Below are 53,699 nucleotides of genomic sequence, written 5' to 3' on the forward strand. Positions count from 1 at the left end.
TTGCCCGTGCGTTCCCTCGTTTGTCCGCGTTTTTTTTCGCGTTTGTTCTCGCGTTTGTTCGTTTGTTCGTTTGTTCTTGCGTTGAATCGCTTGCCCGCGTTTTTTTTCTCGCGTTCGTTCGTTTGTCCTTGCGTTCACTCGTTTTTCCGCGTTTTTTTTCCGCGTTTGCCCGTGCATTCCCTCGTTTGTCCGTTTGTTCTTGCGCTGACTCGTTGGTCCGCGTTTTTTCGCGTTCATCCTCGCGTTCGTTCGTTTGTCCTTGCGTTCCCTCGTTTGTCCGCATTTTTTTTCGCGTTTATCTTCGCGTTTACTCAGTTGTCCGCGCGTTCCCTCATTTGTCCCCGCGTTCGCTCGTTTGTCCTCGCGTTCGTCCGTTTGTTCTTGCGTTGACTCGTTTGTCTCGCGTTTATCCTCGCGCTCGTTCGTCCTTGCGTTCCCTCCTTTGTCCGCGTTTTTTTCGCGTTTGTTCTCGCGTTTGTTCGTTTGTTCTTGCGTTGAATCGCTTGCCCGCGTTTTTTTCTCGCGTTCGTTCGTTTGTCCTTGCGTTCACCCGTTTGTCCGCGTTTTTTTTTTTTCGCGATTGCCCGTTCGTTCCCTCGTTTGTTCTTGCGCTGACTCGTTTGTCCGCGTTTCTTTCGCGTTTATCCTCGCGTTCGTTCGTTTGTCCTTGCGTTCCCTCGTTTGTCCGCATTTTTTTTCGCGTTTATCATCGCGTTTACTCAGTTGTCCGCGCGTTCCCTCATTTGTTCTCGCGTTCCCTCGTTTGTCCACATTTTTTTCGCGTTTATCCTCGCGTTTACTCAGTTGTCCCCGCGTTCCCTCGTTTGTCCGTATTTTCTTTTCACGTTCCTTCGTGTGTTCTTGCGTTCCTTCGTTTGTCCGCATTTTTTTCGCGTTTACTCATTTGCCTTGCGTTCACTCGGTTGTCCGTGTTTTTTGTCGCGTTTGGCTATAACACACTATGTTGCTAACGTCCTCCCAGTTATTTTGTTCGCGTTTGTCCTCGCGTTCGTTCGTTCGTCCCCACATTCACTCGTTTGCCCTTGCGTTCGTTCGTCTGTCTTCGCGCTCAACAATCCAAGCGTGCCAGAACTTTTGATAGCATTGATGAGGTCGTTGTTGACCGGTCGCGACACCGTGATAGGAAGTCTGGCAATGGCAATGGTAAGGCGCGTCAGGAGGATAGCGACGACGAAGACGACGACGAAGATTTAACCCAGGAGGAGCACACCGAGGAAGAGGAACAACGCTTCGAGGAACTCAATGGCGAGGCCATTCGCCAGCGCCTCGAGCAGAAGCGCAATACCTTTGGTGTTAGTAGGATTTCGGCTACCTCTGCCTATGGCTCAAGTGCCGTAGGGTGTCGCAGAGCATGGAATAATTGAGTCCATTGAGATGCACCATTTCATGTGCCACAAACGACTTACTTTCACGTTTGGACCTCAGATTAATTTCATTATCGGTGAGTGTCACTTCGAGTGTTTTAAGCAGATGCTGAAACAGCTCTATAGGTCACAATGGAAGTGAGTACTATATCTGCAATAGCTGACAACTCTTGTGTTTCGTTTCATTGACTTGACATGTCAGATGGAAAGAGCGCCGTCCTGTCTGCGATCACCATTGCACTTGGAGGAAAAGCAAACTCGACAGGACGCGGCAGCGGCCTGAAATCTTTCATTCGTGAAGGCCAACAGTAAGATTGACACACTCACTGAGGTTTGTGTTACTGACCTTGAGATATCACACAAGGATTTCAGAAATCACCATTTCGCTCAAGAACCAGGGCGAAGAAGCATATAAACCCAAAGAATATGGAAAGAGCATTGTCATCACGCGTAGAACGGATGTCACGAACGCCGATCAAGCGCACAAGGACTTCCTTGAAGCCAAGCGTCAATAATTGGCTGATCAGGACAGCATCAAGCGTTTGTTCGTTTGTTTTTGCGTTGAATCGCTTGCCCGCGATTTTTTCTCGCGTTTGTTCGTTTGTCCTTGCGTTCACTCGTTTGTCCGCGTTTTTGTTTCGCGTTTGCCCGTGCGTTCCCTCGTTTGTCCGTTTGTTCTTGCGCTGACTCGTTGGTCCGCGTTTTTTTCGCGTTTATCTTCGCGTTTACTCAGTTGTCCGCGCGTTCCCTCATTTGTCCCCGCGTTCGCTCGTTTGTCCTCGCGTTCGTCCGTTTGTTCTTGCGTTGACTCGTTTGTCTCGCGTTTATCCTCGCGCTCGTTCGTCCTTGCGTTCCCTCCTTTGTCCGCGTTTTTTTCGCGTTTGTTCTCGCGTTTGTTCGTTTGTTCTTGCGTTGAATCGCTTGCCCGCGTTTTTTTCTCGCGTTCGTTCGTTTGTCCTTGCGTTCACCCGTTTGTCCGCGTTTTTTTTTTCGCGATTGCCCGTTCGTTCCCTCGTTTGTCCTTGCGTTCCCTCGTTTATCCGTTTGTTCTTGCGCTGACTCGTTTGTCCGCGTTTTTTTCGCGTTTATCCTCGCGTTCGTCCGTTCGTCCTTGCGTTCCCTCGTTTGTCCGCATTTTTTTCGCGTTTATCCTCGCGTTTACTCAGTTGTCCCCGCGTTCCCTCATTTGTTCCCGCGTTCCCTCGTTTGTCCGCATTTTTTTTGCGTTTATCCTCGCGTTTACTCATTTGTCCCCGCGTTCCCTCTTTTGTTCCCGCGTTCCCTCGTTTGCCCTTGCGTTCCCTCGTTTGTCCGTGTTTTTTTTTCGCGTTCCTTCGTGTGTCCTTGCGTTCCTTCGTTTGTCCGCATTTTTCTCATTTGTCCCCGCGTTTACTCATTTGCCCTTGCGTTTACTCGTGTGTCCGTGTTTTTTTCGCGTTTGGCTATAACACACTATGTTGCTAACGTCCTCCCGGTTATTTTGTCCGCGTTTGTCCTCGCGTTCGTTCGTTCGTCCCCGTATTCACTCGTTTGCCCTTGCGTTCGTTCGTCTGTCCTCGCGTCGACTCGTTTGTCCCCTCGTTCCCTCGTTTGCCGGTGCGTTCACTCGTTTGTCCTTGCATTGACTCGTTTGAAAACCAGGGACCCTAGCTACCTCCCACCTCAAGAGGGTGCCTGGCCCTACTGCCCCAACTATTCCAATAATGTGGATCGTGATCAGCAGCCCGTTCGCTCGTTTGTCCGCGTGTTTTTTCGCGTTTGCCCGTGCGTTCACTCGTTTGTCCGCATTTTTTTGCGTTTGTCCGTTTGTCCTCGCGTTTGTCTTGTTTGTCCGCTTCTTTTCGTCGCGTTTGCCCTTGCGTTCCCTCGTCTGCCCTTGCGTTCACTCGTTTGTCCGCGTTTTTTTTTTCGCGTTTGTCCGTTTGTCCTCGCGTTTCGTTCTTTTTTTCCGCGTTCGTCCGTTGCCAGCAGTGCTGGGCTTGGCTCTGATCCCGACAGTGTTGATTCTGCCGATCGACCTGCATTCGGAAGATGGATACATCTCCAGTATAATGGTGCATGCACCTCCGCCCATCCAGTCATCAGGAAATTATTACTTAATTTGTCCTTAAACAGACTTATCTACACTTATTTACACTTAAGTGTCTTGGCGAAAGGTGGATCTACTTGTCCAACATTGCAAGAGAAAAAAATTGTTGATGTATATTAACATACATGTTTTATTATATTTCACACTAAAAAAATATGAAACATGCCAGGTGAATGATGCAAGAGAGAGCAAACAAGTTTTGGGACAAGTGAGATAAACTGATTAAGGAGATTAAGGAATGTGTGAATTTACTGATGCCATGGGTCTTGAATGAGTGGGAGACTCCATGTACCACATCAGGGGCTTGTCAAATGTGGACACAAAAGCTGAATTATGAACCGCTCTCTGCTTGTGGTGCCATACATTCAGGCTTTTCATGGCGACTTTCTTTAACAATTGAACAATGTACCACATAGTGATACAATACAAATGCCCGCTGTTTGTTGGATCTTGCATGTGTAAGGCTGGTTTTGGTTCGGCGGGGAAATGAGAACAAAATGGTGTGACAATATAGAAGGGTTTTTTGAGAAGATTTTTAGTAATGGTGAAGCAATGAGTATAGAGGCAAGGTTGAGAGTAGGGGTGCAAGTGTGAAGACGAAACATTTCGAGAGGCTAAGACTTTCTGTAGAGCAAAGTTTGCTTTGAGCAGGGAACCAACATATGATTCTGCTGTTGTTATGAGTGTACATGAGCAGTATAAATACATTTTCAAGTACTTTACTAGGCTGAAATAAGAATGGGGAGCATATGGCGAGGTGAAAATACTTTGGTGAAACAAGGGTATCGTGAAGTTTGAGCACAAGGTAAGATAACGGAAAAAGAGAGAATGGAGAAGTGAGAGAATGTATCCACATAACTCGGATGCAAAGTGTAGAGCTTTCTCGCATCCGTGAGTCACGTGGACTTTGTGAATGACAGTTCTCAGATTTCCTTTTTGAGGTGCGGGCCGTGTGTAGAGGATAGACAATCCTTACACATGTCATGGCCCATGGGACACAGAAAATTGATGAATCCTTTAAGTCAGCCTTTCTTATGCACAACCAGCTGCTTTTGCTCCTTGACATCACTTGGCATTAATTTGCATTTCTTTCTGCCTGTGAAACTGCAGTTGGTGTATTTAGTACATGACTGCCTCAGTGCTGCACCAAGCAGTCCAGTTGTTGGCTTGTGACATGGATGGTTCACATTTGAACCCCAAAAAAACCAAACATGACCACTCTGAACAGTTTGCAAAGGTTCAATCCAGGGTTTGTCGACTCTGGTAGAACTGGACCCAGGTTTGGCACTTGCGCCCCCACTCTCAACCTTGCCTCTATACTCATCGCTTCACCATTACTAAAAATCTTCTCAAAAAACCCTTCTATATTGTCACACCATTTTGTTCTCATTTCCCCGCCGAATGGTTCTTGGTTCTTAGCAGCACTACTTGGACCAGTGTACCTTCATTTTGTCTGTCAAAACATTGAAAAAATAATAATTTATGTTTCAATGATTTTCTGTGTGTGGGACATGATGCAAAAATTCATCATGTTCCTTCAAGGATAATGCTGTATTTTCCACCTATTGTGTGCAGAAAACAATGTATAATTTGTGCATGTTCTGAGGCAGAGTATCCTGCAATCATGTTTCATTTTTTTTCTCTGAACATAATAAATGTTTTTTAAGTGTTGTGCCGGAGGAATATACTGCAAACATTATGTATTTATTCTTACAAAACATGGGGCATGTTTCATAAATTTCCTCTGATCAAATATACAAATGAAAGTTTGAAAGTTTCTTTGCTTTTCCTTAACAAAACATTGTCAAAATATTTATTATTATTTGTTATATGATTTTTCAATGTTCTTGGATCAAACATATGGTGAACAGGATGAAGTAATTGAGATTTTTGATACACAGAACATTGGAAAAACAGAGGCCAAAAAATTGACATGATTGTAAATTGTTATTTGAGGAATGATGAATAAAAAATATAGACTGTTTCTTGAGGGAAAATGACTCATTTTTAGATTATGTCTTGCATACAGAAAATCTTCAATACATTCATTATTTTTTTTCAATGTTTTGATACACACAATAAAAAGAAATTTCTATCTTCTAATTCAATGTTTTTTGGATGTTTGGTGGAGGAAAATGAGAAAATGCCCGCAGTGATACAAGTTTCATGCAATGGGAGATTATGTGTATACCATCAAACTCTTTGGGACTACTGATTCTTTCACCACTCAGATTGTATGCATTGTCTGTCTCCTACTTTTCAAAGACACTTATGAAGTTTTGCCTAGGGAGAGCTGGCGCACAGAGCCTTAAAAGTGTTCTATCCGCTAACAAACAAACTCGACACTTCAGCACAGCTTGCAAAGCACGAATGCAGGCGCCATGTACTTCGGCGAGTCGAGGAGGCAGCAGGCATTTCCTCCTTGAGTAATGAGTCTCTGGCCGATTCCCCTGCTCCACTGTTATCCAACTTAAAAGACCATCATTATATTGCAGCCAGTCAGAACAATCCAGTCTCATTATTTGGATTTCTTCAGGAACACAACGGTGATCCGGCTATTAAGGTAAACTTTTATTGTACTCTTGGGCGCCAGTTTGTTTATACCGCTCTCAGAACTTCATTCCACGATTGAAAGATCACATTTTGTATAGGCTGAACAAGTTGGATATTGGCCATTGCGACCACACATTCACGGCTGAGGAACGCAACTCAGTTATCATTCCAAATAATGTGGTTTACTCAGCTCAGACTATGCAAATACACTATACGACGTACGACATGCGACGCGAATATGATACCATCAACACAAGGACACATGCAGATGTGATGGTGCTTTCAGGCGAAAGTACTTTGAGCCACCCATACTGGTACACTCATATACTGGGTATATATCACTTGGACACATGGCTCGAAGGGAGTGAGATCTCACAGCACCTCAAGGTGCTCTACGTCAGATGGCTCGCACCAATAAAATCACACCAGTCTGGCATGCAGCGCGCTCGCCTTCCCAAAGTGGCATTTGTGGAGGAGTCTGATTATGACACCTTTGGATTTCTTGATCCAGGTCAAGTGATCTGGGGAGCTCACTTGATCCCCGTGTTTGCTTCTGAGCGTGGCGTAGGCTCTCTCCGCCATGGAAAATCGTTAGCACGTCCCATTGGGGAACTAGATGACTGGGAAGAATACTATGTCAGAATGTGCGTCCAATGTTTTTTCTTCTTGTGGATGGATGACTCACATTAATCAACATTAGTTTTGTCGATCGCGATATGTTCCTGTGTTATACTGACCTGGGCGTAGGACACCCGATAACTTCGCGGAGCACTGTCAGAGATTGTTTTGGCTCTCGGTCAAGAGCGCCAGTGGAGGCAACAGATATCAATGAAAGCAGAAGTGATGATGAGGGCTGCGGAGATGATGATGAACAGCATATGCATGTCGACCTTCAAGACAATGAGGAGCCAGAGGATGAAGGCGATGACATGGAGAGTGAGGAAGATGCAGGAGAGTCTGACGATTGGGTCGATGACCTAGGAGAAGTAGATGAGGATGATAACCTTTCTTTTTGAGGTAGGTCCGAATTCAGTTATAATAAAAGCACTTGTTCATTTGCTGATCACTTGCCTCGGCATCGACTCGCAGGTTCACATGACCATGAAAAACATTATGTATAGTAGTACTAGGAGGTACTCGCAATTTTCATGTTCCCAAAATCGCTCTGCACGACGTTCCAGGTCAGCTGTGGGACAAGGCGGCCAACGACACATACATCGACTGCAGGACTTAGTATTTGTGAAAATCTAGCGACTTTGAGATGAATGCGACCGACTCTACCATACAAAATATGTTGTGCGACGACCAAATGATACACATCCTATTTAGTAACTTCATGAACCCCCTGTGTGCATTAAATTTTTCGTCCATCCATCCAAGTGCAAAAGCTTGCGAAGCAAATAGTGCTAGTGTGCTTGCAAATTCATCTTTCCTTGACTTATTTCCCATGGAATGATTCGCTGTGTATGGTATTCGCCCTCTGGAGAACTTCTTGCCACCGCCCCAAACAAGAATATTTAAATTTATAATTCAGGCACGAGGGAACACATCACAATCTTCAATGAGGCTCACACGTTCAACTTGTCACTTGCATGGACGCCCGATGGCACTCGCCTTCTTACAGGTGGCGGTGGTTCTGATCCCACCATACGCGAATGGGATACAACAACCTGGAAGCAGGTCGGCAATCCCTGGACCGGTCACACTGACTCTGTCAATGGCATTGCCATTCATCCTACTGGCAAACTTGTCACATCTGCATCTCGTGACAATCATGTCCGTCCCTGGTGGCTCTCAGACTGACGAACTGTTGCCACCTTCGAGCACTCACCTACGCCGTTCTGCATCACTTTCTCCGTGGACAGCAATTACATCCTCAGTGGAGGTAAAGATAAGGTGATCTCAGAGTGGGCAGTACTTCCGAGTCTGGGTATTCATCTGAAGGCATGTTTCCGTCCTTGACTCATATGCCACAATTCGAGCATGTTTTGTGCAGATCCTGGCCATCACGACAGCCCGCGTTGCATGCATCTGAGATGGGCACTTGTCTACCGCTGAAAAACTACTCATGCTAGATATCAACACTGATGCCAACAACCATACTTCCTATGCCCATCGGTCATTTGTGATGGCTCGATGACACAAATGGGACCATGCCCTCCAGGATGCAAGGGCAGCATTTGATGTTGCATCAATATACACTGGCCAAGATCCACCAATCCACCATTTCCTGCTCTTGATCAAAGTACGTTATATTTGCCTCGCATACTTTCTGCTTCATCGTATATTTTAGGCCATTGTCCTCTTTAATGCAGATCAACATGACAAGGCCATTCTGCTCCTCAAAGAACTCGCTGCTGGTTGTCTGAATAATGCCGATGCTCTCGCGTGTGATGTCGTGCAAGTAAGTAGCATCCGCACTTGGTCATTATCTTTGCAACTCGCACATCAGGCATATCTGCGCATTCAACTCAGAATCTGTTAATTGTAGACCCTCGAGTTGAGGTGCATTCGTTCCTTCCGCCTGCCATAGAGTGGCTTGCCTCCTCCAGATCAGCTTCCTCCGACGTGGGCAAGATTCTTGTTATCATAGCGCCTACATGAGAGCTTGTGCTTCAAATTGAGGAAGAGGCAATGTCCCTTCTTGCACACCACCCATACGGTGTGCAGTCTGTTATCAGAGGTGGGCAATCTTTCCCATTCTTTGCTGCATATCATGATATATATTAACACTTGCAGCATAAACACAGAGAAAACCCGTCTTAACTCTCCCACTGCTCGCACCGACATCCTAAATGCCACTCCCGGTCGGCTCCTCGACCATCTGACTTCGGGGCTAGCCCTCCGCCCAACTGTGCTCATTCTTGACGAGGCAGATAGGCTACTCAATCAAGGATTTTGCAAGGATCTAGAACACATTCTGGGATTCTTGCCTGATAGACGGGGAACAAGATGACAATCTATGCTATTTTCTGCAACTTTTGACAATGCAATCAAGAAGGTGGGTGGGTTTTTTGTGTAAGAATAACAGGCACTGATTGTTTTGGGGAGTAGATTGCAAGGATTTACCTAGATCCAAATTATAAATTCATATCTACGCTCCACGCGGACGAGATCAACACACACGAACATGGTGTGTGCATCTTTTCCATAATCTATCAATGAAATAACAAAGTGACACATATGTAACATAGTTCCCCAGAGTTACCTCATAACACCCCTCGAAGATATCCTTCCGACACTTGTTTCCCTCCTCAAGCAGGCAGGTCTGCAAGCAAAGCAATGTTGTTTTGTACAACGGCACATGGAATGGCCGTTGTCATGAGTGTCTTGCAACAAGTGTCTGCTGGGCCACAATCTATGCTTCCCCCAATCTACCAGATCCAAAGCCGTATGTCACAGGCTGCGCATACACACGCTGCACAGGAGTTCTGCGATGCCCCAGAGGGTGCGATTTTGGTGACCAGCGATGTGACTGCAAGAGGGATGGATTTTCTGAGGTGGGTCTCCTATCAAATCTCAAAGTATTCTCAGTCCCTTCGTTGGCCAAACAATCATGCTGTTGTCTGATCATTTTTCGTTGATCTGTTTTATTTCATATCTTGCCCTGCAGTCTACTTTCTCTTCCTTAGATGATGCACATTATGAAGAAGCTGCTCACCATTTTACTGCTGTTCTCAACTCGAGCGCTCTCTCATCGAACTCACCTATTCATTTTATGTATGAGGATTTGGTGGTGGTGTGTGAAAATACATCCGAAATCCTTTTCATAACCGAGTCCCTTGTCCAGCTCTTCAACTGGGATCTCAAATCATTGTGGGTTACTGCACACCAGAAACGTTGTCATACACTCCTTCGGGCAGGTAAACTTCAAGATGCCGCTAAATCATACCGATACATGATGGACAATATCGATGAAACAACGGGGGCGAGCTGCGTTGAATGGTCCAACGGTGAATGCACATCCCGATCATAATGACAATATTCACTTCTGCTTCTGTTACAAATATAATATTAACTGGTCATCTTGCAGTTATGTTGGTTGCTCGGTCTCTCGCATGTGAAGTGCACATAAGTCGTATTGACTTGATCCATTCGTTTCGAGATTTGCAGCCAGTCCATATATGATACGCAAGACGCTATGTTACGTACTGAAAAGCTTAGACGTGAATACCCAGAATATTCACTGATACGGTATACCATTTTCATGTCCATCTGGTGTTTTGTTTCCAAACTACAAGTTTCAGTGTCACGTACTATGCCTCATGGCACTGCAGTGTGTGACTTAATACCCGCATGACGTTTCCTCACGTGCTTTGTGTCACTCAAATTTATCAACGGTTAACAGTGTACATGTTGATTGATAGCAACATAACACTTAGTTGCTATTCCTTTGTTCAACAATGGCCGACTCTGCAGAGACATCTCCGAAAGTGATGCTCCAGTTTTACCACATGCTGTGCCCTTTCAAATCCATCTTCACATGACTCAAACAGGAACACCCACCAAAAGATTTGTTTACAAACCGCGAATTTGCATTTACTCTCCAGGGAGACATATATCTACGTTATAACTGCTTTTCGAATGCAGAAGAACTCAGAAAGCAAGCAGGTGTGCGAGATCCAATAATTCAAGCGCCCTGCCTCATGTACTAAATGAGGATTCCTGTCAGCAAAAGCCATGCATCGTTTCCAGTGAGCCTGCTGCTCTCTACCTTTTCAATTACAAGCCTCATTCGCGTATCATATATATTGTCACCTCACTGCTGCAGCTTCTTCACTTTACCTTTTATTGTTGATGTGCCTTAGCAAAAGGTCTGACCCTATTACCAGAAGTTCACCCTTTTGATGAAGACTGGTTCACACCAACATCTGAGCACAAGCAATTACTAGCACTCCCACCTGCTAGTGACTTTCGGACGTCACTCATATTGCCAGAGTGCGTTACAGACCTGTCTTGTCAACCTTACAACTCTCTCACAATACAGGTTCCCAGTCTTACTCGCCGTTTCACGCTTCTTCGCTCCTCCTCCGGTGATCCTCTTACACTTGACGATCTCAGGTTTAAGTTTGCGGAACAGAGAGCCCGTGGTGTGCCAAGCCAAATATCAGAGGAGGAAGAGGACATGATCCTTGAGACGCTGGGGCGGATGCGTACCAAAAATGCTGCGCCCAGTACCACTTCAAGCAGGAAACTTGAGGGCATTTCTGGTGCTAATGCGACTGACCTGGGAATGGAATCCGACTACACCCATGAGCGTACCTCTCATATATCCACCACGACCTCTTCAACCACATACCCAGCTTCATCTGTTACTTCATCGTCGTCACCGAGTTCGCGTTCAACAAAGAAGTACAGCAACAATCTTTTTGCATCTGGGCGCACTCAATCCGACGTGTTTTGAGATCGGGCCCATGTACTCATCTCGGGTGAGCTATCTTTCAATCTGCCTGGCACTTACGCTGACGACATGCCAACCAAGCGAGCGGAAATTGGCGCGGTCTGTAAAGTCTGGGAAGCTCTTCACCCCGTTAAAGCGCGAGCTGGTGTTCGATATCGATATGACTGATTATGACGGCGTGCGCACATGCTGCACATCAGCAGGAATATGTAAACGCTGCTGGGCATTCATCGCCAACAGCCGTGCGCGTCCTTGACTCAGCCTTGCGCACGCAATTTGGATATCATCATTTGTTATGGGTATACTCGGGCCGTCGCGGCATCTATTTGTGGGTCAGTGATGACTAGGCCATGGGGCTGACCGACGAACTATGTAGAGCTGTGGTTGGGGCGCTTACTGTGATAGAAGGAGGTAAGGAGATGGCGAAGAAGGTGAATGTAAGAGGCGTGGCACGAAGAGCCACCCTGGAGATTTGCCACCTCCTCTGTGACATGCACTGCGATGAAGGGAGTAGGATGTGGTATCAATTGTTGGATAATCAAGAATGCTTCCTATCCTGAGGACGGCTGGCGAACACTGCTTAAACTGGTTCCGGACAAGAAAATTGTCGAGACTCTCGAGGAGCGATGGGAGAAATAACCCGGTATCGAATCGTCGAAGAAATGGAACGAGCTGAAGGCAGGGTAATGTTGTATACACTTCACTTTTACTATCTATGCTATTACTGACAGCTTCATAGGCCTGAAATCTAGCCACTCTTGAGGACATCATTCTGCAATCCACGCCTAGATGCCGAAGTATCCAAGCACCGAAACCATCTTCTCAAAGTACCATTCTGTGTCTGCGTCCCCGTTGACCCGAACCGCGTGGAAAATTTCGACCCCAATGCAGTTCCCACAGTTATGCAGCTCCTTCAAGAGCTTGACAAGGCAGGCGAGGGTGCAAGTGAGTGCACCGCTTGTCACTGTGCCCGTTGTTTTCACTTACATTTTGATTCAGACTGGGAGCATACAAGTCTCAAGCCGTACGTCGACATGCTAGACAGACACGTTATGGGAATTCTGGATGATGTCCGAAGGAGAGAACGGGCAAAAGCTGTGCTTCAACACAGTGCGTGGATTTTGGTGTATATTAGGACCATTCAGATTTTTATCTCATTTTACAGCAATGTAAGTTGCAAACGATATCATTTACCCTGTTGTATTATTCTATTAATATACGCTGCCTGTCGTCTCAGTAATTCGATTTCGAGTCTTCCAGTCAGTTACGACACATCACGTCAGTCGATTACTCGTGAGACAAAAAAGTGAGGCACTGTCGTGCTCACGCTCGACACCGTAATGTGTTACATACTTATGCATCCTCCGTTTGCCTTGGAAATGCCCCCCATGTAAACTTTAGTGTAGATTTAATGAAAACTTTGAGATAATTAAATTGACTGAATTTCTACTTGAAATAATGCTACAGTATATATAATAAGGTACGCTAAATGTAAGTACCCGGACCGTGTATATGTGAAGTTCCTCGAAATAAAAATGGAGGGAGACTGTATGAGCTAGGCAGGCGCTAGCAAGTGCGAGAAGGTAACGCGCGCGAAGGCACGCATACGTGAGGTGAAGGTGCGCGAGATGCACAAGTGAGTGGGAGGTTCGAGAATGCGCGTGCGTGAAGCGAAGGCGCGCCTAGAACGTTAAGGGAAAGGCCCTATTTGAAGAGTGGATGCACAGATGGATGGTTGACAGGAGAATCAGATCAGATATCAAGTGAGGAGGTGATCTATACACTTTCCAGTACACAAAGATAAGGGGAAAGTAAGTACCAGAACCCCAAAGATTCCCTTCTCTATTTAAGAATGGAGATTACACTATGCGGCGCGCTTCCGAGCGCGCTCCCGAACCGAGTAACCATATCAACTCTAATTATAACTAAGTTTAAATAGACTTTCTATATGTAGCGCGGATTTCGGACCGAAGATTTGTTAGTTCAATGAAGGAGATAGGAATAACGCACCAGCAAATCCGGACTTGTCTATAGTCCGCGAGTCGATGACAAATAATGTCCGTCTCGGACATTACCGGTGATTAGTCATTCCCTACATTACTCATTATTCTACGTATTACTAAGCTTCTTCTGTTGTACTCGTACCTTCATCATCTATGGCTGTGTCCAACATCCCATGCTTAGGTGTCGTCGTTGAAGGAAACCATGACTGCGTCGTCAATGAGCCAATACTCCTCGTTACTTTCATCGACGTTATCATACGCTCCCAGCTCGACGACAAGCAAATGGACACTTGGAAGGCAGCCGGAACTCACGATCACGTGATGTACGGTTGCGCGGTTAAACGGTCCTGCTTCCTGCCGCACGCAGAAAGATCGACTTGGAAGGATTCAGTGATTAATTGCACGTGCCCACGTCGTGCCATGGGTCCAAGGTGAGTTTTCACTTGTTTTCTTCGCATCTATCAGCATGTTCACTGATGTCCAACCTTGGGACTCGACATTGGCCGCCTATCGCGACCAGGAAGCATCCCCAACCACTAACGACACTCTTGATTTTCATCGCGAGAACCTTGGTTTTCCATGGGCTGGCCAATTTCCCCCCAACCTCCCTGATCAGCACTATCAGGCCTCAGGTCAGGGCATACTATACTCTCCCATCCCATATCCCCCTCCTTACCTTCACGTTCATGAATCCAAGATCCCGCCTGCATTCGCTGAGGCATGGGAGTCTCATGAAGACGATCTTACTCCAGGAGCTTTCCTTGAGGCATGGCACCCCACATTCTCTGATCACCATGATCCCGTTGATTCCAGTCACGGATCGCCGAACTTGTCTCAACTTCCCGTGCCATCGTCCAGCGCCACCTTACTCAACCATCACTTACCCGCTAGAACTCCTGAGACAGCCAACGCGGACTCGGCCCAACCCCACGCACCGCTCGGTACCATCTACTTACCACCTCCATCGGATATCGTCGATGACGAAATACGTCAATCTCACGCTCCCCTCATGTCTGTTCGCCTCCGCAGGGCACGATCCAGCGGGACAACTCGCTCAAGGACCTCGCGTATGTCCAGACGGACAGGAATAGAAAGGGGAGAAGCCGCAAGGCAACTCAACACTCAGCTTCTCACAACGACGCCCGTGCAACCGACTCTTAGTGTAGTACCGTTCAACACCACGTCAGTCGCGTCGCAGGCGAAAGACACGATGAAATCACTACTCTTACGGTCGTCCTTGTTTCCCGCAAAAGATGACATCGCCGCCAAGGCGACGACTGCATGGACCACTACCGTCGAGAGCCAACCAGGTGAGTATCTTCTTGAACTGCCGCCGGACAGTCGTGCTCACAATGTTCCGTTCAAATCAGTTGAATTCCGGGATCTCGCAAGAAACGCTGCTGCTGCCGGAGAAAAGAAGCTCGTCAATTTAGTTGAAAGTATGCGTAACGATTTGAAAGAAGTAGGACGACATTTCGTATATTTCAAGTACGATTTGGGCGGCGCCGTTTTGGCGACGGAGATCCTCACGGCCGTTGAAGTCCGTGCGCATCAAACCATTGACCTCATCACCGATGAGAAGTTCCTCGACGTTACCGTTAACGTGAGTGATGTGTTTCCCGTCTGAAATCAAACTGACGCGCAGTGTCTTTAGATTAATGGGGACTTCGTCACCGTCCCATTCGGCAGCACCCCCGTTTTGCAGTTTATCATGTACATCACCTACGACAGCAAATTCGGGTACGATCGATACCTCGGGAAAGGCGTCCCCATGACCCGCGACAAGTTGCGACCGCTGTTCTTGATGACAGGCACTATATTCCGGTGGGCGCTGGGGGAGCGCTCCAGTGGCATCTTTACTGCCAGCGATTTTGTTGTGGATGACTGGCAGGCATATCACACAGGTTTGGAGAAGCGCTTCGACAATATGAGCCTGGCGCAGCAGGGAGCGCTTGACATATTAATTGCAAAGCACGTCGTCTGCCCGTACTAATCATCATGTAAGCATTTTTGTACCAGTAGTTCAACGAAACCAGCACATCTGGAGTAGCTTTCGTTCCCTTGAGTGATTGTGATATGTCGCAGTGTTGTGGAGAACTGGCATGCTTGCCAGATAGACGCCTAGTATGTCGTAGAATTTAACATCTGACGTATCGGTAGCCAAACGTTTACCATCACCATGACAGTCTCTCTTCAAGCTTCAAGTCATGCACGTGTTTTCGATCCTGTGTCTCTAATACTGAACCCCAGTGAAAGTCCGACATCATGGGCCATTTCCACGGAGGTCGACGGATTTGTAAGTTCCGGGTAGTCAGTAGAGTGTCTAGACTCATCGACGGAAATCTAAGTCAAACAATCTGATTTGCAATTGAGCAGCCTTACAGCGCATGCTCAATACTGCAAGAATCCAAGCTTGTGCAATTCAACTGTCAACATGTTCAATTGAAGGTCCGTGCGTAATATATATCTTATTGCTCAAGTATTTCGTACTTCGCCACACTCGAACCAACTTCAAAAGTCCACTTGCCTGCGACTCGGAGTTTTAATGAACTCTCCTCTCACCATCATCAGTGCATTATTACTATTGTCGACTGACTTACTCGTCGCCCGCCTACCTTGAATTCTCTCATACCTTTCTTCCTCGTCACGACGACTCAAATGATGTGAGTTTTTTTGCCTTGGTCGTGTCAATACTAGATGAAAACGTTCGAAACAGGGCGCATATAACCACTCCGAGTCATTCAACTCAATCTTCTAGTACCTGACATGTCTCGTGCCACACCAGTACATTCGTTTTCAGTACTGCTACTCTGATTCACTGATCTGTTATCAGCCTAGGTTTTGGATCAAGAGGACTTCTGCTCGTTATGGTTCGGGCACCAATAAATACCACGAATGCTGTCAAGCGGTATCATTTTCATTCATTTCATCGTGCTCTATTCTTATTGTTACAGAACTATGACATTGAAGCTTCGAATCTGGTAAGTACTCATCCTATTCCTATTAATGTATGCTCATTTGTGTATTCCATCTAGGTTACTGACCGCATGTCGTCCGCAAATACGGTCAAAGTCCCTGCAAAGTTCTCTAGCGGCACGTTTCATTAGCCGGGCACCGGGGTAGGACAATCCTAGAGGGAGGAGCTAGCGCGAATGAGCGCGGGTAGATTTTATTCCCATGTTTTGTATTGTATGTCATGTTGCAATGCATCGATTTCCGTATATTTGCGTCGAAGCCAGCAAAATATCAAAGGGATACACAGTTATATTCAAATCTACGGAATTCTATCCAGTAGTCAATGCATTGAAAAGCATACACCAGCGTTGATGCGCATCGTTTTCACAGCTACGGAAAGCGCAGATACCGACGCGTATCTACACAATAAGAAGTGTCACAGCCACAGTATATCTGCATTGCTGCGGGTGGAACGTCGACAAGTGAACTCGGAAGCATAAAGCCGTTGTCTTGCGAAAAGTCTTCAATAACATTATAATCGAGCCAATATTTGATGGGAACTGAGAACAATCAGTGACATCAATGCTAGTGAGCTTCCGTCCCTTACTCGTTACAAAGATAGTGTGTTACAATTTTGTTACTAAGCGTCAAGCCAATCTCTATTTGTTGTCGAGGGCTAAAGCCGTTGTCCTGCAGAAAGTCTTAGATAACATTAAAATCAAAGCAATATTTGATAGGAACTGAGAAAGATCAGTGACGTCAATGCTAGTGAGCTTCCGTCCCTTACTAGTTACGAAGATAGCGTGTTACAATTTTGTTACTAAGTGTCAAGCCAATCTCTATTTGTTGTTGAGGGCTAAAGCTGTTGTCCTGCAGAAAGTCTTAGATAACATTAAAATCAAAGCAATATTTGATAGGAACTGAGAAAGATCAGCGACGTCAACACTAGTGAGCTTCCGCCCATTGCTGGCTGCAAAGGCTGCTTGTTACGATTTTGTCATGGTCTCATCTAGCAAGTCTATGTTGGTGACCATCCATGGCTAAGTATGATCAAGGCAAATTTCTTGTGGTATACATAGTCATATTCGGTAGGAGCAGAATTACATCATCCTACAGCTGCGACGGGTACACTTTCAAGGACTCATACATTTGCTGATGATAGATGATCAATTGTGTTGGTCAGAGATGGTTGAACTTGACAAAGAATCAATGGACTGACTTGCTATCATCGGATCAGCGGGCAATGGCTTGATTCAGTGTGGCTCTTGCTCAAATGAGGATTGACAAACTCACTCTCTGCAAACAGTGAGCAACGACTTAGATCAGCATGGTTCTGGCTCAAACAACAATCGACACGCTCACCAACTGCAAACGGTGGGCATCGACTTGGATCAGCATGGTTCTGGTTCTAACAATGACAGACACACTCACAGACTGTGAAAGGTGGGCAACAACATAGATCAGCATGGATGTTGCTCGAATGAGGATCGGCACACTCACATCCTGCAAACGGTGGGCGACAACTTGGATCAGCATGGCTCTTGCTCATACGCATCAGGGAAACCCTCCCAGGCGAAAATTTTAATAAATTGATCTAAACGATGTTATTCTGATAATTCTATCTAATTTCAAGTATTAGGAATAAAACGGCTAAAAGACAATAATGTACAATGGAATTATCGAGACTTATTTGAAGATACAGAAAGTTTATCTATCTAGATACGAGTTCAACCAAAAAGTGTTATAGCCATCTAGAACTGTATCACTCGACCACTCTCGTGGGACGATGCCACTGAAATTCAGCAGAAGAGAGGCACTCCACACGATCTTTGACAAAGCTGCAGCTCGAGTAGATGGATAAATCTGAAGAGATTGGCGGAGGTGGAGGGAGATGCATGAGTAGTAAGGGAATGCTGGATCGAAGTGAGGGTTGCGGTGGTAAATTTTGACTCTAAAGAAGGAGCACTACTGTACTGAGTCAGACCCTTCAGTCACTTTGGACGTAGAAGTGGTGCCCCGGATGTGCCAAAAGGCTGTAGAATGTGTCCCAGCCAGTACTGGCCTGTCCAGGTAGATATGTGGCTGGCCGGTGTGTAGAGGTAGGCACAGCCAGTGTACCTTGAACCCGCAAGGTATGTAGCCTGTGTGACCACTCAGGCAGTGTGTAGAGCTAGGACTGGCCGATGTTTCCATATACAAGTGCTCGGCCAGCACTGCTCATACGACCACATATAAGGGTGCTGGCCAGCCATGTAGGGCAGGACACAGCCTCTGGCCAGCACTCTTATGGACAGTCGTATAGGATTCTCGGCCGAGCACATAGGGCAGGCACTGGCCAGCTTCACCAGGACCCAGCCTCTGGCCAGCCCTGCTCATACACCTATGTATAGGAGTACTGGCCAACTGTGGTAGGGCAGGGGCCAGCTCAGTGAGGACACATCCTCCGGCCAGCATGTCATATCCCGTATTCCGGACCTACATCCGATAATATTCCCACGCCTCATCCGGACCTTCGGATGTGCTATCCATGTCTCCAGTACCCATCCGGATCCCTGCACCTCTGCACATCCACATCCGCATGTCCACGTCCAGATCCCTTATCCTTCGCAGCTAGCCTGCATCATTCATCCTTGTCCCATCGCCCTAATGCCACATCCTATATATCCACGCATCTCATCCAGACCATATCCGATCCGGTCCGATCCGATGTATAGATCTGTTTCCTATCTGATATACGATAAGCTTCATAATTCATTTCCTGTGCATATAACGTTAACACAGCCTATCCGGTATTCCTTGTTACCAGTACCTCGGTTATATTTATTACCGGTATGCTTACTGATCTGTTAACCCATGTTCATTTCCGACTCGTGTTTGTCAACCTTTGCATATGCTTTGTACATAGCCTTGGACTCTGCTTATTGATCCTTCCATTATTTCTCTTAGTATATAAACTTGTGTATATGTCTTGTAGTACCTCAGTCTGAATATCATATTAGTCCTCGCACTAGTCTTCACTCTAAGTCCTCATATCAGTTCTAGTCTTCCAACTTAGTTGTTATCCATCTCAGGCCTAGGGAGTTTCTCCCTAGGCCGGAGCTCTGCTTATCCGATACTCCGCTCATCCGCTCATCCGATCCTCTGTAGTTTCCGGAAGTTCATCCGGATCTTTCCCGCGGTCCTCCGGACCTATTCTGCTTCGGACTTTGTCCTTGCAGCCTTTCCTCTGTTTACTTCTACTCAGGACAAGTCCCGAGTAGCCATTATACATATCCGTATCAGGACAAAACCTCATTGTAATTTCCGGAAGTTCCTCCGGAACTTTCCCGCACTCATCCGGAAGTTACTTGCACCCATCCGGAAAGTCCTTCCGAAGTTTCCCGCGCCTTCGGATGTCCTTTGGACGTCTTCGGACTTTCCTCGGACACCAATCTGAAATTAAGGGCACATACTCGGGTAAGGGGCGCAGCGCACAAGCTGAAGCCAAGCCCCTCAGAATCAGTCCTACCCTTTGTGCATGGTCTTAACACAGCACTTGTATACATGGACATATAAGAGCCTTGGCCGAGCACATAGAGCAGGTACTGGCCAGCACTTTTATACATGGTCGTATAGGAACCCCGGCCGAGCACACAGGGCAGGTACTGGCCAGCTCTAGTGATGTTCCGGCCTGGCTTGGCTCGAAAGCCGCAGCTTTGGCCCGGCTTCAGATGGCTTGGGCTTTCGAAAATTCCAGGCCAGGCCAAAGCCGCCAGTGATGGCTGGCTTTGGCTCGGCTTTGGCCTGAGCTGCAGCCCAAGTACTGAAAATGAAGAAACACGTTCAAAAGATAATTTACATCATGGAGTCAGCATCTGATTCTACAAAATCCTCGTCTCCCTGCAGAAGAGCATCCCAGCCCTCCTCATCCCCATCTTCGACATCACTCAGCTTCTCGTTAGCATCCATTTCAATATCAGAGTCCTTGAGAGCTTCCTCAGTTGATGATGAGGGTCCAGGCGCGCAGAAGAGTAGATGGTGGCAAAGGGCACATTTGACACACTGTAGGGCCTCAACAATGTCACCTTTGAGGCAGTTGCGGCACTTGCTAATGGTAATGCCACCCTGTGAGAACGCACACTCACTCGAAACTGACGATGCCATAATTGAGAGGTAGTCGCGAGCTAGCAAGGTCCATACTGGGCCATATCTGTGTCCATTAATCTACAACAAAGACTGGTCAGTATTGAGACAAGATAGACTTGGATGTGTACTTACACCCCACCATTGAATTATGCTCATTCCCGGCGGAGGTTTTGTCTCTACAGCATCAACATAGTTTTTAAAACTGGCATACCATGGTCTAGATGGATCTGTATGAGTGACAACAGTCTCGTCATTGTCATCTTCATCGGAGCTCTGCGCCTCGCGAATTAACTTCTTGAGTCTGCTAGCTTTGCCTTTCTTGACAAGTGAAGGTTGCGACATGGATGCTGCCTGGCCCAATTCAAGATAGCGAGCCTCAAACTACATGACTTGTAAGTGATTGTAAGCTGGTGAATAACTTTGTCCAATATACCACTCGTTCCGCGCAAGCAAGAACTTCGTCTTGCAAATCCTCGGGCCAGTTCTTCTTGAAGTACAACATTTTACCCATCGGATCAAGCACTGCATGGAACATGAGCATCATGGATACATGGTAAATGAAACAAGGAGAACATACACATAGTCAGGACATAGGCCGGGGAGTCAGTGGTCTTCTCGTAATACTCATCGAGCTTTTGTGCAGCGGCATGCAATGCTGGTGCAAAATGTAAATATTTGGACCGTTCTACACGCGAAGTCCAAGCTCGATGGAGAGTCTCGAGCGCAGGGATAGCAAGATGTAGTGTAGTAGTTGATTCTGACGAAAAGGCCTGCTGGGCAACGTCTGCATACTGAAATATTAAATCAGCGGCAGCACAATATCAAATGATGAAGGCAACATACCGATAATAGATCAGCAAATTTACCAACATGAGTCCATTCAGTTGATGCCAATGTAAGGAAATCAATCTTGGCCTGTTTGGTCAAGTCTCGCTCTTGTAGACCCATCTCGTACACAAATACATTGACATGCTGTTGTCAGAAATCAGACATTGCATTATTGGACACTGCAGGCTACACTCACCTCTTTATTGCTCTCCGCACGGTTGACCATCACATAGGTTGAGGACCAACGAACCTTCATATCCAGAAGGAGTTGTGTAGGGTGCGAGATGCCAGCCTTGACTTGCACTGTTTTGTAAAGTTCCTTATGTTTCGCAGATGATCGCTCCTTTGAACAATTCAGTAAAATGTAATGCGTGAAGAGACATCAATCACCTTTACGCATATCGAATGCATGAGTCCGATCTTGTCACGATTATGATGCTTGGTGGTATCCAGCTCATGAGCATGGGGGTTGTGAGGCTCGTAGTGCGGAGCTTTGCTGTATGTACTGATCAGTACTTGGGTGGCGAGATTAATCACATGAGCGAGACAGCTGAACACTACATGAGCACATATCAACTGTGAAACAAATGTCTTACTTGATCCTTCGTTTATAGCAAGGGAACTCCTTTTTGTGTCGCGCTTCATAGAGTCGAGCAAACTCCTCGAGCATTGTGCCATTGTTAGAGGCATTATCACAAGTGACATGGCCCAACTATATATCATAATTAGACTGAGTCAAGCAGAATGCAAAGATGACATGCCTTATGTGTGATACTGACACAATCTAAAACTTTGAACAGTGCACCACTGAGACGCTTCCCATTGTGTGCATTGTTGAGCTGGGTAAAGCCAAGAAGTGCACTTTCACACTCCCATTGCATCGTCGACTTCTCTTCGATCCAGTGGCCAGTGACAGCGAAATATCCATCAGTGTTGGTGGCTTGCCATGCATTGCAAGTGATATTGATTGCTCCGCTAACAGCAGTGCTCTGTGTTGGCAGATGAGATGTGGTAAAGCACACGCTGGATTGTGACATACATTTAACGTCGTCCGGAGTCTCATCAAATGATTCTTGAATATTCATATGATCTCGGCGCAGGTGGCTTTGCAACTGGGGATTTTGACACTATTTGTCGCCCGTGAAGCGACATAAATCATCTCCTGGAACTTTGGATGTTCAAGGGCTTGGATGGGCTAGATGAAGGCGCGTCAATGGTCATACTATTAGATCAAGCAAAGCATACATACTTGATCCGTTGCAACCAACCATTCAATTGAAGCTTGTTTGAATAACTTATCCGAGTACGGTATGACTCGTTCAGAGAGTTTGCATTCAGTCAGATGCGAGTTAATGGTCCGCTGCGCCTGCTCGGCCTTCTCCTTGTGGGCCTTGACATCACCCGGTAACATCGACTTGAAAGAGTGCTCCTTTGCCCATTGTCGATACTTTCCCTACAGTATAATCATATATATATGCACAATGAATATATGAAAGAAATGTACGCACCGCAAAATTAGCTTCGGCATGACGACGAAGTGTCGTAGATTCATTCACAAGTAAACACTGTTTCCTATAAATTTGGTGTGAGTGAGCAAGCGCAATCATGACCTTATAGACTTACAAGCATATCTTGCACTTTCGGTGCTTTTTGACCTTGCCATTGGTTCCCGTATGATCGAACATTGCACAAAAAATGCATCAAGATCAGCAGTCTTCCCTTCGCGTGTTGGAGCTGTGTCGGTGATAGGTTGGACATGAACATCAGTAGGAATGCCATCATCGTCAATCAAATCTACATTGATTGGCACTGATTTGCGCCACAATCTTTTGGCTACCAGGTATCAGTTTTAATATTTGCAGATGGAAAAAGAAACTTACGTCGTGGATTGGTGCGTGCATCTTCATATTCCTCTCCATCAGATTCATCAACAACTGCTTCAACATGCGCCCGTTTACCCATTTTGAGTGTTGCCGAGGTTGCCAGGGTTGAACCTGATGGTGCAGTGTCACCTGTTGAGCTGGGGGTGGTTTGATCCATGTTGGAAGTGTGTTGAATTTCAGGCAAACACCTCGTAGCCTCAGCTGCACGAAAGGCATTTATAGCCTTGGTTTGGGATGGGAGAGCTGCCTTCTCTGAATGTTGGAGAAGGGTGGCACTGGGCTTTGTTCGGCGGACTGGCCGTGCATGACATTTGTCGTCACTGTCTGTGTGGATGGTTCCAACCATTAGAGACAAGTAGTAGGAAACAGATATGAAAAAAATACCATCACAGATGCAGGCCTTTTGTCTGAAAACAAATGCGCTAGCTGCCAAGCTTGCAAGTCACAAGAGACTCGTAAAAGAGGGCAAATTACTGTAATTGATCTATCCACCAGCAACAAAGTGAGTTATGTCAAGCTTGGAAAGAACGAAGCTCTGCAACTCACTGTCATGAGCTCATACAACGGAAAGTGAAAGTCTATAATGAGATAGAAGTGGGGTTCTGGGGTTCTGGGGTTCTGGGGTCGTCAAGTGAGTGGTGTTTGCGACACTGCAGGCACAGTTCTGTGTGACATAAGCCGCGGCTTGAGCCGCCAGCTTTGGCTTTTCAAAATCTCAGGCCAGGCCAAAGCCGTCACCAAGCCATGACTTTGGCCTGGCTCGGCTTGGCCTATTCAGGCCCGGCTTGGCCTGAAGCCGGGCCGTGCACATCACTAGCCAGCTCAGCCATGACATAGCCCCTGGCCAGGACTGTTATACATCCCTGTATAAGAGTCCCGGCCAGGGGTATTTGGCAGGTACTGGCCAGCTTAGCCAGAACACAGCCTCCAGCCAGCACTCTTATATATGATCATATAAGATCCCTGGCCGAGCACACAGGGCAGGTACTGGGCAGCTCAGCCATGACACAGCCCCCAGCCGGGACTCTTATACTGTGCTGTATAAGAGCCCCGGCCGGGGGTATAGGCCATGTGCTCATTTTACAAGCAGGAGGCTGGCTGAACTGGCCAGTACTTGCTCTACATGACCGGCCAGCACCTTTATACATGCCAGAGCCCCTTCAGTAACATTTCCCGACTTAGTCAGACAGCCAAATGTTGAGAATTGACCCAGTGAGGCGGGCCATCCAATGTGGGCCCAAGCGTAGCTGATCACGGATGGGCCCACAGCTTGGAATAGTACCCATGCTGGCGGGTCGGCCAAGTGTGAGATCAACAGGATAAGCGGGCCAATTGTATTGGGATACAGGTACTGAGAGTGATGGATGGGCCCTGTATATATGTCTCGGAAGGAAGAACAGATAGGCCCAGCTGGATATTCTATATCCATGTCATCTCAGAAGGGCTCTGCTAGTGATTTTGGGCCCAAGCGCTGACCAGTAGGTTTTGTGTCGACCCAGCATATGATATCAGAAGAGCCAGCCAATCAGTTTTGGCTGAAGAGAATATGTCAGAAGGAATGGCCGTTGGCCCAGCTGATACAGGAAGGGCCGACTGGTGATTTTTTCGGCCCAGGAGAATGCATACATGATCTCGGATGGGCCAATGGATGGGCTCGAGAAAACATGCAGTTGATGTCGGAAGGGCCAACTAGGTATGTTTTCGGCCCAGGAGAATACTCAGAAAGACTGGCAGTTGGGCCAAGCCAGTAATTTGTGGACCCAAGCGGCAACTGGTAGTCATGTGTCATCATGGCATATGAGCCAGCTGGTGGGCATGCGTCTGATATCGGATGGGCCGGCTGATTGTGTTTGGGTTCGGGAAATATTGTTGGGGGAAGGATTTGCGGTTTAGCCCAGCAGATCTCGGGAGGGCCAACCACTCATTTTCGACGCATCCAGGAGAATTGCATATAATCTTGGAGAGGAAATGGTTCGGCTCAGGAGAACAAACATTTGATATTGGAAGGGTTGGCTAGTTGTTTTCAGCCCAGGAGCACAATCAAGTGATCTCGGAAGGGCCAGCTCATCATATGTCAATATGTATACAATGTTGGAAGGACCGACTGTTGCGCCCAGCTTATTATGAGTGTGATATCGGAAGGACTGAAGGTTTAGCACAGTTGGTTATTTCACCACGGGCATACCCCAACTGATTACACAAACGGTTGGGCCCGGCTAGTCATGATTGGCCAAGGGAATATGAATTTGGTATCGGAAAGGCTGACCCTTAAGTCACCTTAGTTTTTTCATGATTCACAAAATGTGTAATTTCGGAAGGACCAATTTACCATCATAATATTGACGACGATAAGCATCTGATTTCCACTTAAGTTATGTTTCACATGAATTTGTTTCACAAAAGTCAGTTTGATATCTTTAGGCTCGGAAGACTATGCCTCTGTGCTCCGCATGGGTCAGCGATGATGAGATTTGTGACATCGGCAGGTGGAAGTGATATCGGAAGGGGATGATTTACTGTTTATCCATGATTAGTCTTGGAAAGGTAGACAAATGGCCGAGAATTGGTCTTCAAGGATGTGGATTGAATGAATTTCACACTGGAAGGTGTTACAAATGGAATGAACAAATGTCCGTTTGGTCCCAGCAGACTGCGATTGTTCGACCAACCAACTTCACATGTTTGTGATCGGCAGTGAGAATTAGAGATTTTGAGATCAGTGCCTATCATTTGCGGAAGCAATATCTCGGGCGACCATGTAGTTATATACAGTGGCTCAAAAAAGTGTCTCAATGTTTGTAACATTTCATGTAATTGCTTTATTATGCGCCAGGGTGTAGGAATATGACTAAACCATAGAGAGGTGTCATAAAGCTATGCTTCTTAGCCTCATTTGAGTTCCCTATGGCGTGGGAAGCTGATGTCATCATGTGCAGATATGGCTATTTTAATTTGGTGACTCATTGAGACACTTTTTTGACTTTTAGTTTGATCAACACAATCTCTATAATTATGATACTTTATGTGACCTTCTGTTGCTCTAATCACTTCTGCCACTCTTCTAGACATGCTATCTATCAATTTTGAATATTTCTTCTTAGCACTCCTTTCTCACTCTGCTGCAACTCTGTCCTACAGCTGAAATAGCCCCTATGATGAATTTTGATAGGCTGCCAGCAATTTCTTGAATATTTTTCAGAGATATTCAATAGGGCTGATGTATAGGGACTATGCTAGACATGATAGAACATTGAGATCATGGTATTTGAGCTGCTAGTGACTAAATTGAAAGCTTACCTCACATGAATGAAGATATCACATTTACCATATTCTAACTGGGCAGGCTGCTAATGCTACTTAGGCCACCTAATTCATCAATTCCATCATCTCCAGCTCTGTTTTCACTCAAACCATTAATAATACTTGCAAGGCAACAAATATTAAAGCTACAATCAAGAAGAAGAGGACTCTCCTATCCCTAGCCTATAGAAAGAGAAAGTAAACTTTAGCTTTAAAGCATCAGCTGCTGAAGGGACAGCGGTCGCAGATGCAGATGGCGGATGTACAAAGCCCTCCCCACCTCTCCGTCAAATTCAATCTCTTTGTGGCTGGCACCAAGAAGAAATCCGGAAGGGCAGCCCCGCAGGTCGGTAACACCAAGAAGAGAAAGGCCGAAGATGAGGATACCAATGTCGATGATCTCAAGTCGCACCCTCCATCCTCAAAGCCAAGACAGAAGAGGAAGAAGAAGTTCTTGTCGGCCTATGAGGACAAAGTTTGCACCGGGACTATATATGTAAAGGTATGTTCAATCACATTTGCCTATGAATCCTTGACTCAAGTTTCGCAAAGTCCAATGCAGCGTCAGACAAGGATTCGGATGCGGCTGGTCCGGATTTATCCGATGCGGCGGATGACAAGAGTTTCCTTGAGGTAGAGACAAGGGTGCATTATCCATGCTCTGTGTAGCATTCTGGGACTGATTCTTTTTATAGCCTGCCGGATGGGGTCAGGATTCTCAGATCGCAACGCCATGGAAGGTAAGTCTATCGGTACATAGCAGGAGTTTAAGACTAACATATTTTCAAGCATTCCGTTCGTTACCATCCTCGGCAGTGCGACAAGTGCACCAAATTGGACATACCCTGCGTTGTCCTTCCAGACAAAAAGTTCGGATACACTCAACTTGCATGCGCAAACTGCGATCACATGAAGATCACCTGTGCCATTGACGGTGTCGGTGTCAGGCAGAGAATGCAAGCGAAGGTGGCTGCGGCAACATTAAAGCCGGCTAGAAACTTCGGAACACGCATGAAGATGTCCCGCACGATCTCCAAGACCCCGGGTAAGAGATCACTTGCCCAATCCCCTCGGGTTGAGCTCAACTCGATTGAAGGTGAGTTTGCTCTTAAATCCGACAAGGAACCTGAGACTAATTCAATCATAGAGAAGAAGCAACAGCTGGGTCCGTCGGTCGGTGCGCCCATGCCCACAGTTCCAACCGTTGGCACAAGCCATCGGCTGGCACAGGACAATCAGCCTGCGCCAGAAAACCGTGCCAATCCCGAGCCAACTGCAAGAGACATCTTGCAGAGCATCCACAACCTCGGCAGGAGATTGGATCTCCTGGCCACCAATGAGAGGGTGGACGCCTTGGAGGTAAGAGTGCGTTCAGTGGAGAATATCCTCCACCAGCAGTTAGACGCACTGGAGCAAAGGCTCAACGCCTCAGATGCCTGGTAGATAATGTACGGTCCATCTAAAACCAACAAGTTTCCAGAACACTTTATGTAATAATACCAGGTTCACAATGTATATATGTATATCTTGGACTTTTAGCTACTGTTTTCTTTATTATGCTGTTCCCAGTCGCCCTCCTCTGTAGTTCGGTTCCGGGGCCATGTATGTTGTGGATATAGACGGCACTGTTGCTTCCTATAATATATTGGCCTGGCAGGTTAGGATATGTGTCACTTTATACTGTAAGTATCATATCAAGCTGTGATACATCCAATGGCATAATGCTCCGGTTTGGATGGCTCTTGCAGTTGTGGCAAAGGCGTGAATGCAAGGTTTATCACTCCCAACTACAGGACAGTGGATGCTACATATATTGCATATCCCTCCGACATGAATATCAATGTCAGATCCGGATCGCCATTGATATCATTACAGTGTTCAGCTGCATACCTAGAGGTACATACCTGGCCGCCCATTAGGTATACCATCATCCGGAACATCAATATCACAAGTCACTTGGATGTCGCCTTATATCATATAGAGAATTGTATTGATTACAACAATCTCGTGTTTATAGGAGGGCCCGGCCGACCCATTCCGTGGGCGAAATTTGGCCATTGTGGGTGGGATCAACCACTTATATTAAACCACATTAGATATTAAGGGGAGCAAAAACTATGGTACCAGCTGACATAGTCAATCCAGGACTATATGTTATCAGAACTGAGCGCTGAAACGGTAGTGCCTTGTGTACATGAGTTTCTTCATAAATTAACCATTCAGCAATCAAATTGGTACAGTATTCGAGCCTTGCGCCACAGACTCCAAAATTTACTGATTACCCTACAGAATCATGGTAGAAATACAAGTACGGTATGAGCTGCCTCTGATGCCGGAACTAATCAATATCTACTCGCCCAACATACCGGGTGGTGCACTTGAGAATTGAGAGGAAAGAGGTGAGGACAACAACAAAAGTGATGCACCCAGTATTTGAGCAGTGGATGTTGACCTCCCGGAATAGTGTACCCTTCTTATATTACCACGTTCTGTCAGTCCATGAGCTGGCCTCCCTATCTGAGAGATAGCGATATCTTCATTTCCGCTACCAGCATTTCGGAATGTCCATGGCAGAAGTGACACATTGTCTTGTTGTGATGCTATACGTCCACCAACATGCTCCCGTGGCCGATGAACAGCAACATTGTTTATATGTTTCCGAACGCCCATGGACAAATTGCCCACAGTCGACAAGGTCGCTTTCCACTGCTCGGCCGATGTGCTTAACCGTTTCTCCAGCACAGTCAATCTGATATCAAGCTGTTCCTCCACCGAGTCTAACCTCTCGTTGATTGCGTCCACCCACTCATTCATAGCAAGAAGATCAAAACACTTGCCGAGATCGTGTATGCTATGCAATATGTCCCTTGCAGATGGCTCAGGCTCCGGTGGGTTTCCGGGTGCGGATGAGCTGACTTGTGTCTCCCGGATGCATGTCGATGAATTGGCAGTTGCCGGGGCCAATGCAGGCTCCAATAGCGGCACATTGGGTTTCGCTGGTGGATCCGGATGTGTTTTCACGAGGTCCATTGGTCGTTCCGTGGTTGTATCTAGAAAATTGTGATGCGTTGATCTTCACCAGCCCAATGGATTCAATGCTTACTGTCCAACAAATGATGTACAACCTTCTTCTCAGCATGGGAGAATCTAGTTGTTGGTTGTGCTTTCTTGGACGGGACATGTTTGGCCTGTGATTTGGCAGCCTGCAACTTGTGGGCTCGAGTCTTAGAATGTTTGGCGGGAGGGTGTACAGCAGTGTCTGTTGACTTAGCCTTTGCCTGCAACCTCTCCCGGACACCAACGCCATCGATTGCGCAAGTGATCTTCATCTCGTCGCAGTTCGCACATGCGAGTCTTGTGAAGCCGTACTTCTTATCCGGGAGGACGATACAAGGTACATCTAATTTCACGCATTTGTCACACTTCCGGGGGTGGTGACGAATGGAATACTGCACCAAATTCATTACCAGTGATTGTCACCTAAATAATCAAGCACCTACCTCTGCCGCAGTGGCAATGGTGGAATTCCTACCCCATCCGGCAGGCTGGGAGCATAAACATCACAATTCAATCACCAAGAGACGACAACCTACCCTGGTGTCTACATCCCAGAAACCCTTATCACCGACCACGTCGGAGGACATTGTGTTTGACCCTGTTGCAACTGCACTAGCCATCGATGATGACACATGCTGCTGTGTGTGATGCTATGGTTAGAGCTAAAGGATTGTTAGGCGTCTTCATACCTTCCATGCTACATATATAGTTCCATGGGGCCAGGTCTCCTCTTCCTCATCTGACATAAACTTCTTCTTCCTTTTTGGTTGCCGGGATAATGGACGTGGGGCAGGCCTATGTATGATATCTGTTTCATCGGTGACATCATCTTCCACTTGCCTTTTTTTATCATTACGATGTTGTCTGTGAGTCTTCTCCCGTGTCTTTGGGTCCCAAGTCACAACAGTCTGCTCTGGTGACTTCGCGGGCACAATTGATATGGGCAGAGGAGTGAGAGGTTCCAAGGCCTTTGTGAAAGTTGGCAAGGGAGTCAGCACAGTCGTCTCCGGCGTCCTCGCTGGCGCCGTTGATGTGGGCACCAGAATGAGCTGTTCCATGGTCTTTGTTAAAGTTGGCGGGGGGTCAAAACAGTCTTCTCCGGCGTCCTCGCAGGCGCCGTTGACATGGGCAGAGCAGTGATCGGTTCCGAGGCCTTCGTTAAAGTTAGCGGGGGAGAATGAGGTGCCACAGCACCAACAGTTTCCAAGGAAATCGCATGTTGAGGTTTCTCTGTGCTGGGGAGAAGCTTTACAGGAGTCTGGATATCAGCCCTGGGACTGCCTTCCGGACTGTCAAGTGATGGAAATGATAAGACAGCTTGTTGTACATCTGTCTGGGCGAGAGAGGCAAGTTCATGTTCCGTCTTTTCAGAACCGGTAGGAGCTCGATAATGTATAGTCTTCTGGAAACGTGGATGATCCTTGATGCGTGGGTCATTGTTGCCGATGGTTGTCCAGTCCGGCGACGATGTAAACATGCCACCTTTAGTGTACTGCCATACGACCGCTGTGCATGACAGCAGCTGTGGAGAGAACAATGTTGCGCTCCCTCCATAGAGTTTTAAATCTTTTGCCTGAAACAAATGATGTCCACAATCCAAAATTAACTGGACAATCAACGGTAACCAGACGTACCAAGCGCCTAGCAATCTCATCTGACAATGCCAATGCCGTCGCTGAATCGCCTTCTTTCAACTTCATACATCATTTGATGAGGGATTGAACATCTTTCAAAGTATCATTGAGGGCAGCATTTGCTTCTTCGGAAGGTATCATAGGAGTATGTGAAAGATGTTGGTAAGTTAGAGTAATGCTATGCGGAAGGGAAAGAGGAATGACTCTGAGAAATTTTATGAATGTCGGGATCAATACCAATTTGTCAGTTGTGGGTGTTTCCGAGACCTCGTGGCGAACGTAGAATGGCAGCATGGACCGATATCATATAATAATCACGTAATAGAAGGATTTCACCAATCATTGTCCCATGTATTTGGTTCCCACAGTCGGTGGTCCACAAATCATTGAAGGTATATCTTGGCACCTCATCGCCTTCTCGGATTCATTTTACACAAACATTCATGTCTGAGAGACGTGTTTGTGTTGCCACTCCAGTCTCTTCAGAGGCTGGTGACTCACTCCCTCCAGATGCTGGTGATATATGGACTAGCATCATGTTCAGTTCTAATTCCACTCAAGATCATGGTGTCGTATCAAATGATGTTGTATCAAATGACTCCCCGGTGGAGCCACGCCCCGCATTGCCCGAGGACCCCATAGATTGGTGGGGCAAGTATGTCCCTTTAGAGTCGTGGGTTCCTCCAAAACCGGATAGCATTCCAAGATTCCAAGGAATCGTCGGATTGGAATCTTATCCGATATATAAATGCAAGTTCACCATTTAACCCCTATCAGCCGGTAATGATCAAAACATTTCTTTGGCAGTATATAAATTACGTTCCGAGTTACCCCATAGCTATGAATATCGGTTGATTCTTTAGGAAAGAGAGAGAAAAGTAAGTCGTTACCTGGATACTGGCATCGCTGAATCAACCTTGTCCCGTAGATTACGAGCGATGTTTTAATGGCGACTTTGATGAAGTCACAAGCATGCTGTCAGGTGAGTGCCATATTAAGCCGAACACCGTTGATCTCACACTTCGTAATAGACATGTATGTTGTAGAGTTGCTCCGCACACCCAACTTTTTGACAGCCCTGCGTTCCCCATCAATGGGGGTCGTTGGCGTGTCACCGGCCGTCCAAACATCGGCAGAAGGTGCTTTGCTTCATTTTCTTATAAAACAAAACTAACTCACCGGATTAGGCTGTACAAGACCGGAAGGTAAGCTACAGCCTGGCACTCGCCATGGAGCTGATTAATTTGAACCCAACAGAAGATCCGGTACAATTGACCGCAGGAACTCACTCCTTCGATCAAGATGTCGAATCAACGCTCCCGACGTATCATCCCTATGATTGTGGATGGGATGATACCGTTTCAAATGCTTCAGTTTCACCTGAAGTATCGTTGCCGATGGATCCGTACGATTGCGGATGGGAGGATGACATGAATGTGACATCCCAGGAAACAATCATGCCGTTAGAGCAAAGTAAGTATATTATTTGCGTTCAGATATCATAACTGACCCGTTGGTAGTATTAACGGATGTAAGATCAAACGGAGGTAAGTACTCACCGGGTCCCAGGAAACACCGTCATTTCACAAAACATCATAGAACATCCGACCGAATTGTCCTACCGTCTTAGCGACAACATGTTATGTGCTATGGATGCTCTGATCATCAACGAGACGGTGCCCCCGAACGAGTCATCGACCGAAGATCCATATGACTGTGGATGGGGCGATATCGTGACTGCTGCGGCCGTCCAAGCAACGGATGAAAGTGCGTGGGTCATTTACAAAGCGATATCTGAGCTGACCGGGCGTGTGAAGATATCAAAGCTAATGCAGGTAAGTGACCAGTGTACTGCCAGGGATCGGTCTTACAGGACTCCATAGATATTGTGGCCGATTCATCATCTTCCAAGGGCGAGATGATCACATCTGCTGCACCGGCAAATGATCCTTACGATGTTGGATGGGATAATCCTATGGACGACAGCGACCCCGCAGACATAGCTTCTATGGCCGATCCGTACGATTGCGGATGGCAGGATGCCACAGCTCCGGAAGATGATATTATGCCGGGAGACCCTGCAGACGATCCATACGACCTGTGGGTGGGAAGATCCGATGGAGGGACCAACTACCATGCGGCTATCGGTGGACAAGACATTCTATATGGACACGGATGTCATTGACCTTACGTCTGAATCACCCAGCCGATCGGTGGACCGGATATTCGATGAGAGGGATGTCATTGACCTCACCTCTGAATCACCCAGCCGATCGATGGACCGGACATTCGATGAGGAGACGGATGTCTTAGACCTTACGTCCACATCAGTCAACCGATCGGTGGACCAGACATTCGGTAAGGAAACGAATGCCATTGTGCTGACGTCTACATCAGCCAATTCAGGTATGTCATTTTCACTTTCTCTATATGTTCTAATTCTGGTGGTTGCAGAGAGATCCATGTCTCCAACCGAACCCAACGCATTCCAAGAGGCAGGAGAGTCCATGCGTCGCGCGATCCGACGGCTCAACAGCATAGGACATAGTGACTGTGAGTTTTTTGCATTTCCACTCCGATTCCGGCTGACTTTCGTGTCGGACAGTCGATAGATATGTTCGCAACATTGTCGCACCAGGGGATGGACTTGTATATGACTCACGACCAGGGCTCACTTTCATGGCCAACCGGCATTTGTTTGGTGCATATGCCGAGGCAAGAGATCGGGTAACTAACCTCGGGGCTGATGTCATAAACATACATCGTTTACTTAATATTCACCGCCGGATCATGTACCCGCTAGATGCGATGATAACCAGAGTGGAGCAGCAGGGGGATAGTATGCTATGACTATAGTTCCCTATGCAATCTAATTTGTATTACTTCCCATCATGAAAAATGTGTAGAATATACACGACATATGCCCGACCGATAGAATGACTTCAAAGATATATCACAAAGTCCATTTGTCGTGACCAGATTGTGGTCCGTCAGTGAAAGCTATCGGAAGAGACACCCTGTGCCCCTCTCCCCCTCCTCCCAAAAAGAGACCCACATCAATCAAGGTTTTACATAATCGTTGTACCGAGAGTTGGGCTTCTGGGCACGTTTACCCGCACCGGTTTGTGAAGTCTTGCTCCTGGTCCGTTTCGAGGGAGACCCATCGGTAGCCTGTTCAGTAACATGTTTCTTCCCTGCCATTTTACCAGCCTGTCTCGCAATTCCCTTGTCCTGTTCCATTGCCACTTGACGCCTCATCCGTTTTGTGGGAGACCTTTCCAATGATTCTTCAGCAGTCCTTTTGTGAACTCGGGTTTTTGCTGGGATAATATCAGCAGTATTGACCACCTGTGCAGGCTGTTTGACCTGTACCCCAGGTGCACTGGCTGTGAGTTCTGCGGCTGTTGCAGAAGGTTCAAGCCCGACGCCTTTCCTGCCATGCTTGTGGACAGCATTCTGCGGGCGTTCTACTACTCTCCTCATCTTGTTGGGCTGGATATTTACTGTAGCAGGCGTGCTAGGAGATTGTTAAGACCATGCACAAAGGGTAGGACTGATTCTGAGGGGCTTGGCTTCAGCTCGTGCGCTGTGCCCCTTACCCGAGTATGTGCCCTTAATTTCAGATTGGTGTCCGAGGAAAGTCCAAAGATGTCCGAAGGACATCCGAAGGCGCGGGAAACTTCGGAAGGACTTTTCGGATGGGTGCAAGTAACTTCCGTATGAGTGTGGGAAAGTTCTGGAAATTACGATGAGGTTTCGTCCTGATATGGATATGTATAATGGCTACTCGGGACTTGTCCTGAGTAGAAGTAAACAGAGGAAAGGCTGCAAGGACAAAGTCCAAAGCAGAATAGGTCCGGAGGACTGCGGGAAAGATCCGGACGGACTTCCGGAAACTACGGAGGATCGGATGGGCGGATGAGCGGAGTATCGGATAAGCAGAGCTCCGGCCTAGGGAGAAACTCCCTAGGCCTGAGATGGATAACAACTAAGTTGGAAGACTAGAACTGATATGAGGACTTAGAGTGAAGACTAGTGCGAGGACTAATATGATATTCAGACTGAGGTACTACAAGACATATACACAAGTTTATATACTAAGAGAAATAATGGAAGGATCAATAAGCAGAGTCCAAGGCTATGTACAAAGCATATGCAAAGGTTGACAAACACGAGTCGGAAATGAACATGGGTTAACAGATAAGTAAGCATACCGGTAATAAATATAACCGAGGTACTGGTAACAAGGAATACCGGATAGGCTGTGTTAACGTTATATGCACAGGAAATGAATTATGAAGCTTATCGTATATCAGATAGGAAACAGATCTATACATCGGATCGGACCGGATCGGATATGGTCCGGACGAGATGCGTGGATATATAGGATGTGGCATTAGGGCAACGGGACAAGGATGAATGATGCAGGCTAGCTGCGAAGGAAAAGGGATCTGGACGTGGACGTGCGGATGTGGATGTGCAGAGGTGCAGGGATCCAGATGGGTAGAGGACTGGAGACATGGATAGGACATCCGAAGGTCCGGATGAGGCGTGGGAAGATTATCAGATGTAAGTCCGGAATATGGGATATGACAGTAGTCGAGACATTCTTGTCGGTGCGGGGTTGACATTCCTCTCGCAGAAGGAGATATGATATTTAATGGTGCCCATAACGTCTCCATAATCTCCCCATCTATTCTGGCTGCTCCTGTAATAAAGGTTGATGCATACCTCACATAGCACTTGTCCTGATGGCCATGGACATGCCACAGTCCTATTCCCGGTACGATCTCCATACCGGCAGGGATACTCATGTATGGACTTTCATTTACCCTACGTCGGAAATGCTTGTCATATTGGCAGTTGATGTCATAGAATGTTAAGGCTCTTGTGAGTCCATTGGTGTGATGGCTCAAAGCATGACAAAGAGTGTAGTCCATATTCATTTGTCTGATTAATGACGTCAAGGAGGATAAAGCCAGTGACATTGGTTACCGTACCTTTCCCCTTTCTGGAAATCAACAATGGAATGAGGTACAAAACAGCCATGTTGAGCGCATGCACAACCACCAATTCCTGTAGCTTCCAGTTTGTGTTGGGAAGCATTTGCTTGATTCACAGCCCGGTGGTTGTTGCACTCTGACACTGCTCGATAACTTAGAATGCGGAACATCAGCTATGAATTACTCCAGTAAATTGAGGAGAATGACATCTAGCATATTTCCCCACTCAGTCCCAGTATGTGCAAGGTGCTGCCTGGTCATCCATGTATGAATTAACATCAAAACAGGACCGCTACAGGGAATTGATGCAGGTGGGATGGCAATGGCGTCAACTAAAACTGCTGAAATGGAATGGCTTTGCTCACAACAAGAAACAACTGGAATCTGGTGAACTTGCTCTTTTTTGCCCAGCATGCCCTCAACCCGGAATAAATGCGCCGCAGCCGGCTGAAAGAAACAGCGATGATCCAGAATGGATATATGCGAGATCTCTGGTCATGGATGGTAATTTCAAAGCAGAACATTTGCATCCTACTTGTCCGGAAGATGAAGTATGGTTGACAGATGGCCTGTGCTTCATGGTGACCCGAGACAAATACAAGGCCCATCTAGCCAGCGCCAACGAACATGTTCAAATGTCAGAGTGCAACAACCACCGGGCTGTGAATCAAGCAAATGCTTCCCAACACAAACTGGAAGCTACAGGAATTGGTGGTTGTGCATGCGCTCAACATGGCTGTTTTGTACCTCATTCCATTGTTGATTTCCAGAAAGGGGAAAGGTACGGTAACCAATGTCACTGGCTTTATCCTCCTTGACGTCATTAATCAGACAAATGAATATGGACTACACTCTTTGTCATGCTTTGAGCCATCACACCAATGGACTCACAAGAGCCTTAACATTCTATGACATCAACTGCCAATATGACAAGCATTTCCGACGTAGGGTAAATGAAAGTCCATACATGAGTATCCCTGCCGGTATGGAGATCGTACCGGGAATAGGACTGTGGCATGTCCATGGCCATCAGGACAAGTGCTATGTGAGGTATGCATCAACCTTTATTACAGGAGCAGCCAGAATAGATGGGGAGATTATGGAGACGTTATGGGCACCATTAAATATCATATCTCCTTCTGCGAGAGGAATGTCAACCCCGCACCGACAAGAATGTCTCGACTACTGTCATATCCCATATTCCGGACTTACATCTGATAATCTTCCCACGCCTCATCCGGACCTTCGGATGTCCTATCCATGTCTCCAGTCCTCTACCCATCTGGATCCCTGCACCTCTGCACATCCACATCCGCACGTCCACGTCCAGATCCCTTTTCCTTCGCAGCTAGCCTGCATCATTCATCCTTGTCCCGTTGCCCTAATGCCACATCCTATATATCCACGCATCTCGTCCGGACCATATCCGATCCGGTCCGATCCGATGTATAGATCTGTTTCCTATCTGATATACGATAAGCTTCATAATTCATTTCCTGTGCATATAACGTTAACACAGCCTATCCGGTATTCCTTGTTACCAGTACCTCGGTTATATTTATTACCGGTATGCTTACTTATCTGTTAACCCATGTTCATTTCCGACTCGTGTTTGTCAACCTTTGCATATGCTTTGTACATAGCCTTGGACTCTGCTTATTGATCCTTCCATTATTTCTCTTAGTATATAAACTTGTGTATATGTCTTGTAGTACCTCAGTCTGAATATCATATTAGTCCTCGCACTAGTCTTCACTCTAAGTCCTCATATCAGTTCTAGTCTTCCAACTTAGTTGTTATCCATCTCAGGCCTAGGGAGTTTCTCCCTAGGCCGGAGCTCTGCTTATCCGATACTCCGCTCATCCGCCCATCCGATCCTCCGTAGTTTCCGGAAGTCCGTCCGGATCTTTCCCGCAGTCCTCCGGACCTATTCTGCTTTGGACTTTGTCCTTGCAGCCTTTCCTCTGTTTACTTCTACTCAGGACAAGTCCCGAGTAGCCATTATACATATCCATATCAGGACGAAACCTCATCGTAATTTCCAGAACTTTCCCACACTCATACGGAAGTTACTTGCACCCATCCGAAAAGTCCTTCCGAAGTTTCCCGCGCCTTCGGATGTCCTTCGGACATCTTTGGACTTTCCTCGGACACCAATCTGAAATTAAGGGCACATACTCGGGTAAGGGGCACAGCGCACGAGCTGAAGCCAAGCCCCTCAGAATCAGTCCTACCCTTTGTGCATGGTCTTAACACTCCAACAGCATTAACACGAATATCCTCCTCTTCCTCCTCCTGTGGAACTTCGGCACTGTTCTCATTGACAACACCACCCGTCGCGGCTGTATCTACTTCGGCCCCTCCTCCCGGAGACATAGACCATTCGAGCATATCTGCCACACCGGCAATAGATCTGTCGCTATTGTCACCATCCCCATTCTCAAAGGCATTGGAACCTCTGACCCCTCTTCCTGTGTCAGCTCCAATCCTGCTGAAATACAACCTTTTTGTGCCAGGCATTAAGAATGCAGTGAATGCAATTCCAAAGGGCAGCAATGGTAAGAAGAGACGGGCGGAAGATGACCAACCGGTAGAGGCGAAATTAGTTGACAACTCGACTTCCCGGTCATGGAAGTCTGTTCCGAAGAGGAAAAGGGTAATGTCGGCTGATGAAGACAATGAAACTACCAACCCAGTTCTGATGCAGGTGAGTCCCGCGTCTTTTGTTCGGCATAGCTGACCCACCACATGATTATATTCCCTAAGGTGATACCATCACAATGCATCACTGAAGAGGATTTGGCATCGGCAGGTTCGCATCACTCAGAAGGCACGCATGATAGAGGTTTCTGGGATGCAGAAAGCAGGGTAAGTGTTTTTATTGGGCTAACTGCAGATGTTGACTTGGATGTTCATCAGCCTGTTGAATGGGGCCAGGACTCTGCTATCGCCACAGCAGTGAAGGTAACCTCATTATTATTTGCATGAAAAAACATTGACGCCAAGATGTTTGAAGTATTCTGTTCGTCATCACCCACAGAAATGCGACAAGTGCATCAAATTGGGTGTGGCCTGTCTTGTCCTCCCGGATAAGAAGATCAGATGCATTTGACTTGCCTGTGCTAATTGCGATGATATGAAGATCACATGTGCGATCAACGGAGTCAGCATCCGGAAAAGAATGCAGGCAAAGGCAAAGGCAAAGGCCACAGCGGCAGGTGACTCCCACCCTGTCAGATGCTCTAAGTCACATGCCCCCAAGTCCCGAGTTGTGAACAATACTCCGGTCAATACCCGGTCCTGGCAGATCTTGATACCGCCGGCACTTTCCTCTTTGGATGTTGAGCCCAACAACATTGAACACGGAGGTGAATGTTTTCATTCCACAGTTGGTACTTGAACTGAAACCTATCAAGACTCTGCACCGGATGCTAACCCAATGTCTGTTGATGTTCCACTGGTTCACACAGAGGTTCAACCGATGCCTATGATGTGCCCATTGGTGCAAGCCGAGGCGGAAACGCTGCAAGCAGTCAATCCCGCGCAGCCCGAGCCAACTGCAAGGGACATCCTCCAGAGCATCCAGGACCTTGGAAGGCGGCTTGATCTTCTCGCCACCAGCGAAAGGGTCGATGAGTTGGATGCAAGACTCGGTTCGGTGGAAGATGTCTTTGGGCGGCGATTGAGTGCACTTGAGCAACATCTCAATTCACCTGATACAGAATGGAGAGCAATGTCAGCTTCTGTTGGCCATTTAACCATTGCTCTTCGGGACCATAAAGATGATCTGACTGCACATCGTTCCCGTATCAACACTACCGCTTATGCCCCCCCAAGTCATGCAAATGCACACCTGCCGGCCTGGCTCACTCAGAGTGATGAAGACCCACACATCTCAGCAATTGGCCGACAGTGGACTCATGCGTGGGATGCGTCTGTGATGACAGGTGTTCAAGGGCATGTCGGCACCTCAGCATCTGCTGTGCTCATTACGGAAACTGTCGATTCCATGGTCCCGGCAGCGGATGTATCGCCAGACACCTCTAACAATCTCTCAATGATATCCGATGATTAAATACTTATTATTGGATCCTGATGGACAGTGATGATGTCATTTCTTTACTTAGTTTTGATTGCATACATTTGGTGCTCCTACATACCGACAATATTAAATGGGATCCTGTATTGGAAGGTGTGTGACATTAATAGTTAGCCTGGGCCAGGAAGATCAATTTGAATATTGTGTTAGCATTCCAGAATTAAGTTGTCTGAGTATCAAGGTGTGATATATCCAATGGCATAATGCTCTGGTTTGGATGGTTCTTGTGGTTGTGGCACAGGCATGAATGCAAGGTTTGTCACTCCCGACTACGGCCCAGCAGATGCTATATGTACTGCGTATTCCTCCAACATGAATATTCACATCAGATCAGGATCTGATATTATTCGGTTGCATGCTGTGAGGCACATATCCATCTATTAGCTATACCAGCATCCGGAACATAAGTATCACAAGCCGCTGGCATGTCGCCATATATTTAGAGAATGGTATTGATTATGACAATTCCGTGCTTATAGCAGGGCCCGGCAGATCCATGCCGTCAACATGAATATGAACATTAAATCCGGATCGGCATTGATATATCATTACAGAGTTTGGTTGCATATATGTGGTGCTAGATGCCCGATATTACTCACAATCTTGTGTTATGTAGTGTAGAAGTTTGATGGTTAGGCCTACTTGCACAGTATACACAGTTGGAATAAAGAATGCTTTACCAGCAGGAGCCAAATGTTTGATTCTTGCTCCAGTGCCAGATGAATGCAATGTTAGAGCAATCATTTTGAACTGTTACCACATTCGGATTCATTCATCCGGGGAGTGGTGCATGGATTATTGCGTAACATTGCGTCGAACAATTGTCGGACCTCTTATGGATACAAGACTGAGACCACAAATTTCCAATCCACAATCCACAATCCATCACTTTCCAGTAACACTCACAACCGGATCGATAAAATCCAGCCTTGTCGGAATCTCCCAAAATCAGCTTTTGATATCTACTGTATTCATTTCCCTCTGCACCACCGTACTTTGTTACAAATCCATCATGTCCGTACCTCCGGAAGCAGCTAATGACACATTGAAAGTCATACTGGTCATTGTGCAATCGCTCATGAAGCGATGCATCAAGGTGAAGGAGGGCGATCCCGAGGCCTTGAAGCTATCGGATGAGATAGCCAGGCGCGTGGTGAGTGTTTCTGATGTTCCCCTCAAAATGCTTTTTGTCAAACTAACATTTGTCATTTGATACAGGCAAGAGACTTGAAACTTTACGCGGGAACAGCAACATCATTCTCTCCTCTGCTACTCTCCTGTGCCACCATTATCCGGCAGTACTCAAGGGGCGGCGCCTTTCAGAGTGTCCCCGACTGGACCTCTGTTACTGATGACGACCCACAAATCAAGGACCACCTGCGATTCCAGAAGACCGTCCACTATCACCCACCCTCTGCGCTTGATGTCCCCGTCATTGCAACATCGAGCATTCCCACCATGAAACCAATCCAGATGACTCTTAGAGGAGAAGCAACAGCCTGGTCCGCTGGCTGATGTGCCCATGTGCACACTCCCAACCATTGGCACAAGCCCTCGGCCGGAACAGGATGATCAGCCTGCACCAGCCAACATCGCCGATCCCGAGCCAACTGCAAGGGACATCCTGCAGGGAATCCGGGACCTCAGCAAGAGACTGGATCTCTTTGCCATCAATGACTGTGTGGATGCCTTGGAGATAAGAGTGCGTTCGGTGGAAAATATCCTCCACCAGCGGTTGAATGCACTGGAGCAATGCCTCAATGCCTCGGATGCCCGGTAGAGAGCGATGTCGCCACCTCCGGTATATGTAGAACAAACTAGTTTCCAATACCACATATAGTGTACTTTTAGCTATTCTTTCGTGCTGTTCCCGGTCACTCTCCCTTGTATTCCAGTTCTCGCTCTCTGTATTTGTTAGATGAGAACCACATTGTTGTTCCCCTCAATATGTTGTGATCCGTGGTGAGGGAATGCTTCAATTTCATGATGCTCACATGAAACTGTGACAGCCAATGGTATGATGATCCGGTGTAGATAGTCCATGCAGTCGTGGGTGCATCACCGATGCTACATGCATGGTGCATCCCTCCAAGAGGTGTATCAATAAAGTACATATATGACTGCCTATTATCATACCATCTTCCAGAACCAGGCGTCTCCAGCTGATCGGCTGTCCGGTCATCACCTGCTTATCGGATTTGCATTGCTGTGCGACTTTTGCGGTGTAGATGAGGAATCTTGACTAGACGTGAAAACACTTAAAACAAAAGGGTGCTCAACAGCAAGACCAGGATATGAGACAACGACTCCACCCAAGGGACAACCACTGAGAGAAGTTCCTCGAAAAAAAGTGGAGGGAAACTCTATGAGCTAGGTGGGCGCTAACAGGTGCGAGAAGATAACGCGCGCGAAGGCGTGCGTACGCGAGGCAAAGGCGCGCGAGATGCGCACGTGAGCGGGAGGTTCGAGAATGCGCGCGCGCGAAGCGAAGGCGCGCCTTGAGCATTAAGGGAAACGTCCTATTGAGGAGTGAATGCCCAGATGGATGATTGACAGGAGAATCAGATCTTATAACAAGTGAGGAGGTGATCTATACACTTTCCAGTACACAAAGATAAGGGGAAAGTAAGTACCAGAACCAAAGGAAACCCTTCTGTATTTAAGAATGGAGATGGCGCGCTTCCGAGCGCGCTCCCGAACCGAGTAACCATATCAACTCTAATTATAACTAAGTTTAAATAAACTTTCTATAAGTAGCGCGGACATCGGACCGAAGATTTTATTAGTTCAATGGATAAGATAGAAATAACGCACCAGTGAATCAGTAAGGACATGGGACGGATGGACGGACGATAGCGCGAAGACCTATGAGGAGGCGCGCGAAGCACGCATATAGCGCGTGCATAGGTAAGGCGCGCGCGAGACTGGTCCTTAGGATTAGAGCTGTCGCATATAGGAATGTATGGGTAAAGACCGGATATCCGGCATTGAGACGTGTGAGTCTCTACATCTCTTGGGGACTTACATTCTGAGTGTCCCCACTCAGTGCTATAGCGCGGGATCTTGGACTTAGAGAGGTGATGATAGACAGGGATCAGGTGATCGCGAGAGTAGGGTCGTCCTTTGATGATCACAAGCATCGATGATGTAATCAGAGGAGATGTTGATAAGAAGATGGACGCGTTCTCGCGATCTCTTGACTTCTTCCTTATCAATCTCTCATCATGCCTACTTTCAATGTTGCTATGTTGAACGCCACTCCTTCCCCTGAGCCTGTTCCAGTGGCGCAAGGGCCTCCTGAGGACGCGCCTATGGGTGACGCTAGCGTGGAATCAGATGCCGACCGCCTCCTTGTCGCTTGGGCCTCCATTCTGGTCTCTTTGGAAGGATGTGTGATGTCCGCGCCTGATCTCAAGCCAGAACTCCTCGAGGATCAAGAGATGTGGTTGCGCGAGTGGTATTCAGTGCTGGTGAGTGCGCTTACATGTATTTGTCTATTGTGGACTAACATTCCTAGGCCACCTTGAACGGTTGTTCCACGCGCGCGGGTGTGTTGGCGTTGGTGCTGGAGATGGATGACAAGAGCGCGGAGTCGTTAAAGCAGGGACGGAAGAGTTGTAAGGAGATTGAGGCGGTCGTGAAGGACTGGAAGGCGAAGGCGATTGCCTCAGTTCCACCGGCGCCTCCCATGCAAGCTGCGCGCGCCACTGGCGCGTCCGAAGTCGAGGCGCGCGCCACTGACACGTCTGGTACTGATGTCAGCAAGAAGGTGCGTCTTCTGTTTCCTGTTGGCGCGCCACTCTATTAACATGGCTGGTTGCGCTAGCCGCGCGTCGGGCGCATGTCTGTGGTCAAGGCGCGGCGCTGTGGCGCCTGTATTGCCAAGGACATAGACTGTGGAGGCGCGCCTGGACGCCGGTGCCCTCCTTGTGATGTTTCCAAGCGCGCTTGCACTTTCTGTAAGTCGCGCCTCTTGTCTATTGTTGGCGCGCGCCACTAACTGCTGTGGATTAGCTAAGCGCAACATTACTGATGCGCCTAAGGCGCGCCCGTGCAAACCAATGCCTAAGTGCCCTATTCCTGAGTCTGCAAAGGAGACCGCTTCCTCCATTGCTGTTGAGGATGAAGAAGAATCTGAGGAGTCTGAGATGGATGTGGAGATTGTTGGAGAGCGCTCTGTGGAGGAGAAGGTCGTGCGCACCTCGCGCGATATTCCTGTGCGCGCTGTTGGTCCTTTGGCGTCTGGTTCTGCGCCTAAGGGAAAGGACAAGTTCAAGGATCCAGCGGTGGAGTTGAAAGAGGCGCGCGCGGAATCCGCGCGTTTGAAGGAGGAAAATGCACACTTGCGCACTTCCACTCTCCAGATGCGCCAGTATGCGCGCGCCCAACAGGCGGACCTCCTCAACTATTCCAACAAGTTTTTTGCTATGTCCAACGCGTGGGCTGAATTGGAGAGGCAGATCAATGACTCCCTTAAGTAGATGCACCTCTCTTTTGTTTTTCTTGTCTTCTAAGCGCCAATGCGCCTGTGTACTCCTTCTGAGCGCCAATGCGCCTGTATGATAATCCCTGTGTTGTCTTGTTCCATGTCCATGTCCATGTCCCCATCTGATTCACTGGGCTTAAGAAATTAAAATTATAAGTATGTAAGTGACAAGCGCGCGACGAGATCAAGGTAATGCGATGGACTTTACTGAATTTTCTGCGGGGTGCGCGCCCGTCTTGTCTTCTTCGCGCGCCTTCCATCATCTATGCCTGCCTTGTTGCGCCGCGCGCGCCGAGGCGATGACGTGCGCGCGCTTGAATGAAAGTTAGAAAAAAGTGCGCGGCGCCGCGCGCGCGTTAGAAGGTGAAAGTCTAATGAGGTGATTATGCGTGCGCTATACAATTAAGGTAGTGATCAGTATGTACTTGCGGGGTATTAGCGTGTTTCTTGGTGCATTTGATATATTCTAGAGTCTGTGGGGTTTATGTGCAGGCAATGCGCGTTATATGAACAAATGATATGAGAGATATCACCGGACGAAACCCGGGGTAAAACTGAGAGTATGTACTTAATGGAATATTTTTGTGTTCTTCGTATTATCTGGTGTTTTTGTTTTTATGTTTTTGAGGGATGCGCGTTTGCGCGAATATGATTGGGTGATGTGCGGGCGCGCGGAATATGGTCGCGCGCGCTAATCGTCTTGCACGCGCTCTGGCTCGTCTTCGTCAGGTTCTACGGTTTCATACGCTTCTAGTTCGTCGATGCTCTCGTTATCTACTCCAGTCATTTGGGTTACCGATACACGCTCCTCGCTACGCAGGTAGTAAGGGATGACGCGAAACACGGCGAACCGGAGTTTTGAGATCACGCCGTCCAACTCGGCCAACATATATGAGCCTCCCTTCGTGCGGCGCACTACGATCATAGGTCCCAAATAGCGTGGCTTCATCTTCTTGCTCAGTTCGTATTCAACCTTCGAGTTGCATACCAATACTAAGGCGCCGGGTTCAAAGTCGTGCGATTTGATAGACGCGTGGAAGCGTCTTTCAAAGTCGCGTATGGACTTGTAGCGCGCCGCGACTACTTTATCCTTAATCGCGTTAATATCCTCTACGCGCTTCTGCAATTGGCGCGCGCGCCATGCTATAAGGTCAGTGGTGGTGAATGCGCCTCAATTTGGTAAGGGCGCGAGGAACGTCGCTTCTGCAAGATCAAAGGGAAATATTGGCTCGACGCCATGCATCATGAAATAGGGCGATAAACCCGTTGCTTTATGAATGGTGACGCGCTCGGCCCAGAAAACTGAATGAACTACCTGATAACAGCGAGAATCATCTCCGTCGCAGCTTTTAATGATGGCCTCCCGGACATCGTGGTGTCGTCTTTCGACTATACCGTTTGCCTGAGAATTATATGGCGAGATGCGGATCGGGTGAATCCCGTATGTGCGCGCGAGCTCGTCTACTGCGAGCCTATATGCGGGCGCATTGTCCGTCACTATCTCTGTGATCGGGCCCCACCTACACAAGAGCTCCTCGAAAATAAAAGCGGTTAGCGCGTTAGTATTTTCTTTGCGCAGCATGCGCCATTCCGGATATGACGTTAGCGTGCATCGCGCTTGCACGAGGTATTCATATCTGCCCGCTCTGGGCATCTTCATCGTGTCGATGTGCGCTTTGCGAAATAGACCTCCTGGTATGGGGACGATTGGAGGAATATGCAGCCTCCTCGTTTGGTGAACTTGGCATTCGTGACACGTTTGTCCATACCATTTGATGTCTTCGATGATGCGCGGCCACCAAAAGCGTAGCCGTAGGCCCGCGCTGACGGTATAGATACCCTTGTGCCCTAAGTCGTCATGCGCCTCCTTGAGAACGCGATAGCGCTTGTTTGGAGGTAACACAAGTTGATGTTTGCTGTGCGATGCTCTGCGCCATAGGTTGCCTTCCAGAACGAAATAACGCGCCGCGTTGTTCACGAACTTCTCGAATTCTTCATCTGAAACGTCAGTGGGTCTTTCGCGCGTGGTAAGAAACTGTTCTATAGTGGTCATCAGCGCGTCTTGCGCGCGCCGCATCCGAGCGTGGGATATCTGGTTCTGGTTCTTCCGTCTGCGTGACATCAAAGTATACGCGCAACGCTGGTACGCGCACGCTCTGCGAGATGAAACATGTGCGATGCGCTTCGTGACGTATGTCACCCAAACCACCAGCTATATGATGCGTGCGATCGTTCAAAAGCACGATAGCGAACGAGTATGCACGATCAATCCAATCCTCATGATTATCGTCCTCTATGGGGTCTTCCTCGGCGACTGGTCTCCTTGAGAGACCATCAACGCCTTTATGCTTTTGCGCAGATACATGAACGAGTTTGAATGAAAATAAAAGGATACCCGTGATCCATCGGTTGATGGTCGCATTAGGCTGCAGTCCGGATTATTGATCATACCTTTGATATACTTTGTGTCTACCTCCACCGTCAGATTCTTCACCCCAAAGATGTATATGCGCACCGCGCGCAACGCGCGGAAGAGTCCAAAGAGTTCTAGCTTTGCTTGAGAGTAGCACCTTTCCACGTCGTTTAGCGCGATTGAGCCAAATCGATTTGGATAGCGCTTTTCGTCTTCGCCTATCTGCAGCAAGATGAATCCAACAGCGATATTGGAAGTATCGACTGCTAGAATGACTTCGCGCTCGCTATCGTAGTCGATGCGCCTTAGCGCGGGCGATTCTAGAATTGAGTCCTTGAGGGTCTGCATGGCTTTGTGCTGTTCAGGTCCAAATATAAATGGCGCATCTTTCCTGGTAAGGTTAATTAGTGGGCGCGCGATGCGTGAGAAATCGCGAATGAATATGCGCAGGACGCCGCAAGTTCCCAAAAATCCGCGCACTTGCGACTGATTGGTGGGTTCTGGCCAGTCGCGAATCTTCTGTACCTTGGATTCTTCTGGTATGCGCCCTTCAAACGTGCATTTGTGTCCAACGATGATTGCCTTAGGCGCGGCTAGAACAAACTTTGATGCGGATACGGTTGCGCCTACGTTCTCTAGGCGCTGTAGGATGCGATTGACAACGATGCAATGCTCCCAGATGAAGCGCCGGATTCCTGCGTTTTCGGGTATTGTCTCGTATGAACCGTCTTTGCGCTGATAGCGCGTTCGCACTGATTTGATCGGAACATCATCCACGAATGGCGACGTGAATTCTGGAATCTCGTGTTGCAGGATAAACGCGGTATCGCCTTGGTAAACCTGTACAGCATTAGCATGTCCTTGAGGAAGAGTGGTTAGCCGATGAGGACCCAAGGGCGTTCCAAAGGTTGTCAAGTCGCGCGAGTCTACGTGAAGCGCGCGCTGGTCATAACCTGAATATAAGTCCAATATTGCGTACACCGCGTATCCAGCGAACGCTTCTGCAAGAAGTTCAACAAAAGGCGGAAGCGACGCGTCGCGAATTGTTACCGCATTGAGCGGCTGCAAGTCGTGAACTAGGCGCAAGAATTTTCCATCTTTCTTTACTACGCAAAACCAGCGTGAGCGATACGCGGCCGTTGATGGTTCATATACTCCCGACGAGATCTTCTCCTTGATGATGCGTACTACTTCATCTAAAGTGGCTGGTGGAATTGGAATATTGCGCTGAGACCAAGGCGTGTGCGGAACCGTAGGAATCTTGTATGGCGGGAAGTAGGTCTCGTTGAGGCGCCCGCGCTCTGAGGCGTCCCATGCGAACGCGAGTTCGTGTACGCGCACGAGCCAGCGCACTAACTTGAGTTCTTCTGGCCATAGCCAATTTGCTGGGTCAAGGTCTAGTTTATCTGTGCGCGCCTGAGTAAAGCGCGCGCCCGGCGTGAATTCTGGGGGATGGGTGGGTAAGTTGGGTAATCCTGCTAACGGATCATCTGGCAATTGGCGCACTACCCTATACTCTGCGGGCATAGTGGTAGGTACCGTGCGCACTTTCTTCGCGACTGGTTTATAGACCAGCGCGTGAAGTACGGGATCATAATAATCAAAGGAATTAAAGGCGTCGATAGTCGCCTGATCTATAACGGTCTGCGTGGATGTTAGATGCGCGTAACGCGCTGAATGCTGCGGAAGTGAGGATGAAGAAAATTGATGCATAGAAACTAAAGGCGATGCGTTGTTGCTCCTTAAGAGCGAAGAATGGGATGCGCTATCCGCGGCGTGTTAGGCGTGATGCGAAAATGCGAAACTTGATGTGATAAGGAAAATATTTGGGAAGACGAATGTGTATGGGCTTCTCCCCATGAATGTTGCAGATCATCGATACTTAAAAACCCTGTTCCTCCTCCTTGAGCGCGTGGGAGTGCGTGTGACTCGCGCACTTCGCGTCTCTTGCGAGCTGTCGCTTGACCCAAGGTAGGGTTGGAATGCGCAGTTCTTTGCGCGCGTTAGGATCAGTTAGTATGAGATCCTGCTCTCCGTCGGGCAGATCAAATGTGCGACACGAGGTAAGCTTAAAGAATGGGCGCCCTAGTAAAACTTCAAAGGTCGCGCGCTCGATAACCTGGACTTGGAAGTATAAGGGTCCTGCGCCAAAATCAAGCGGGATGTTCTCTATGACTCCTAGCGTCGCATCGCGTGACGTGTTCACCGATTCCATATTGAGGCTATGGTCCGACCTGAGCGGTATGCCGAGCTCTTTCCATACTTCCCTTGGCATGACTACTACTTCCGCGCCTTGATCTAAGACGCAGGTGAGAGTGCGCCCTTCCAATGTCTTAGCGCAAATACAGCGCAAGGGCGCGAAGTGATCCGCGACGATTTTACCATCGTTGCTTCGCATGCGCACATCCTCGTATTGCTTTAGCCATTGGTCGGTCGTGGGATGCCCTGATAATTCGTGCACCGATACTGCGCCTACTGTGACGCGCTTCTTGGTCGTAAGTTCGCGGAAGTGTTGGCGAACATCGGGAGATACAGCTAATAATTCCCTTACTGGGATATTGAGATTGGAATTGAGGAGGCGCTTGACAACGTGTTTGTCGGCCTCCTTGTCTTCGAGCGCGAATGCATAACAATATGATGGTGACTGTGCTGGTGCTTGGGTTGGTGTTGATGATGACGATGGTGGCAATGCTGAAGATTGGGGTGGGGATGACGATGACGATGACGACGATACTGGCGTGGACGATGATGGTGTTGACGATGAGGGTGAGGCGCCCTTAGGAGGCGCCTTGGTGCTTGTTGGTGTGCTTATTGGCGCGCTTAACGGCGCTACTTTCGCTACCTCCTTTCCTTTACCTTTGTCAGACGAAGCTTGTATTTCGGGAGAGATTATCTCCTCCTCTACTGTGGCTTGCTTAGATGCAGGTCTCGGGCGCGCGCGCGTTTCGCTGGGTATTTCTACACCGTCGAAGCGCACATTTTTACCTTTGGCATTGCGCTTCTGGTCGCGCCTTGCAGCTACATAGGCTATCGCTTCTGTCATGAGATCCACCGTCTCGTTGTCCTCATCGAGTTCCGTTTGCGTGACTGTGTGCACGAACGCAGATGAGCCTACTTCAATTACCGCGTCGATCTCGTCGGACGCGCGATACAATAGTCCCGCTGTCGCGCCTGTACTGGTGGTCGTATCCGGTGTCGCGCGACTTGCGTGATGTCGATCTAGACGATCCTTGAGTAATCCTCAACCTGGAATCCAGTCGCCATTTGGCAAGACAAGCTTGCGCGTCTCTTCGCTAACCTTACATTTACCCGCGTCAATATACCTTTGTTTCTCTGCGCAACGAGGGTAGTAATGTTCGAGACTGCTGCAAAAGGCGCAGTCATTGAACGTAGGCGCGTCGCGCTTATATTCGCGCTTGGTTACTGTGCCTTGCGCGGGCGATTGCGCTGACGTGGTAGCTGTGACTAGGTTAGTGAACGACGCTGCCATAGGCGCGCTAGGCGTCGCGCTTGCTGCAGGCGCATTCGCGGGCAGAACGAAAGGTCCAGCTGTAAAGACGTCCATGAACGGGTATGGATCCTGCGGGTAGTGATCAGGAAATTTGATCATGAGGCGCGTGCGTATTAGCGCCTGAGTATCCTTGGGAATCCCTTCCATGAATATGCGATCGTGCTCGGCTTTACCAATGCGATCTTCTGCCAATAGCGGTTGCATGACTTTCTTGAACGCGCGAAGGTAGTTGCTTAACTCCTGGTACAAGGGCATTGTCTTGTTCGTGTATTCGTGCGCGATGGCTTGTAGGTCCGAAAGCGCATAGCGCCTTTTGCCATCCCATCCGGGATACATTACCTTGACTTCTTTCATGAATGCATTGTAATCGCTTACTTGCGCCTCCGGCATTCCGCCCCATAATTCTCGGTCATCGCGCTCAAGGTAGCGGATGATACCCTTAATGCGATCGAGACCTTGTAGACCTACGTCGTCAGCGAGCTGCTCGTATAGGTCGATAAAGTCGGCGAGGTTGTCGGTTGTGCCATCAAATTTGAGCGCGTCCGTTGTTCCACGGACAGGCATTCTGGTTCTTACTGTGGACATGACGGGCGGTTGGGAAATTGCAGGCGCGGGGATCTTGTGACTGACAGGTGCTTGGCGTGCGTACGCGAAGGGAAGGTTTGATATAACAGTACCGCCTGGAATTGAAAATGGCGCACGCGGTGTTTCTAAGGCTTCTTGCTTGATCTTAGGTATTCCCGTTGTAGGAAGCGCGTTCTCGCGCGCAGGAACTACTGGCGCGTTAAGTGGAGTGTCGCTAGAGTCGTCAAGCTCGGTTAGCGCGCTTAGCGCTGACAGATTAGAAGTATTAAAAGGAGGTTGATTGGGCGTGTGGAGGAATGTTCCGGGAAGTTGGCTTCTTGGGTTATCTATTGCTTCGAAGCCGTCGGACGACTCTTCCTTGACGGATTCTTCAGGCGAGGGTGTGACTGGCGATATCAGTTGTCTAGGCGCGTGCGCGAAGAGCGCTGGATCTGGTCGTGGAGGTTCTGATATATTGCGCGAGCGACCGCGCGTGTGTTGAATGAATAAGGGTCCTGGTATAATTGATTCTACCGCTCTGTCGAATGCGGCGATGGCTTCTTCTCTGGCTATGCGGCGACTGTTGGGTCTGAGGCGCCGACCTTCTATCTCAGAAGTGTCCCTCGCGGTGGGCTCCAGTTGTAGATGAGGAATCTTGACTAGACGTGAAAACACTTAAAACAAAAGGGTGCTCAACAGCAAGACCGGGATACGAGACAACGACTCCACCCAAGGGACAACCACTGAGAGAAGTTCCTCGAAATAAAGTGGAGGGAAACTCTATGAGCTAGGCGGGCGCTAACAGGCGCGAGAAGATAACGCGCGCGAAGGCGCGCGTACGCGAGGCAAAGGCGCGCGAGATGCGCGTGTGAGCGGGAGGTTCGAGAATGCGCGCGCGTGAAGCGAAGGCGCACCTTGAGCATTAAGGGAAAGGTCCTATTGAGGAGTAAATGCCCCAGATGGATGATTGACAGGAGAATCAGATCTTATAACAAGTGAGGAGGTGATCTATACACTTTCCAGTACACAAAGATAAGGGGAAAGTAAGTACCAGAACCAAAGGAAACCCTTCTGTATTTAAGAATGGAGATGGTGTGCTTCCAAGCGCGCTCCCGAACCGAGTAACCATATCAACTCTAATTATAACTAAGCTTAAATAAACTTTCTATAAGTAGCGCGGACATCAGACCGAAGATTTTATTAGTTCAATGGATAAGATAGGAATAACGCACCAGCAAATCAGTAAGGACATGGGACGGATGGACGGACGATAGCACGAAGACCTATGAGGAGGCGCGCGAAGCACGCATATAGTGCGTGCGTAGGTAAGGCGCGCCTAAGTGCGCGCGAGTACGGATAAGGCACGCGCGAGACTGGTCCTTAGGATTAGAGCTGTCGCATATAGGAATGTATGGGTAAAGACCGGATATCCGGCATTGAGACGCGCGAGTCTCTACAGCGGGTCCGACATCTTCATTTAGTCCTATTTTCAACTCTTTCCGAGACGCAGCCCTATAAACTTTCACCATGTCACCTTCAGAGACCAAATGCTATCCGTGTCACTGTAATATCTGTCGCCCCTTCCGAAATCAGATATGCAAGTACTGGGCACTCATGAGCCTTTCCGAGATTTAATGCTTCACTCTTTGGGCCGATCAGTAAGACACTCTATAGACTCAAACATCACTCACCAGACCTTCCTGACTTGCTGGGCATATCCTGTAGGCCCTTTCAGTACTCTGGACCAAGCACTAATTGACTGGGCCCATCCGTCACTCATTCTGACAATCCGTAGATGCACTCTCACCGGCCACTTGTGTAAGCCAGTTGAGGATAACCAGTATCCGTCACTACATGTGCACGGACAGCCAACAATCCCTAGCCGAGCCCTTCCCTAACTCATGAGATGAAACACCAACACCGGGCCGGAGAAATATCCTACTGGGCCTATCAGGAAATTCCTGCACTTGCACATGTATGAAGAACATCCTGCTGGGCCCAACCATCAGCCTTTCCGAGATCATGTATGTCTCTCATGGGCCAGAAGCAATAACTCGCTTGCCCTCCGAGACCAAATGCACATCCCATATTCTTATTGATTGGCCCTTCTGAGACCAAATACATTCTCTTGGGCCACAAATTACCAGCAGTGCCCAACCATTGGTCCTTCTAAGATCATGTAGGCCTATCATGGGCCAGAAGCAATAACTCGCCAGCCCTTCCGAGGTCACATGTACCGTCCAATTCAGTATTCTTGTTAGTCGGCCCTTCCGAGATCATTTGATGCCTATCTGGGGCCAGACATAATCACTCGCTGGCCCTTCCGAGGTCACATGTACTGTGCAAGCCGTATATTCTTATTGGTCGGCCCTTCCGAGACCAAACACATATTCTCTTGGGCCAAAATCAC

At 47.9% G+C, this 53,699-nt stretch overlaps 12 protein-coding genes across 12 annotated transcripts; 8 read left to right on the forward strand and 4 right to left on the reverse strand.

The window, feature by feature from the left end:
- Positions 1–1,359: 1,359 nt before the first annotated feature.
- F5891DRAFT_968162 (uncharacterized protein) lies at positions 1,360–1,697 on the forward strand (the record flags this gene model as incomplete). The annotated part of the gene is made up of 2 exons (XM_041376294.1): positions 1,360–1,480; positions 1,588–1,697. Coding segments are annotated over 2 exons (231 nt in total), but the record flags the coding sequence as incomplete, so codon positions are not given.
- Positions 1,698–10,430: 8,733 nt separating this feature from the next.
- Positions 10,431–11,431, forward strand: F5891DRAFT_1200741 (uncharacterized protein; the record flags this gene model as incomplete). Its single annotated transcript, XM_041368849.1, has 4 exons — positions 10,431–10,460; positions 10,524–10,638; positions 10,860–10,965; positions 11,023–11,431. 4 exons carry the CDS (start codon positions 10,431–10,433, stop codon positions 11,429–11,431), a joined length of 660 nt encoding a protein of 219 aa, XP_041216638.1.
- Positions 11,432–12,054: 623 nt separating this feature from the next.
- On the forward strand, positions 12,055–15,424 carry F5891DRAFT_1200742 (uncharacterized protein; the record flags this gene model as incomplete). Its single annotated transcript, XM_041368850.1, has 7 exons — positions 12,055–12,111; positions 12,181–12,373; positions 12,428–12,538; positions 13,553–13,754; positions 13,897–14,741; positions 14,802–15,034; positions 15,086–15,424. 7 exons carry the CDS (start codon positions 12,055–12,057, stop codon positions 15,422–15,424), a joined length of 1,980 nt encoding a protein of 659 aa, XP_041216639.1.
- Positions 15,425–22,420: 6,996 nt separating this feature from the next.
- Positions 22,421–22,946, reverse strand: F5891DRAFT_968156 (uncharacterized protein; the record flags this gene model as incomplete). Its single annotated transcript, XM_041376292.1, has 3 exons — positions 22,421–22,534; positions 22,589–22,792; positions 22,848–22,946. 3 exons carry the CDS (start codon positions 22,944–22,946, stop codon positions 22,421–22,423), a joined length of 417 nt encoding a protein of 138 aa, XP_041216640.1.
- Positions 22,947–26,769: 3,823 nt separating this feature from the next.
- On the forward strand, positions 26,770–27,965 carry F5891DRAFT_1200744 (uncharacterized protein; the record flags this gene model as incomplete). The annotated part of the gene is made up of 5 exons (XM_041368851.1): positions 26,770–27,024; positions 27,075–27,167; positions 27,218–27,262; positions 27,312–27,618; positions 27,670–27,965. 5 exons carry the CDS (start codon positions 26,770–26,772, stop codon positions 27,963–27,965), a joined length of 996 nt encoding a protein of 331 aa, XP_041216641.1.
- A 906-nt stretch (positions 27,966–28,871) lies between these two features.
- F5891DRAFT_988852 (uncharacterized protein) lies at positions 28,872–31,279 on the reverse strand (the record flags this gene model as incomplete). The annotated part of the gene is made up of 7 exons (XM_041378034.1): positions 28,872–29,572; positions 29,626–29,971; positions 30,023–30,067; positions 30,116–30,229; positions 30,269–30,628; positions 30,670–31,152; positions 31,214–31,279. 7 exons carry the CDS (start codon positions 31,277–31,279, stop codon positions 28,872–28,874), a joined length of 2,115 nt encoding a protein of 704 aa, XP_041216642.1.
- A 377-nt stretch (positions 31,280–31,656) lies between these two features.
- F5891DRAFT_988853 (uncharacterized protein) lies at positions 31,657–34,063 on the forward strand (the record flags this gene model as incomplete). Its single annotated transcript, XM_041378035.1, has 14 exons — positions 31,657–31,868; positions 31,969–31,993; positions 32,077–32,091; positions 32,142–32,195; positions 32,245–32,248; positions 32,290–32,352; positions 32,401–32,418; positions 32,495–32,686; positions 32,734–32,760; positions 32,813–33,048; positions 33,087–33,313; positions 33,420–33,619; positions 33,668–33,766; positions 33,819–34,063. 14 exons carry the CDS (start codon positions 31,657–31,659, stop codon positions 34,061–34,063), a joined length of 1,617 nt encoding a protein of 538 aa, XP_041216643.1.
- A 210-nt stretch (positions 34,064–34,273) lies between these two features.
- F5891DRAFT_1200747 (uncharacterized protein) lies at positions 34,274–34,696 on the reverse strand (the record flags this gene model as incomplete). The annotated part of the gene is made up of 1 exon (XM_041368852.1): positions 34,274–34,696. One exon carries the CDS (start codon positions 34,694–34,696, stop codon positions 34,274–34,276), a length of 423 nt encoding a protein of 140 aa, XP_041216644.1.
- Positions 34,697–35,949: 1,253 nt separating this feature from the next.
- On the reverse strand, positions 35,950–36,386 carry F5891DRAFT_968157 (uncharacterized protein; the record flags this gene model as incomplete). Its single annotated transcript, XM_041376293.1, has 2 exons — positions 35,950–36,163; positions 36,214–36,386. Coding segments are annotated over 2 exons (387 nt in total), but the record flags the coding sequence as incomplete, so codon positions are not given.
- A 93-nt stretch (positions 36,387–36,479) lies between these two features.
- F5891DRAFT_988854 (uncharacterized protein) lies at positions 36,480–37,304 on the forward strand (the record flags this gene model as incomplete). The annotated part of the gene is made up of 3 exons (XM_041378036.1): positions 36,480–36,997; positions 37,048–37,261; positions 37,290–37,304. 3 exons carry the CDS (start codon positions 36,480–36,482, stop codon positions 37,302–37,304), a joined length of 747 nt encoding a protein of 248 aa, XP_041216646.1.
- A 1,571-nt stretch (positions 37,305–38,875) lies between these two features.
- On the forward strand, positions 38,876–40,291 carry F5891DRAFT_988855 (uncharacterized protein; the record flags this gene model as incomplete). Its single annotated transcript, XM_041378037.1, has 5 exons — positions 38,876–38,923; positions 38,953–39,084; positions 39,136–39,180; positions 39,359–39,584; positions 39,633–40,291. The coding sequence occupies 5 exons, from the start codon at positions 38,876–38,878 to the stop codon at positions 40,289–40,291; spliced, it is 1,110 nt and encodes a 369-aa protein (XP_041216647.1).
- Positions 40,292–41,327: 1,036 nt separating this feature from the next.
- On the forward strand, positions 41,328–42,095 carry F5891DRAFT_988856 (uncharacterized protein; the record flags this gene model as incomplete). Its single annotated transcript, XM_041378038.1, has 3 exons — positions 41,328–41,468; positions 41,534–41,817; positions 41,867–42,095. 3 exons carry the CDS (start codon positions 41,328–41,330, stop codon positions 42,093–42,095), a joined length of 654 nt encoding a protein of 217 aa, XP_041216648.1.
- Positions 42,096–53,699: the final 11,604 nt, after the last annotated feature.

This window comes from Suillus fuscotomentosus, assembly GCF_016647785.1.
Source record: "Suillus fuscotomentosus strain FC203 chromosome Unknown F5891scaffold_254, whole genome shotgun sequence".
Classification (NCBI taxonomy): domain Eukaryota; kingdom Fungi; phylum Basidiomycota; class Agaricomycetes; order Boletales; family Suillaceae; genus Suillus; species Suillus fuscotomentosus.